The 72,089-nt window shown below is 32.5% G+C and overlaps 4 protein-coding genes across 5 annotated transcripts; 2 read left to right on the top strand and 2 right to left on the bottom strand.

Annotated features, from left to right (window-relative positions):
• Positions 1–16,151: 16,151 nt before the first annotated feature.
• On the top strand, positions 16,152–28,040 carry LOC137918738 (trypsin-1-like). Its single transcript, XM_068761623.1, has 6 exons — positions 16,152–16,243; positions 18,413–18,590; positions 24,501–24,617; positions 26,753–26,919; positions 27,432–27,583; positions 27,837–28,040. The coding sequence occupies exons 1-6, from the start codon at positions 16,177–16,179 to the stop codon at positions 28,038–28,040; spliced, it is 885 nt and encodes a 294-aa protein (XP_068617724.1). The 5' UTR covers positions 16,152–16,176.
• An 87-nt stretch (positions 28,041–28,127) lies between these two features.
• SmydA-5 (SET and MYND domain containing, arthropod-specific, member 5) lies at positions 28,128–33,343 on the bottom strand. The gene is made up of 4 exons (XM_068761976.1): positions 33,129–33,343; positions 32,053–32,178; positions 31,067–31,189; positions 28,128–29,329 (listed from the first exon to the last, which is right to left on the bottom strand). The coding sequence occupies exons 1-4, from the start codon at positions 33,341–33,343 to the stop codon at positions 28,231–28,233; spliced, it is 1,563 nt and encodes a 520-aa protein (XP_068618077.1). The 3' UTR covers positions 28,128–28,230.
• A 4,821-nt stretch (positions 33,344–38,164) lies between these two features.
• On the top strand, positions 38,165–41,990 carry SmydA-2 (SET and MYND domain containing, arthropod-specific, member 2). The gene is made up of 3 exons (XM_068761752.1): positions 38,165–39,533; positions 39,639–39,823; positions 41,570–41,990. The coding sequence occupies exons 1-3, from the start codon at positions 38,219–38,221 to the stop codon at positions 41,708–41,710; spliced, it is 1,641 nt and encodes a 546-aa protein (XP_068617853.1). The 5' UTR covers positions 38,165–38,218; the 3' UTR covers positions 41,711–41,990.
• A 229-nt stretch (positions 41,991–42,219) lies between these two features.
• Positions 42,220–48,399, bottom strand: LOC137918927 (neuropeptide FF receptor 2). 2 transcript variants are annotated; one of them, XM_068761864.1, is made up of 7 exons: positions 48,328–48,399; positions 47,748–48,051; positions 47,175–47,353; positions 45,562–45,684; positions 44,135–44,329; positions 43,052–43,237; positions 42,220–42,478 (listed from the first exon to the last, which is right to left on the bottom strand). In XM_068761864.1, the coding sequence occupies exons 1-7, from the start codon at positions 48,397–48,399 to the stop codon at positions 42,266–42,268; spliced, it is 1,272 nt and encodes a 423-aa protein (XP_068617965.1). In that variant the 3' UTR covers positions 42,220–42,265. The 2 variants fall into 2 exon arrangements, 1 of the variants encoding a protein (XP_068617965.1); XR_011106709.1 differs by lacking the exons at positions 44,135–44,329; positions 45,562–45,684; positions 47,175–47,353; positions 47,748–48,051; positions 48,328–48,399 and having other exon boundaries at positions 42,399–42,478; positions 43,064–43,155.
• Between the last annotated feature and the right edge of the window lie 23,690 nt (positions 48,400–72,089).

Raw genomic sequence — 72,089 nt, 5'->3', positions numbered from 1 at the left:
AAGGTAAAACAGAAAAGCATTGATGATTTATAATGTAGTGCTGGAGAAGAATGATTACTCATCAATATTATTACTTCAGTTTTAGAACGTCCACCGTTGAACTCTCCCATAGATTTCTATTAATATCGGAAGGAGGCAGCCTGCATCTAATGTCGTGTGCGCTTGCCGGTCCAAGGTCTGATTCTAAAATTTAAAGCCTTTCTTCAGCGGACATCTGTTTTGTTAACGAATTCTAGATGGCACTGATATCTCTACTCTCCTCCCTCAAGATCAAACAAGCCTCTTTTTGCAGTCGTTCACTTTCAAATTTCGTGTATCGTCACATTTTGGAAAAAAAACAGGAGACAATGGTTCAAAATTCAGAGGAATCTCCACTTTACGGTAACAGACCAATAGAAACTTGAGAAAAAAGCAGAAGGGAATTTAGGACCGTGCAGCAACTCCCATGACCACAGTTACTTGGCCATGAAAATACGACAAAAAAAAGAATGCCTTCAATCTTTTGTATTCTCTTCCTAGCTGCTGTTTAGAGTCACTGCTCTCTCTGGAAAGAGAGCGTCCAATACCTACGATTTCACAAGCATACATCTAGACTTTCTTCCTTTACATTTGCCGTCACTTACATAACTAACAGCGTCAACCTACTGCAGCATCAGTACTTTAGAATTATGTCGTTGATTTTAGTTCTTTGTTGAATTGCTTCATTCTTGATTCCATCCCTTAAGGATAATCCAAAAACATAAAGCACACGATAGCCAGCTGTCTGATTTTTAGCCGGTAGACAAACCATCTAAAAAGTTTTAAAAACCGTCCACACGAAGAGTAAAAGTTAATTAATACGAATTTTTGACTTTCTAAAAAATTTATTTTTATCTCAGTCATAAGTATTTTTAATCAAAATGCTTAATAACAACAGATATAAAATAACATTGTCTGAAAATTGAAATTCCTTGTCTTTATAAGCAATTTAGAATAATAAGAAAAACCTGAAGAGAAAGTTTTATTTTAATTCGTCTATTTTTACATATACGCCAGACTATATGTATAAAGAAATTAATAATCAAAATATTGAACTCCTAGACTCAATACATAGTTTTAGTAAAGTAACCTTAACTAAGATGATATTGTAAAATGAATGTGATTTTTTTTATTTTATTATTTCTATAAAAATTATGGAAACGAAACCATTATTTTTTTAGTCAACTAATTTAACCAATAATATCTGAATTACATTTTATCAAACGCAGAAATCACAGAGATTATAAATTCGTACTCATCACAAAAGTAGCGGCACTTTGCAAACCCAATCCGCTATCTGCTCTTAATATAAAATACAGGATTCACCTGCCAATAAACATTTTTTTTGTTCAGTAGTCGTTTCAGAAAAAACAACGCATTTGACATCGGTTCATCGAATCGAACTTAAGAATACTGCGTTATCTAATGCGGTAGATTAAAGAAAAATTAAACAAAAACCGATCTTAACAATATAACGATACAGTTAAGTTTATTACGTCGCGGTAGGAATAGATAAATTTGTAATAGCATAACATTGATGAATACCCCATCCGGTTTAGGTAACAGTCGAAACTGACATAAACATGAATCCGATTTAAAATTTCAAATAGCCACAGTCGGCTTTTGTTGTCATCGGCGTTCACAAAAACAATCGACCAAAATCAACAGGTTGATGGCATTCCGCATGTAGTACATGACATCGAAAACTTTATCTTACTTTTTTTGCTACCGTTTTGCGTCGAACCGCAATAAAAATTACAAAGAAAGCTATCACGATTTGATTCCACGTTAAAGTTACGAAATTTATTCGGTTGTCTGTAGAAATCTTTTGATGTCACATGCTTTTTATATGTTGCCAACCGACCATATTATTTGCAAAACGATTTCCCGAATAAGGTTATCATACCTTAATCGCAATAATTGTGTTTATTTTAATAAACCAGAATTTTTGTTTTTATTTTATCCATTGTTAAAATGTTCAATTTGTAGCAGCATTTATATGGTAATTAACCACTGTTTGTCTATCTATATCGCGGTTAAAATTAACTGCTATATTATATAGTTTCTAAGCAATAGTCCAAAGTTTAATAATTTTAGCTATATAACAGCCGATAAAGTAGTACATAACATGCAAGTGTTCCTATCAAAATTCAATAATGAAACTCTTTCTTGCACCACAGATCATATATTTATTTCGTCACATCGTTGACAACGTTAACAACCTTCCAGTATAATTATTGATTATAAAAAACAAACTTCATGGAACATACAGTTTCGAAATGCAAACGAAATGACGAATGCTTTTGAAAACGTGGAAAAAACTCTCAAAGAAAAGTGGGCCCACCGTTTCTTAATAGTTTTCCCAAGATGCAACAAAGCATAGATTATCAAGGGGACTATTTCGAAATAAATAAATGCATTTATCAGTCGATATATCTTTCACTGGTAAATTCAAATATTGGTATTCTGAAAACTTTTAGTTGCACCTATGTTATATAGCGTAACCGACTCGGCCTTCCACAAGATTTGCTATGTAAAGCGAGGTTTAGGCTAATTTCCGTAAATTCAAATAAATATCCAATTAATATACTAATTATTGAGATAATGAATGTTTTGTAACACTTCTAAGACCTCAATAAATCAGCCTTCGTGGCCTCGTGAAGGTACGGCCCTACGCAACGATGTGTGACATGACTCTAAATATACCACTTGAGATACATGATTTGTATTAGTCTATCTGTTTAATTGTTTACACATTAATTTTATTGTATACATATATTCACGATCGAATTTCGCGGCGGCTTCAAAAAAAATATTGTTTGAAATTAAATATTTTAATTAAAAAAAGGACCGTTTTGCAGCTAGTGGTACGTAATTTTAATATATTACGTTCGATTATCATGACGAACAAAGCGTAAACCTTACGGCTTTACTGCACTAAGAAATAGTTTTGTATCTTTAAAAGTATTATATATATATATACTTAGTCTGGCCATACTGCTGTGATTAAAAATAAAGAAGTGGAATATTTTTGAATTTGGAATCTGTCATTTTAAATGATTATTCATTGTGTTTTCTTATTTTCGCGCCAAAATCGTGTAACTATTTCGTGATATAACCCATGAAGAAGTGACTGAACCTTAAGCTCCTTAACAATGCAATGTTCAATAACCAACAATATTCCTTTCAATTCATCCACGATCTACCCAATCTTGGTTAGAAACGAATTTTCCAGAATTCATTAGAGCCGAAGACTGGTCGTCATCTAGTCTCGATCCTTAAACAATCCATACGAAGTGAATAATTTTCCCATAGACAAAGTGCGTGCTACTTTTTATAACTAGCTTCTATGTTAAGATTACTGTATTGCAGCTAGTGAAGACTACTTCAATAAGTTATATATTTTAATGGATTTATATTAATGTATTCAACGAACACACTAAAAGCAATAAATGATATTTTAATTTTTTATTTAATATTCTTTACACGCTATGGACGGTCTTATCACACCAGACAATCTCTCACAGAGAACCATTGTATAGAAAAGGTAGAAGTATAAATAATGGGTAGTTAACGTGTACAAAACACACCTAAAAACATATATGCATAAACGTATGTATATAACGTACATATTTATATTAAATAAGGTATAATACATATTAAAATATAATATAATAATAAATAAAATCGGACGACAAAGATGAATGAATTATCGGATATATAATGATAGGTCTAGCAAATAGTTGTTAACCATTTTCATAAAAATAGGTAGTGAATTAGCATGTCTTACATTCAGCGGTTATAAACATTACATATAATAAAAAAATGTTTTTTTTTTTACGATACGAGGGTGGATTGAAAAGTACTCGGCCTAACACAGATCCATTCAATTCTAAAAATCAAATCTATCCACATTATTTAGTTCAGTTCAGACTAGTTCATTGTGTAAAGTTCGAAACGTGTGCGATAATTAGTTGTGATTTTATAAATTTATTAACAAAGTAATCAGACATAATTTCCGCGAATGGAGCAAATCGAGCAGCGTGCCGTCATTAAGTACCTCCATAAGAAGGGGCTATCATCAAAAGCCATCCATGACGACATGGTCAGTACATTAGGCGATTGTGCTCTGTCATATTCATCCGTCAAAAAATGGATAGCAGAATTTAAGCGTGGTAGAGAGAGTGTGAAAGATGAACCCCGCTCTGGAAGGCCTTCGACGTCAACTACTGACGAAAATAATAAAAAAGTACTTGATTTAATAATGGGAGACAGCAGATTAAAAATTAGAGAGATAGCCGAGATTATAGGCATCTCTTATGAACGAACTCAAAACATCATTGTTAACGCGTTGGGTTTCCATAAGGTGTCTGCGAGGTGGGTTCCGCGACTGCTTTCAGTTGAACAAAAAAGGACGCGATTGACTATTTCACGCGACTGTTTGGAGTTATTTGAAGCCGATGCAGATGATTTTTTGAATCGTTTTGTTACTATGGACGACACATGGGTTCATTACTGTACACCGGAAACAAAACAACAATCAAAACAGTGGAGAAGACCTGGTTCACCACCCCCTAAACAGGCTAAGTCGATTTTGTCGGCAAATAAGCTGATGGCTTCAGTATTCTGGGACTCGAAAGGTGTGATTATGATTGATTATCTAGAAAGGGGTCAGACTATAAACTCTGATTACTACTGCTCCTTACTACGTCGTTTACGAGAGGAAATAAAAGAAAAACGTCGAGGAATGCTCAGAAGAAAAGTCCTGTTTCATCAGGATAACGCCCGTGTTCACACGTCAGTACAGTCAATGGCTGAAATTCACAACTGTGGCTTTGAACTGTTACCGCATCCGCCGTATTCACCTGATCTGGCACCATCAGACTTCTTTCTGTTCCCTAACCTAAAAAAGCACTTGGGAGGTCAAAGATTTTCGACAAACGACAAGGTCAAAGCAGCTGTAGACGCATATTTTGACTCTAAGGAAGAATCATTTTTTTTCAACGGTCTAAATGCTTGGAAGGGGAGGTGGCAAAAGTGTATTGAACTTGATGGTGATTATGTAGAAAAATAAAAATATAACTGATTTAGTATGTGTTTATTTTCTTGGTTAGGCCGAGTACTTTTCAATCCACCCTCGTAGTTATGGCAAGATATCAAAAATAATGTACCAACTAATATATAATTGAGTATACGAAATTGTATTGTTAATATGTATAAATTTTAGCTGTATTTACCCATAAGAGAAAATTATGTAAGAAAAATTGTAAAACATTATTAAACGCTGTCGTACCTCGCAGCTGGGAGAAGTAAGATCCGTATCAAATAGCGACAACCCTCTCCCAACTTTAGTAAAAGCGAAAGTTAAAGAAAAGACAGCGTTTAGTAAAAGCGAAAAAAAAAATATTGTAAAAAAAACCACTGGCGATACAAATTAGAATTAATAAAAAAAGTTATGCCAAGACTCAGTGTGAGTATTATGTATGTATAAATGTACGCCAATATGTATAGCTTGTAAAATTAATAAAAAAAAGTATTTTATTAACGAATACAAATCATAATTGTATCTACTTCGAGATTATGATGGTAAAATCTCGAGACAGATTTTCAGTACAAAGGGAGATACCGGTGACTACAATTTTAATTTGTTTTTAATCTCATAATACATAAACTTTGTATAAGAAATGAATCATACAGGGCATTGAAAATTATTATTTTTAATGGAACACATACGTAAATATTCTGTGGTGTTTTAAGCATGAGATTTGATGAGAACATGATTGAGATATTTCATGACCTCAATTAAACCAATATTGAAACTAAATGAATAAATGAATAATTGAAGAAAGGGTGAAGAACTCTTTTCACCCTTTTTCCTCGCTACTATTTAGCCACAATCGACAAATAACACTACATTATATTACTTATTTTTCACACAAAATTAGTATTTGTGTTCGATTAAAATAATCAGTGCAACAACCTAAAATGAAAGAAATATTAAACCTCATGCTATTATTATAAAATTACCACTATTTATAAGCAACACAGAGGAACTAAAATCTTCGACATGGGCTTAAGAATTTCACGTCTTAAGTGGCAGTGGGTGAGTAAAATCGCTCGTGCAACCGATGGCCGGTGGGACCAAAAGGTTCTTAAGCAGGGACTAAAGGCCCGTAGATGTGGCGTGGGTACCTCTCCACTAGGTGGATCGACAAGATAATTAAAATCGCGGAAGGTCGCTGGCAGCGGGCATCGCAAAACCCGTTTTTGGTGCGATCTGTGAGGCAGGCCTATAACTAGCAGAAGATGTGACAATAGTTTGACCCCAAATTCGATATAATTTTAAATGACGAAAGATCTACCTTTTCATGAGTGAATACGCCATCTCTTATAACTTATTTATTTTAAGAGGAATCCTTAAACACATGAATTCGTTACCCGCTGCATCTTACATACTTTAATTATTTTTCGTGCTTAAAGACGTTACATACTATATCTTATACATTACACTACATATTCCACGAGCGAATACGCTATTGAATACACCTAATTCTTCTCGTTTTCGCATAAATATGCTTTCCACCATTAATTATGCCTTACGCTTTTTTACATATATATGCTACCCGCTACATCTTACTTCTTACGCTGTTATCCATGACGACGCTGCCCGTTACTTCTAATAATCCTTTAACGAAGAATACGCTACCGGTTTTATCTTAAACCTTACTTTTTGACGCGTAAATACGTTGCCTACTTCATCTTACGCGTTAGGTAAAATAGGACCAGGATAATTCCTTCAAAGCATGATTACGCTACTCGCTACATTTAATTCATTGCCCTTCCACGCGTGAATACATAATCGACGATATCTAATGATTTATCGTTCCATACATGCATACTAAATACGCTACGTGTTATAAATTGTTTTTTCATCTGTAAATACGCTAACTCTTATATCTTATGCCATACTCTTTCACTCATTATTACGCTGCCTGGTTGATTTTTAGACGTAAGGTGTAACATATGAATACGCTACCTGTAACATCTTATACACTACCCTGCCTTCTACATCTTAAATAAGATCCTTTCGTGCTTTTATAAACCACCACTACACTCCATACCTTACCTTTCCACGCAATGTATGCCACGCAGTGAATACGCTCCCGGCTGCATCAATACCCTTATCCTTTCTCACATGAATACGCCGCCCGATACATATTAAATATTCTTTAACGTATGAATACGCTACCCGCTACATCTTATGCTCGTTTACTGATAAATAGTCTATGTAATTTATTTTATAAAGACCACGCCTGTATACACGTTCTATGACATCTATCCTTTGCCGTATCATTTCGCACCCGCTACCTTTACCGCTTCATGCATAGACGTATGAATACGTTACCCGCTAGTTTTTATACATTACCCTACCATGCCTATCTACACTACCAGCTATATATATCTTCTATATTAACCATCCACGCATTGACACGCAATACGCTACATTTAATACATGCTTTCTTCCAAACGGCGAAATGTAGTTATTATACTTTGATGCAATAATACACTACCTGCTACCTCTTATGCTTTACACCTCCACTAATGAATACGCTACCCGCTATATCTTATGCTCGTTCACTCGTGAATACTCTATGTAATACATTTTGAAAAGACCACACCTGGATATGCATTCTATAATATCTAATCTTTGCCGCATCAATTCGCTACCCGCTACCTTTACCACTCCATATACAGACGTATGAATACGTTACCCGCTAGTTTTTATGCATTAAGCTTCCATGCGTAGATACGCTACCAGCAATATATATATCTTCTATATTAACCATCCACGCATTGACACGCAATACGCCACATTTAATACATCCTTTACACTTCCAAACGGCGACATGTAGTTATTATACTTTAATGCAACAATACGCTATCAACTACCTCTTATGCCTTACACCTCCACGAATGAATACGCTACCCGCTACATGTTATGCTCGTTCACACGTGAATACTCTATGTAATACATTTTGAATACGCATTCTAAGACATCTATCCTTTGCCGCAACAATTCGCTACCCGCTACCTTTACCGCTTCATACACAGACGTATAAATACGTTACCCGCTAGTTTTTATACATTACCCTACCATGCGTATCTACGCTACCAGCTATATGTATCTTCTATATTAACCATTCACGCATTGACACGCAATACGCTACATTTAATACATGCTTTCTTCCAAACGGCGAAATGTAGTTATTATACTTTGTGCAATAATACGCTACCTGCTACGTCTTACGCCTTACAATTCCACTAATTAATACGCTATACGCTAAATTTTATGAATTGTACCCTCGCCCGCCCACGCCCTCAATGATGCGTTTACGTCCATATCACGATGCACATTTGACATTGTCCCAATTATACAACGTCCTTAGCCGTGACACTGTAACACATTCGCTCCTTTGTATGCACCGAACGGAACACCTTGAGGTTCGCCTCTTTTGGAATCGATATTATATAATTTGTAAACACAATATGACCTTATCGATCGATATTTTGTTACTGTCATAAAGGATTACGGCTTTTGTTAAAGAAATAAGATTGTCTTTTATTTCGTCATCTCCTTGGCAATGTTGCCAGAAAACAGTGTTATTGTGTTTATTTACGAAAGTTGTGTTATATTTATTTATTCTATCATTCACACTCATTATGCTATAAACCTATATGGAAAAATAATAATACCCATAGGTATATTTTATCAATGGTTTAGGTTGAAGCGAATATATATGTTTTTAATAAATAATTACAACTTTTTGAATCCTTCTTGATTTATCTCTGATTTATGACATCCAAAACTACTGAAAAGATGATAATTTCATTTGCTAGCAGTGAATAAATCGGATTGTCTGCATTTTACTGCTCATAATTATAAATCTTATCGAAGTTAAAAAACACTTTATTAAATGTCATTTGATGTTATTTTTGAGATAACATTGCAATATTCCATTATATTTGTAATGTTATTTGCAGTACAATCAATCTATCCAAAAAACACCTGCCCATTTCATACGTTTTTTTTTTTAAAGTAATATCTCGTAGAATTTTGTTACGAGAATAAATCACAATTTCCACTTCGACTTGTATTTAAAATGTCGATAAAAAAAACGTAAGGTTAGTCATTCCATATGGCATCGATTGAAAAGCTGTTTTTTTTTTCACTAATTCTTTCTCGCCTGATCCTCTGCTGGAAAAACATTAATTTTATTTATTTACGAACTAGAAAATAGAACCAAAATTAGTATAAAAAATATAACAATAAACATTACGTTTTCAAAATTATTCTTTAATACTTTATGAAGGTTCATATTGGTTATTTATATCTTTGGACAACATCTAGTCAATTAGTAAATAAAATTAAAAACGAATTTTAATTTATTGCCTAACATAAACAGTAAATGACATTAATACCTAAGTTCAAGAAATTCTTTATTTGAATTACATAATTTATTCCATCCTATCCATATAAGATATACTTTAAGCTCTTCCTTATTACAGTACATATTAAGAAATAGATTATACAATAGTTGAAATATAAATAACTTTAATGTGATCGCCTTTATGGACTTTATAATGTTGCAATAAAGACGGTTTCTGCTTAAATGTTTATCACAATGTCAAGCTACGTGTGTGGGTTTAACATTTTTCTGCAGTTGTTCGTATGCGGGTAAGCTCAGACTGCTAAGCAGACGTCGACCTTCACCTGACCTCTATTTAGGAGTTATCGCCACCATAAACGGTATTAACTTTTCCGCTCCTATAGTTCCGTATTTGCTTGTACTCTAACGGAAGGTCACGTGATAAGCGCCATTTAAAAATAAGGTGTGACGGACGAATATTTCATAAATTACACATCGATTTGGATAAATATTGGTTGCAGAAAATCTTGAAAAATTTTTGCAAGAAAAAATCATCATTATCATTTCATATGTAGATCGTACACTGTTGTTCATAGGCCATCCGCTTATTATTTTATTGGTCCTTTTGGAGGTCTCTCATACCCCTTTACATTGTCGAGTAATTATTTTGTTCAACATTTTAATTTAATCATTTTCAATTCCTTATATACTTTTTTTCAGTCCTTCACAATCTCTTTAATATCTTCTTTCAAGAATCGCCATCCTTTCCTAGTTTTCACTGATTTTTACAGTATCACAGTTTATTTGACTCGTATATAACTTTTACTTACACATTTACCAGGACCGGTTACAAGCGGTACATAACCTGGGTCTTCTGACGTCCTTAAAAAGTTTTTCTATACACCCTACAGCACACTATAATCTTAAAGCCCTAGCGACTATTTGTTCTGCACGCTATATTGCCTTGTCATTGCCACTTCAAGTTCCCAATATGCTGGACTAAGTTAGTTCCTATCTTTCTTTTACACGGATCTAACTATTTTGTTTCAATCTCTTCATAGCTCTTAGAGTAACTGTGAGCTGTAATAAATACAAATATTTAATATCCTTAAATTTTTAGAAAAATATTTCGAAACTAAAAGAAACCGAAAAGAAGAAAGAAAGAAAACGAAAAGAAACTTTCTTTAAGTTTTAAACCAAAAAATACTATTTACTGACATTACACTTAGTGAGATAATTTTATTAGTTACGAAAATACGCTGAGCTTCTAATATGCTGAATGAGTTGCTTTATTACGATAATATGTTATATTTTTCTTTATGATTCGAATATCGATGGTTCGACTTATTTTTATACCATATATAAAATATTTTATGTTATTTGTTTCTAAATGCAACTAAACGCAAAAAAAAAAAAACAAAAATTAAACAACTTCATATCATTATTTACAAAGAAAACCGCTGAAATATTATAGATAAGTTGTCTAAAGTGTTAAGTATAGTAAAGTCACAAAATTTTAACGACACGAAAACTACATTTGTTTGAAAATAATATAACCTATATACCTTAGCACTATATATCACTAAATATCTCACATATATTATTATTCATATGCTCGTAGCCAAGTATGTATATAATATTGTCAATATATGTTTATGTGTTCTGTTATAATTCCCATACATTATACACTTCTTCGTTGTTGTATCAAATCATGGACGCCCACTGCAAGTCACAGGCTTCCGCCAAATATTAAGAAGATATTGGATAGATATGTCATAATCACCACGCTTGGCAGATGGGTAGGCAATCGACTACTGTACATAGGGGACGCTTCTGCCCATCCTGTATAATGAATGCATAAAGTGCGTATCACATATAAGATTGTATCCCGGAATCGAACTCGCAATTTTCGATCGCAAATCTCAGTACTCTACTGCTACGCTACTGCACGATTTTTCGATTTCTCTTACTCAATTTTTATTTCCTCACATTCCATAAATCTCATTCGCCTGATTGATTACGGACCCTCACAGGAAATGAAAGATTTTAACTTTCATCAAACATCGCTCAAATGAAACATGTTTACATTCATATAATACTTAAGCTTATAATTCGTACATCAAAGTTCACAGCAGTAGTTATATAAACTTACTTTAAATTTTTGCCGAAATCATGTTTTGTCACGAATTTTGGTGGCTGAAAAAATTCAAAGATATATTTTTTTTTTCTCCGAGTACGAAATACATACATAACGCAAAAATATTCTCTTAAAACATTGAGCATGTTAGAAAAAGTAGCCGAGGAAGGGAAAATATTTTTTAATATTATTGTTAAAAAAGTTTATTGCTGGATCTTTTGATCCAAACGTGATCGGTCATTGTAACTGACACGCTTCATTCCTGTTGACCTATTTCTGTCACGGCCCATTTCTGTTCATAAAACGAGACGTAAATAAACAATTTGGCAATAAGACAGAGTGATATACGCAAAGTCTTTTCGAATTTTCGTTACAAAATTTAAAATGAACATCAATGTTTATTACGAAAATTTCCCACGTAAATAACAAAAATTCGTTAACTCGGTGCGTTGAGATTGAATAAAAGGAAATAGTTTATAATTAACCAGTATTGATTTATTATTAAAAATCACGTAAGTGGGACAAAAGCGTTTGCTCCACTTAGCTATGCACTTGGCCGAGTAAATCACACGAGGTGTTTAGCTTAGCAGTGTAGGGTTAGCACACTTGAAATTATTTTAGGACAAAATCCTTTTTTTTAAACATCTTAATATTAATAATTGTTCGGACCTGCTGAACAAGAGCAGTGGTAGTCAAGCGGTAGAGAAACGATCGTAGGTCGCGGGTTCAATTCTCGGAGTACAACCTTGTATAATTCACACTTCGTGCGTTAATTCTAAGGGATTGCGACTGCCCAGAAAAAACCTTACAGAGAACATGCAGCAGCGCCTTCTGCACCATAATAACATCTGACTTCGATCGCCAACCCGCCTGCCAAGCGTGGCAATTATGATATATTCCCCATAGATAGTTGTGGAGGAAGCCTGTACCTTGCAGTGGGCATCTATGAGCTGAAATAACGATAGCCTTCTGGCTATACTATGCTATTCTTAGCACACAAGTATAATGAGCAGTCGTCGGACAAGATTTTGATGGTTTTAGAAATTCCTTTAAAAAATTTAAACCCCTCGTTAGGAAAATGATTGAGTCGTAAATCTTACAAAGTAGAGTTTGTCAACTGTTTATTTTCCAATCTTGACAATAAAACTTCTTTAACATATTTTTACTTTTTTATTATGTACATTGTCTTCTACTTTTAGCATGCATATTCTTATATAATGCATACTGTCCTCTTAGAGTTTAGGTACAATTTTCAATCTTTTTTTATAACTTAAAAATATAAAAAATGATACTAAAATAATCTACTAGGTAAGGACCAATATTAAGCCACTTCCGCACATGCAGTGGTAGTCGTGCAATGAAATGCACCGCCCGCCAGCCCGCTGGTAAATTCGTATGCGGCAAACAATGCTAAACACAACCGCCACCACCAAATTACCTACGTTCGCGATCATGTAATATTTCTTGTACAAACACATCTGATATTTTGAATTCGTGTAACACTATATTTCCTAATAACTATTTTTAGGATAACAATTTTTAATGTACACTATAAGCTTTGTATTATTTTTCTTCTCAATTGTTTCTCATTGATGAAAACAATGGGTAATTAACTAAGATCTGGAAATACTTGAGTTCTCGAGTCAAGGTGACATCGTATATGCGGAACTACCTAAGATTTTTTGTGTCGAATAGGAAGATTTTAATTTTAAACCTTGTCTTGTCCATATATGATTATCATATTGTGTTTAACGATATAAAGTTAAAGGTTTGTAAAAATTTTTACGTTTAAATATGAGATATATGATTGCATAATTATTACGATAATGAAATTAAAATAAGATAAAAGGAGACATTATAAAATTTTACATTCGCGAGAAAAAGCGATAAGTTAATGGATATTTTTTGTATAATATATATAGATTAATATAAACCCGTAGCCTGGTTGTGTTAAGATAACTAGTAATATAGATCAAATAAGAAGAAAAATCATTACTCTTTCACATAGTAGGCGAAAGTTATCGATTAAAAAAGTTTGCTATATAGAAGTTTTCTACTGTTCACAGTAACGTTTTTTTATATTTGTCATATGTATTATATGGGTCTATAATGTTTAACCCTGTCGTAATTTTTCCACGATGATATGGATCAAAAATTTTGATGAAGTAAATGCCGCTTGATTACGGAAACCAATCCGAAGAGACAACACACGACAATGTAGGTTAAAGATTTACCTTGTTATGACCGGATACAATTAAAACATTTTTCAAATTTATATGGTTCATAATTTATAATTATATTCGTACTAGAATGTTATTAATTTGGTTATTGCTCAAGAAATTTGTAAGGATATGCGATACAGATTATAAACTTAGTGCGTATATTAACCAAGCTATTTTATTGTACTAATTATATTAAATTACAATTTTACTGAACTTGGAATTTCGAACATTAATATTATAAATTACTGACTTTATGAAAAACAAACAAATGTGCATATCTTTAACCCTTGAAAACGTTTTCAGAACTTCTTTATGGATATTTTTAATATTATTTAGTTTTGAGATCACTCAATAAATTTTTACGTTTATGCTGATGTTATTTTTTACAATAAACTTATCTTCAACTAAATTATATGATGTTATACCAGTCTCTTTGTTTGGCAAGTGTAAAAAGCCCGCAATCAATACTACTCTTATTATGGTCTCACCTAGAAGTTTTATGAGAATATCACATACTACGGATTCTGGATTACAAGATTTAATGATTTCGCCTCGATTGAATTTTGTTTTGTGAATACTGCACAATTTAATCAATAATAGAAATGTATAATACAATCTATTTCATAGATAAAATGTAAAATAATTCAGAGTAGCGTGGTCACCCTACAATCAGCAGGCGTAGTAACTCATGGTTGACATTGCATAGAAATATTTCGATGATACTCATGCATTTATGCGTAATGATATCCAGTTCCGCGAGTCTTATCGGCGCTTATCGACCGAGGCTGCGAAGCGAACCTGACAATGAAATGAACATAGTGACGTTACGGTGGATTATCGACTGTCGATAAAAAATTTCATTGATTTTTTCTATTGATTCTGTTGTCGAAATTGTATGAGAAAGATTATACAACTTTTCATGGGAAATAATTTAACGATAAATTTAACACCCTTTTTTCTTACAACATAAACAGTAATAACCTCTAGTTTAAATTTACAATAATTAACTGAATTATATTTGACTAAATTAATAGTCAGGGTGAATAAAAAAATTGATTTAATTTATATACAATTAAAATTAACTAAATTTATTTACAAACAAATATTTTTTTCGGTTCAAAATGAATTAGAACTTTATTAATGTCAAGTTGAGTCTACTTGTTCGAAGCTGAGAAGAACAGGCGAAAGAAACTCAGTGGGACTAAACATTTTAAAAGAACGTTAAATTACATGTATAATGAACATTAAAATAGCTTGGACATAAGCACATGATTCGTATTTTTTTGAATGGACTAAAAAATAGCTGAGATCATTCCGCCTGATCTTCCCAGCACAAAAATGTTCTTTGATTTTTATAAAAATCTTGCAACCTAAGCTTTCTGGTCATATTGAAAGAGCGTAATCTTTGCCCAAAGAAAGATACTAAAGTAGGCAGAGGTACTATACTAATTCTATGAAATGTAGTCTTAGACATAAAAGTTTTATTTTTACCTTCGGCTTTTGAAGAAAAAAATGTTTTATATATTTTAATTTCCCAATTAACAATGACGTGTTTTGTATAGTAATATTATACCTTACGTCACTTACTAGAAAGGATAAATGATATCCAAGATAAACAGGGATTTTAATGCTAATTTATATTAAATATATAACCAAGAAACACTAGGCAAAAAAATTATTGAACACAAGCAGTGCCCGCGATTTTATCAGCGAGGAATTTAAATAAAAAATATGTAGTTTATTGGGACTATTTATTAGTTTTTTACTTCTTATTACATTAGCTACCAGCAAGTGTAAATCGCGTCAAAATCGGTACAGATATTTCAGAGATTAGTCGGTACAAACAGACAGATATACAGACAAAAATTAGAAAAAAAAATATTTTGTTATACGCACCGCATACATATTTATATGTCTGTAGTAAAAGGCGTTTATTTTAATCGTACAAAGAGATATTTCAATTTTATTTATTTGTGTACATAAAACCAGAATTTAATATAACGATGTATCGATTTAATTACAAATTTTAATTACTCTTCCTATTTTATTTACTTTTGTATAAAAAAAAAAATAATTTATCGATAAACGTGTCGTCCCGCTTACTAACCCATCACTATGAAGACATATAGGGGTCAGGCCTTCAGTTTAACGAAGGAGGGTCATTTCGATACAAATCATAGTTACCTTAAATATCCTTATGAAAATCGCATACGATGTAGTAGTGCTCGCACTTTGACACGAGTGGTTGCATTTGCACCTTCGTGTTATATCGTTATCGATATTTCGTATATCCTAGACCTAGTTAAGAAGAGATAATATAAACACAATACATTCGAGTGTCATCATCAGATAATAACTTGTTGTCGTGAAAATGTGTCGCTTCATTGTGCCCTTATTGATTTTGCTGTGTTCACGTTTAGGATTTTCTTACGTCAACGGTAAGTATTTTATTAAAAAAAATGTTAAGAAAAATTTGAAAAAAATTTCATCATAAACTTACATTTTTATTAGGATTGTAACCTGTGTGATTAGTTTTAAATTTTTAACGAGTCATTTTTTCAAATTCTCTGCGATTAATTACTTTTCATACTATGCCGTACCGAGATCTACTCTGAAAAAAATATTTGTTTATGGTGCTAAATATTCTAATAATTGAGAAAGATCCATGTCGTATATCTATCTTTATCTTTTAATTTTTCGTATGTTTGCCTCTGATCATTTTTTTGTTTGGGGGAAATCTTTGTCTCATTATTTTTTGGTGTTTGCTTTATCTGCCCTTCACTAATTTTTTGTTTGTGGTACATCTGCACCTCATTATTTTTGAATTTGTGATATATGCCTCTGATCATCTATTGGTTCATCATATATGCCTGTTATTATTTTTTAGTTTGTCGTATCTTTGCCCCACATTTTACGTGTTACTTAACAGACGAAAGAGTATTTTTGGGAAGGAATGTGATCTACAAGATCATGATGGTCGATGGTGAAGCATGTATTGCCATGGAATATCAGTTAAAAATCATTATCATCAAATCATGAAATGTGTACAAAGTTTATAAATATACACATACGCATGTATATGTTTATCATTGTTAAATACAGGGGTGTTTTTATGACATTTGTTTTTAAGGTTAAAGACCAAAATGCAGACTAATAAAGTTATAAGTTTTTAATGTGTAAAAATTGTACCAGGCAATTAAGATATCAAAGACTCATGACCAAACATTACGCAAATTACGCAAATTACAGTAGTATTCATAAAGTCACCACATAAAAGCCTTATTACTATGCAGAATAATTTAATGTCATTAGGCAATTGCTTTAAAGCTTCACACGCAATCTCTAATACGTTAGCGAAATTATAAAGTAATAAAAAATCCCTTCTACTTGTTGATATTTTCTATCTCTATCTATTTTAAGTTATCAAATAAAAAACAATCATGTATGTTTCTTTTAAGAATCAGACTTTGCGAGTCAACCCATACTAAGCGTTTTAATACTACTTATGTAATGCGAACAGCCGAGTTATGGAACAACCTATTAGGGTCGTTGTTTTCAGGTACCTAAAACTTGGGAGTTTTCAAGTCAAGATTCAAAAGGTTTCGTTTAGACAAGAATGTAGTATCGTGGACCTCGTTATGACTAAATATTAGGCACTACAGAGGTCAAATGCTTGGCCCAAAGCCTTTAAAAAAATCAATTTATTTTTGAAAGTTAACTACCATAAAGGTCACGATTTATGTGTATTTTTTCACAAATAAAATTATTATTGATACGTTATTACATCCACTTTTAGATCAAATAAATAAATTTGAAGACAAATATATCATTAATTTTAATGCAAATACTCAATGTGGCCACTAATAGATTTAAAAACAACTGTACAAACATTTTCTTAATTATAAGGTGGTCGCAACATACAAGTTACCTGGTGTATTGCACAGAATACCAGTATGTTAAAGAACAGGCTCGACACCTGTTATAAAAAAAGAATCGATTAGATTGAGATTAATAAAATACAGACACTTGTTAGTGTCTGTATTCTACTAAAACTTGTAAGTTTCGATTATCTCAAAGTATACACAATCGAATCTAAAAGAAACTACTGGAAAGCGCAGTATCAATATAGATTTGTAATGTCATTTGATTTATAACTTAATAAATTATCTTTCATATTTACAACAAATATCTTTTTTATTCCGCGGTAGAGTGTAAAAGGTTTATTACAAATATTATTCTAGACCTAGCGTTAAATGCTACTTTATATTGGACTTCAGTCCAATAGCTCCATCATTAGTTTCATCACAATCACCATTGATTGTCCACTGGTGAACTTTAATCTACCTAATAGAATAGGAGCAGTTGGATGCGGCTTGCATCCAACGTTTTCCGACTAATTGGACAAGGTCGTCTGTCCAAGTTGTGGGCATACGTCTTACGCTATGCTTGCTGATCTTGCTGATCCGCAGACTCCAGAAACAAGAACCAGAACCAGAAACATAAGACCCCAGTGGCCATTTGTCCTGCACGCTATGTGCCATCCACTGCTAGCTAATAAAATAGCCACATACACAATAATTTCATAATTACTGTACAATTTTTTACAGTCGCTGATATAGAATGCGGCGTACAAAGTGCCAGAAGAGGTCGCATAGTGGGGGGTACCGACAGTGCTCCTGGTGAGATACCCTGGGCTGCGAGCATATGGCGCCAGGGCACCCATCAATGTGGCGCTACTGTCATTAATGACCGATGGCTATTGACAGCTGGCCATTGCATATGCAGGTAACCTCTTACACAATAATAATATCTGATAATCACACTATTTTAAGGCCATTGAGTATCTTGAATAACTTTAGAGCAAGCTGACGTCCCTGTTCGATGTAATAAATAGCGAAAAACCCTGCATCGAGGTTCCAGAAGGAGCCTTTATGTAGAAATATCTCAAAATTGTGTACAGAACCACATTTTAACTGAATCGACTTCCTTTACCGTAACAGTATCGAATGCTTTACAATCGATATGCTATATGTACCTGCAAAAGAGTATATTCTATTATATTCACTGTGTGTTCTATATTTATTTTCGCAAATAAAAGTGGATATATTCTAATTTAATAATTAGAAGTTTAGCAATAAAGCAAACACAAATGATTATTTTGAAAAGTATTTTTAATTAATAAATCAAATCATCATCGTCATCACCATTTCAATCATTGAACGTCCACTGTGTTTTCAATAGACCTCCCCCATAAATTTTCAATAAGACCATATTTTTATGGTCTATTGTGCTCCTCGTGAATTCACTCCCAACGCCGCGCCGCGACTCACCCTCAAACTTAGTTACAACTATAGTTCGTAAAACCTCCAAGGTCATCAGCTCATCTACAAGGCCGCTAAACTTCTTCGTTCTCTAAACTTCAATCACATTAAGATTATTTCTCTCCCATCTTCTATCACAATATATATTTTGAAAGCCACGTGGACAATGCAAGCAAAAATACAAATACGTAAATATCAATGGATAAACTCAAAAGGTTAAGGCCTAACAAAAGGTTGTTTAAACTTAAATGTTTTTTTTTGCAATCTGCAGTTTAAATGCAATATATGATATTATCAAAATGAGGTCTCCACCTACAGTGCTTGACCCTCACTGCAGTGACCCACTAAGACGCAATATATCTTACCTTTATCAGTATTCCTTATTCATCGTTCTACTGTAATCCTCAAGTGTTTGTGATAAAAATTAAGAGATATGAAATTTATAGTTGTGAAGTCATCATCATCATCAATCAAGTGTTAGATTATATTTGACAAACCTCACAGTTATTTACTGCACACGATACTCGCCCTTGGAATAAGTTACCCTTGTCAATGAGAAAAGCCCAATCCCTCAATGTCTTAGTATCATTTCCTTTTTTCTTATCTGGAATATTTTTGTATTCCATATTTCTTCCACTTTTATATTAAATAGTCGATATTTGTATACTATTTCGCATTTTATTATTAATAAATATTTGTGTATTGTTTATGTATATTTTTAACTATTAGACAGTGTAATTGCTTGTAGGTTAAAACGCATTGAAAGGGGTAAATGTATACCTTTTTGCCATCAAAAAGCTAAAATGTAAAAGACACCTGTTTCCAATCACCATGTATAAAGTGATCAGTCTTAAATATGTTTCTTTTTTTCATTGAAATACAACTGGCCAATATCTTATGGTCTGCAGAGTCAGATAAAAGTCAATAAAAGTTCAAATATTAGATATTATAAGCTGGGTTCTGTAATATAATTCTGCAACCAATTACACTTCAATTATATTAGGGGGACCGAAACCTATCGTTTCTGTCTACATATTTTACAGAAAAAACCGATCGATTTTTACAGCTACGACTTTAAAAATTTGTATACTAGATAGCAAAAGGTTGTTGATAACGACGGTGAATATATTGTTAATAATAAATAAAAACATTATAAGAACGTAGTTGTGTGAATTTAACTTGAAAAAGCGACATTACTTTCCGGTCCCCTTAATAGTTTGTGGATTCCCTCATCAAAGCTACAAGTATATAAAAATAGCTTCACAAAGATCCCACTGAAAACATTTAAAAAAATCACTGTCGATATATACTATTTTCTTCTTATGACAAGCCTATATTTTTAAATATTTATAGACTTAAATAAAATGCTCGTAAAAGATATAACATTACCAATTACACGCATAGATTGAATTTTATTGTTTATGCAATGAAGCACGTCGTTAAAACGCCACCGATGTTTACAAGTATTTTAAACCTTCATAAAACATTGCTTTTATCTATGGCTAAAGTGTTATTATATAGATATCAATCTCAAAGATTTCATAGTTAAAAGGTTGTTGTGTTTTTATAACACTGATAGTGAATCTTTAGTAGCACATTCTGATTATTTCAATAATTATGATTACTTTTTTATTAATTGCTCTCATTTATAACAGTGGACGGCTACGGATAGCCCGAGACAATGAAATGACGTAGAAAATTGAAACATTTAAATGACCACAATAAAGTACAATTAGCGGTCTTATCCAATTTCGCGATTTAGACAACATTTGGATGTAATGAAAAAAAATTGTAGTTTATCACCGGTCTGTCAACCGATATGAAAATATTAGGGGGACGGGAAAATAATGTCGCTTTCTTAAGTTAAATTCACACGAATACATTTTTAACAAGTTTTTATTTCTAATCAAGAATATATTCACCTTCGTTATCAACAACCATTTGCTATCTAGCATATAAATTTTTAATGCCGGAGCTATAAAAATCAATCGGTCTTTCTATAAAATATATCGACAGAAACGACACTACTTTCCGGTCTCCGTAATATAATTGTACTGTATTTGGTTGCAGAACTATATTACAGAATCCAGCTTATTATATCTAATATTTGAAGAGTTGACCCTAATAGAAGAATTATGTTTTGTTCAAACAACATATACGTTGTTACTAATGCTAAATAACTGATGATGTGATACAGGGTGATTGTTTATAGGAATTCTGCAGTTTTGTGCTTAGTTACTCATGTAACAAATAATTATTATATATATCCATAGTCCATGATAAATGACAGAGTGATTTTCATAGCGATTAGTTAGATATGTAAAAGTTTTAAAGTGGAGAATTTTTAACTCCTTTGTCAATTTATGCAAAGTACACCCCATCTAAAAATCAAAGGTTTTATTTTTTATTCTTATTGTATACTAACTGACCATTCAGACCAGAAGTTATTGTCCAATCGTATCTGTGTATGTAAATTATATAGAAATCCTAATACCGGGAAGAGAACCCGCGATTACGACCGAAATCTCAATCCTCTACCGCTGAGCTATGACAGCTCGCGCAACATATATATAAGTACAATATATGTAATATCTATGATGGTATACTAGGGAAACGTCTATATCAAGTTAAGGCAATTGAAATGAGATTGTGTATGTAGTGACTCCGAATATTATTGCTTTAATTAATATTTCTATTAGTAACTTATTAAAACCGCCTCCATAATTACTATAACATTATTAGTAATAATATATTATATTAATAATAAAGTTTATAGTCGAGATTTCTCTACGGTATCGATTCTGGAATGAGTAGTTGATTCTATAGATGAACGAAAGTAACAAATATAGCTCAGCGGGTGGGCAGCTTAAAGTGGCAGTTGACCACAGATGACTGCTAGGACCTTAAGATTCTAGAAGAGATCGCGGACTGGAAAACGCAGCGTAGAACGTTCACCCATGTCAAAAAAAAGATTCGAAATTCAAAAATCCTTTTTTCATAATACGATGATATGATGATGATAAATACATAATATGATGTATTTATTACCTGTCTTTTTAACATCTAGTTGAGTCAACCACGTGTTAATAAACACCTAAGACTTGAAAAATACAGTCGAGAGAGACTCCGGGGCAATATATTTGTATTAAAATAATAAAGAATTGAAAAAAAAAATCAAATGTAAATGTATGTAACATTTACACATGTTTTATACTTTGAAATAGACCACATACGACTTCCAAGGAGTGCTGTTTTCTATGAATTAATTTACAGTGTAATAACTTTAGCACTTAAAAGATCTTTTAACTTTTTCTAAACTAGTAATAGAAGATTTGCCCATAAAGATTTGCTTGCTCAATGAAGTTGAGAAGGTACACAAAATCCTGGGAAAATCGGTAATGGTTTTCTAGACAAATAATCATACCCGTTTTGAGACACAACAATTGATATTATTATTTAAAATGTAAATATAAAAGAAGATTAAAAATGAAAGACGAAGCAGAAAATTAAAGTTCGACGTACTTTTATAAAAACATGTTGAACGTTTGGCTTCGCTTATTATTTATTACATCTCAAGTTCTTTTTCAGTTTCAGCTGGATTTGTATCGCTTCTGCAACGAGCTATAAATCTCGCAGAAAACAATTTGTATTTCTTTTTTATAGCAGACTATTAATATAGAATCTGTCTTACCAAAATCACTTAAGGAATTTTTGCGTGCCTTCATGAATTTCAATTTGGTGGAACAGAGAGTGGAAACACCGACTCTTAGTCGAAAGAACGTAAAGAAAAAAAGTTAAATAACCTTATTGAAGTTTTCGTATACGAGACATGAGACGTTTAAAAAGAGAAATACAAGCTTAAGGTTGTATTCGTAGTGCAGTCAATTAAGAATATCGATATCAGACAAGTACTTTTTTTAAAATATCGATATAATTTTATATTTCTCTCATAGTGATATTAATTATTTTCACTTTTACTAATCAAAAAAATCTTATATCTTCCCTTTCATCATCTTCATCAAGCATAACTCCCTACCTTCAAGATCGCCACAATGAATAATCTTGCGCTGCTCGTATCAAACAGCTTCAGACTATGTCGTCAATGCGATGCTCAAAGATCATTCACCACACTTCCTACCGTCCGTTACGTAAACGGCGTCGACCTCCCGACGCCGCCGCCGCAAACAGCGTGGACGGTACGAGGTAGGATCAGTATCCTTCGTTAGATTGCCGAGTGGTCCACGCTGCCCTCCACGCTTAACTCTTCATTCAGTACGCTTCAGTAACACTGACCAGACGCGCTAGCCGCGAGTTCTGCCGGCCGACTGTGTCGCGCTGGGTTTGTGTCCTCGAGGGCTAGCTGGGTGGGCCCCGCTGCTACTATCTCGCGGCCACTACCTTTGTGATTTCCTTGTCTCCCCGCCGAGTACTGATACGGGTTCGAAAACTCGAATCCTGTCATTTTATATAGTTCACAGACCCCTCCGTTCCGTGAACTAGTTTCCGATGAAGTTGTAAAAGCCGCAAGGCTAACAGCAAAAACTTCACATGAGACAATAGACAATAGAAGTGCCTGCCCATGCCGCGTCTACCGACTCGAAGTTTCCTCTCTAGAATCCTTCGAATAATTCTTACAAAAGTTATAACTTTACACTTCTATTGTCCAAATCGATAAAACATAGTAGAACGTAGCAGCCCATAGTATGTTTCCCCAGAAAGCCATTTAGCTCTAAAAGCCACTACCTGTAAAATAAAAATACCTTTTTGGTCCCACTGGAACTCAATCCAAAAAGAAATTTTATTGTTAAAGACCGCAATAACTTGATACTAGTCCGTCTGGAACCGCTGTAACTCTATTTAACAATCCTTCGCAGTACCTAACGTGGTAGAACGGTTTCGGTCGGATTATTACTCTCTTACTTCTCTTGTTTTTCCATTTATCGCAATATGCAAGACAACGATAGATGTATTACTGGAAGTTCTTCTGCATTTTATCTTCTAACGCTTTGCGGAATTGTATTGAATCTTTGAAAGGACAACCAATAGGTAGACCGACGTCATTATTATGGTTACGGAAATTCGCTTGATAGGGGCAGTGCAAGACCAATCATCGCGTCGATCTTTAGGGAGGTCTAAGGCTTGCAGTGGGCGTATAACAGCCGAAAAAAGAAGAAGGACCTTTATATATTCTTTCGAGAATATCATAGAACATACAATTCACAATAACTGATTTAATTAATTCCGAAAACGTTAGCACTGATAGGTTTTTTTTTACTTAAATAAACAACCATTGATTAGGTAGATAAAGTATTTGATCGATATATTAATATTTATTAATATAAGACAGCATATAAATTCCCTTCATTGTTTCTAGTGTGTTCGACGAGTTCTACAAGTCAAAACAGCTAAGCGTAGTTGCGGGTTACACTGATATATCGAGCAATGATGTAAATCAACCTTTATCGAGAATCTTACCGCATCCTGAATACAGGTAAGTATTGTTTATATCTAATATATAAAATTGTCGTGTAACGGTGTTCGAACTTGAACTCCTCTGAAACGGCTCGACCGATTTTTACCAAATTTTATTTGCGTATTCAGTAGGTCTGAGAATCGGCTACTATCTATTTTCCATACCTCTGAGTGCTTAGGGTTGTTCACCCTTAAAATTTTTTTTTAAGAATTTGACTAAATTTTTTCTTTTAATTTTTTTATGACACAACATACAAAAATACATACAACCCTAAATTTTCACCACTCTACGATTACCCATTATTTTTTATTTGTTAATTAAAATTTTTTTTTCGCAAAATAACGTTTGCGGGATCAGCTAGTATAAGATATAATTCGTCACAGTAAACATGTTTCTAATACGTTTACTCGTGATATTGGTATGGTTTAAAAGAGGCTTTAATGAGACTAGAGAAAGATTTTTGTAATTCATATACGAATGGCCCGTCTGTAGTGGCAGTGCAATCGATGACCTTTGGGATCGCACGGTATAGTTAGGCCTAAGTGAATCGACGGCATAGTTAATACGAGAAGTCGCCGGATGCAAGCAGCGCCTTGCAATGGTCATCAAAGACATAGTAATTATCGTATTATTACTGTCAAATAATAGTAAGCAAATTTTTAGTTACGATCAATAAGCATGTCTGTGATCCAATCTGATTTTTAGAGAAGCCTTCCTTGGCATTAATTAGCTTATATAGAATCCTTAGTTATATCTGTAAAAGCTTTAAAGTGATTAATGTGAACATTATATACTGTCAATTAATGTAAGGTATATAATATCCATAAATCATACATTTCAGAAATAAACGAAAAAAGGTTCAAAATTCGGATTACTTCATATTTAAATTTATTAGTTTTTACTATCAATCTATTGTAGCACACTTAATTGTTATTAAACAGTAACATATTTTTAGAGTTATCATTTTATATTAAAAAGCCATTTACTGACAAATTATTACATTCACCGCTTTAAGGCTGTTGTTACACCTTTAACCAGTCATCTATTGTTTTCATAAATTTATGTTGTCATATTTGGGTAGAAACATTGATGCAGATGAATAATTACATATATTACTCAGAAACAAAAAACTTTTTTAATCTGTACAGAAAGCAAACAATAAAGAAATGGTTGTCCAACATGAATCTCAATGTCAGATAATAAAAAGAGTACTTGACTTACTTTATTCAAGGTCACGAAGCTCGTATATGACGAAATATCTATGGCGTATCTGAAAATAAAATAACTCACACAAAAATCACTTTATAATTCCCATAAAATAAAATAAAAACTCTGCGTTTTTCATTTTTTTCTTAATAAAAAAGCGAGTCTCAGTAAATGAACAATGCAAAGTAATGCAAAAGTGTATTCTATTAAATACTTATTTATGATTAAAAAGATCATAGTATCTACATATAAAATAATAACAAATAAATACCATAGATTCTTAAATGAAAATTAAAAAAAAATTACAAAACACGATTAGCCAAAGGTGTTTGTTGAAATAATATACAAATTATCATTAATTAATATATATGTAACGCCATCTATTGGAACATAGATTGTATAGTGTTCCTACCGTCATTGTTATAAAGTAAAATGTAGGTATGTTTCTGAACGTATAATAAAAGTTAGTTCTGTTCGAATCTCACAACCGGCGTTTTATTATAGTGTTAACTAAAATAACAAATATACATACATAAACGAGCCAACAGTACGAAATCAAATTAACACATTGATTAAAACATAATGTTGGTCGGCTTTTACAAAAACTAGTTTAATCAATGGTTAACTCACAACCAGTGGTAGTGCAACCAGCCCGCGTTAATTAACTGCGCTGAATATATAAGCTATTATATTATACTGTGTATTCGCATAAAATGTAATATTTCTATGTTCACTTTTATGGCATTTACATAGTTTACATAGTTCACTTCATTCGTAATGTGTTGTTAAAAAATCCTTTATATATTCACCCATATCGAAATAGCTATATACTTATCGTATGTTAAAAAATTTAGCGAGTATTGTAATCAAATTAGATTGTAATTATAAATCAATGGCGAACGAAGATGCTTTAATATAGAAAGTTGACCTGAAATATTCCATTTCAGATGCAATAGAAAATCAAATGACGTAGCCCTGTTGAAAACTCTCCGTCAGTTAGTTTGGACGAACGAGCTGAGGCCGGCGTGTTTGCCCCAAGCGTCTTCCTCGGACTTCAGCGGTACACAGGCCACCGTAGCAGGGTGGGGCTTTACTAATGAGGACAGGGGTATAGGTACGAACCTTTGTTTTATTATTTAGATTCCTGATCTGGATAATAAGGGATATAAGGATTTAACCTTGATGTCAAAGTCAGATATCCCTCACATATACAAGAGTTACAATATTTTCGTTTCCTTACAATGTTTCTGTTACTTTTAGTGTCAATATATGCCAAGAATCGATGGCGATTTTTAATCGCAATCCTTAATCATTAGAATACCAAGACTATAACGAATTTGATACAAACATTATATAGTTAGAGCCAAACATTAGTGACATTAACAGACAGTAAAATTAAGTTGTAAAATGTACCAACTCACTCACACCTGGAAGTGGTGAACACATCGTCATCTGACACATCAGAGACATATTGCCATTATTTATAAAATTAAACTTCATTCTTGTTAACATTTAAAAAAAACGAAATTTATTCTATACCTCAATACTTTAATACTTCGTATTTGTATGTGATTGATATGTTTCCTCGTCTAGTAGAGGGTATTAATAAAATTATTCTTCCTATAGGTCACAGACCCAACGTCCTTCAGAAGACAGACGTGTTCGTTGTCACCAATGATGAATGCAACAGTTGGTATGAATCCCTTGGAAGCAAAGTGAAGATTTTCTCCACACAAATGTGCGCCGGGCACGAACAAGGCGGCAGGGACTCTTGTTGGGTAAGTCGTATTATAAATAGCATTTAATACATAATTTAGTCAAAAAATTTAGATTAGCAGAAAACTTACTGGACCTTAAATAGTGGGCTATGTAGATTCAGAAATAATGTGTGAACAAACTTTAATACATTCATACTCGTGATTGTATTTTTAAGCGACTACGTTTTTGTTTTGGAGAGTTCCGTGTCAGATATTTTAAAGAAATATAATATTTAAAAGGAATTTTCATCATGGCATTCATGATTTTTTGCAGGCCGACAGCGGTGGTCCATTGATGGTGCGCGGAAACCAAGGTCACTCCATGGTGGTGGGTGTGGTTTCCACTGGAAGCGGTTGTGCAAGAGCTAGAATGCCAGGCATTTATACCCGAGTCTCCAGATATACAAACTGGATTGTTGAAAACGTGAACATTGATAACGCTAGATCAGCCTTCAGGTTTTTCTCAGGGAGAGGATGAAATGATTTCAAAAGATAATATTGATATGTATTCGATACTAAACCTTAAAGTTAATTTGTAAATAGCTTACCAGTTAAAATATCTAACGTTTATACTTTACAATGAAATACAATCAAAGATTGATCTGTGATACTACTAACATATAAGATTAGGAATACTAAGTATATTTAATATCAAAAATAAATAAATTTTACAATGACAAATTCTTTTCTTTGCAAAACTTTTCAAATTCCTTTTGACTTTCTTTTATAACATCATAAAGTCTCCTCCCGGAAGTTTCTTCCAAATCGTCTTTTAAAACTTCTAAAGCACTTTCAATACATGTTTTTGCTTCTATTGCCAAAGGCATTATCTCTTCAACAGTTTTAAAAGTGCCATTGCTATTGACTTTTTTCGCTTTTAAAATTAATGCCGAATGTAATTCGTGTTGTAACACCGAACTATATAAACTTAATCGAGCGTTCCCTGGATCCAAAGTAATAGTTATTTGTATAAGATCTCTACACATTTTGATCTTTTTATCTAATATTTCCTCTGACATATAACTTGGTTGTCTGCCGTACAACTGTACCAGCGAATGCTTCAAAGAATACAGATGATAATGGTTCGGATGTAAAAACATTGAAAGCCTGCAAAGTAGATTCTCTAACATCGTCACAGATCCGCCCATCATCAGTACATTGTCGACTTCTTCCCCCATTTGAGAAATTAGCATGTTTATTTGTGAGTTATTGACTTTGACCGGGCATTCGCTGCAAGCCCAGTCCGTTTCGTCGTCCAGTGGATCTTCGGGAAGATGAATCCCATTGCAAGGGTTTGTGCCATCTCCAAAACATTTCATAGTGCTCACAAAAGTGCCTAGTTCGCTAGGATCGCTGCATCTGGGACATTTGCAGGAGAAGTATTTTGTATCTTTTAAATGTTGCCTTCTGGCCTGTGTCCCCCACAAAGCATGACTGTACATTGTTGTAATATGTTGATCCTTCATTACCGGGACAACAACTTTAACTGTTATTCTATATAAATCACTTTTGTCTTCAGTCGAATGATTAAACGTGTGTTTTGTGTTTGGAATACAACTGTGCTCCAAGATACAAGTGTTAGCGTAAAGTGCTTGAAGTTCTGAACCATCTGGTAAACGTATTTCTAAAGCGTTTGTGTCGATTATTCCACAGATTTTATGAATTAGATCTTTAGAAACTTCTGGTAGATATTTATCTTTGACACTTTTATCAAGTTTTTTTATGAAATTTTCAAGTAGATATTCGACAATAAATTCATTGGCTTCGCTAAAAAAACATAAAAGAAATTAATATGTTAATTAATATATATAAATTTATAACATCCATTAGAATAACTAGTTGCACAAGTTGTGAAAGATTGAACCTTAAAAAAGCAAATTGTTAAAAGTACTTAACTGACGTACTAAGCAACTTTTACATGACTAGCCACAACTTGTGCCAGATCTAAGTAGGAACAAAACTGTCGAAATTAATAATAAGATACAGCGTAAATATGCGTTTTTTTAATTATATTTAATCATATGCAATAATCACTTTTGTACGTCTTGAGAAGAATGGCAGGCGAGCCTAATTTTATAAAAACTTTAATCAGACTATGATCTTTATAACGGCATCTTTCAACACGGGAAAAACTCTTTGGCTACAATGTTGTATGTGCTCCGTTAAAAATACGCAGTGTAACGCGGTAGAAGACTAAATTTTTAACCGCACCCTTGCACATTTAACGCATTAGCGCAGCAAATTTTGCGATTTTTCATTTCCGACAAGTTATTTTTATTTTTTTAAAGGGAGATTTATCTCGTAGCTTTTTGTTCTAAACGTCTTCTGATCTGAGAAAAGCCTACAATAAACGGTTTGTTTTGTTGTGTTGTGTTGACGGTTTGTTTTTCTTGTGGACACCTTAATGATATCATTATTGCAGTAGCATCATTATCTGAATCATCCGAAACTTTAAAACTTAAAATCTTTCATACTTTAGAAAAGTTTCTTACATTTTTTTTAAATAAACTTATCAAATTTATTTCATGGTAATTCAGAGACATAACATAAGATTATATGGCAATACTGTACAGTTGTTCAAGAAAGATTAACTAATTTTTGAATTATAAGTTATTAAATATAACCAGAGCAGTGTCGGCCCAACGGCAAAGAATTGAGACTTGCGATCAAAGATCAAGGGTCGATTCCCGCAACATAATCTTATATAATTCACACTAATTAGGTGATAGGCAGCAGCGTCGTTTACGCACCATAATACCACACCGCGGTCGCCAACCCGCCTGCCAAGCGAGGCTATTATGGTATAATCCCCCATATCCATTTGGAGGAGTGGGTGTTTATGAGCTGAAATAACTACTACTGAACTAACTTAACCTTAACTTTAACCTTACAGGTGCTATACCTATGCAATATTTAAAATTTTGTATAATAAAATCAAAATAACTGAATATATGTACAAAAATGTACATGTACAAAAAGACAGTCCATATGCTGACTAATTAGTACTGAAGAACACTATAGTTATTCTTGTTATTTTTGCCATTGTACAATTTAAAATGTCTATTTCTGACCAACTTTATCAACTATATCATATATCTCGCACTTCAATGGCACCCTGTATAGCTTTTCTTACAGAAAACTAGTATTGCTATATTAAAAACAATAATAAAAGTAAGTTTGTGTGTTAAATGTTGCCACACTATAAATTAAATCTTAGAGTTTAAGACACGTGTGGACCTATGTGTTCGCCAATAAAATATCTCAATGTTAATTAAATATCTAATTTTATATACTTTTAAAAATAAAGAGGCCTGCTGAGTTTTTTTACGAATATTTATACTATCCGAACAGCTAATAGATTGAACTTGATGTAATACGTATTAAAGAATTCTTAACTTGAATTTTAATTTTCGAAGATCTCTCTGCAAACAGTCGTTTTGTCGTCACTTTTAGCAACGTCATTAACAGAAAAAAATTACGATTAAATATTACAGTATTGCTTACTCATAGGCTTCACTACCAGGTGTACGGCATTCCATATGAGACTGCATTTGCATTATACATTTCCATTTCTCCGGCTCTGTTTTTTGAAGTAAAATGCATCTCAAAGGCAATAAAGCGTCGTGTCTGAAAATATAATGGTTGTTATTTGAAATTTAGCGAACAGATATCGAGTAATGTTTAGGTTAAATATCGGAAACCGTTGTTAGTTGTACTCGATAGCCATTACAGCTATTCAAAAATCAACTGGCCTCGTCGCAATCGAAAACTGCTCGCATATTACACATAGGCAAATAAATAAGGCAAAAAATTTTCCAACATTATTAAGTTAGCAACTGTTGAATATAAGAGTTACCCGCTATAAAAATACAACTACAGTCTAATCTCATGGTTTTTCGTTTACATGCCAAACGCGTCACAAAATGTAAATAATGTGCAGTAAAAAAAATATTTATAAATATTCTTTTTTTTTTACTTTAGACTTTTTTGTAACCAGGATTGTCTCAGCTGAGTTAAAACCGGCCAAGGATCATTAAAGACATGTCACGTATAAAAACACAAACTGAGATTTCGGTGTACATTTGTTCATCAAAGCGTTAAATTTGTCCCAAAGTTTGTTTCCCAAACGCCATACCTTTGTTCGACAGTTACTCTCTCAAACGCGATAAATTTATCCTGATATGTGTTTCTCTAACGCGGTAGATTCGTCCTGAAGTTATTCAATAAGTTATATGTCAATAATAAATATCTTCAATAAGAAAAAGTATGTGTATAAAAAGTTATAATATGTTGTTTAGCCGTCTCCGAATGAAATTACATTAAAATTTAAAAGTTATTTTAAGGCGGTAAATAGTCAAAAAGTTTTTAAAAGGATTATTCATGTAAGTTTTTTTTAACGGCTTCCTTTTTTAGAGGCCTCTAGTGTAACAATAATATTTTAACATACTATGTATATTTTCACGATAATCTTATATGTTAATGTATGTTACCGGTAATAATCTGCCATTTCATCGAGCACACATTCCGGACGAGCGCTTAATATTTCACATTCGACACCGTGATGTCGAGGGTCAGTTAAGCCTGGGCAATTGCCGCTGCAAACTGGCCAACCGCATCTAAAAAGAAAACAATTTGTTACAAATCTTCGCTTATTTACATCTGTTCATAATTTTGAAATACAAGTAAGAAAAGGATTAATATATAGCTACTTCCACTATGTTAACATAGCATAGCATAGTGCTAACATAGCGGAAGTAGCTATATATTAGTCCTTTTCTTACTTAGGATAAACTTCCGCAAAGTAACGCCTGAATCTATTAGATATTTGAAATAAAAATTTATGCAAAGGGATGCTTTGACAGTAATCATTATGATACTTGTAACCACAGATTATAAGATCGATAGTAAAGTTTTAAATTTATATTTCGCTTAATAGTTTTGCTTCTAGTTCTTGCTTAGCTATATAGTTATATAGCTTTTAAATTTTAGCATCGTCATTCTGTCATAGGATGTCCCTTCACTGGCCTGCCCAAAGATTTCAATAGAAACTTTTAATAGCGGCTCATATTTCCAGCCTTGTGATAACCTAAACGAGGTCATCCTGTCCAAAGAGCATTAGAAGGCCAAATAATGATAGGTCAAGTTACACCTTGTTGTAACCGCCACTGTTCAGCGCAAAGGAGATTTAACGACCACTTCGTGAATCTGATGTATGGCCATCAAATAGTACTGAACTTAGTCCGCTTTGAAACAACAAATAACGACAATAAGCACATTAAAATTTTATAGAAGTAAGCAATTATATTTTGCTAAACAATAAGTCTTCGCGATTTCTCTACATGCCGCTAGCTGCTAGATTTACGGCCTACTAATTCACTATGAATTTATTCATTGTCATTTTGTTGACTAGATCATATCTGTTTGTCTAAGTTATGTGGTATTAAGTTTTGTTAATAGACATTCATTAGAAATTTCAAAGTATTTACTTTATATAGGTGGTAGACTTTAAAAAAAAATATTATTACAAAGAAATGTTGGTTAAAGAAAGAAATTTTTTGAAAATTACTTCGCACATCTCTCGCCGACGTCTGTAAAAACGGGCTTGTAACAACCAACGCAAGGCATTTGTGCCTCTGGATCAGGCATTGTCTTCGGTGCGAAAACTATAGGCTTCTCCGTTAGGACCAATTCTCCGGGGGATAAGTCTCTTACTGCTACCAAGTAGCGCCCCAACTCATCTGATGTTTCCACCTGAAATACAAAGAAAATAGCACACAACATGTCGTTATAACCATCAAACATTTGTATTTATATATGCAAATAGTATATCCTTGACACTTTGATCAAAAACCACACATTCATAAGGTTTTTAGCTGCTAAATTTCACAGTGTATTTCTTAGCAAAGGCTAGATATAGCGATATATTATGCAAAAATAATGTTATTTATTATAGCGTTATAATAACGTGGTCTCTATGGTGCATTGTAAATATCAATTTGACCACGTACATTATATTAAAATTTTATTATAAAATTCTTTAATTTGAATCTCGATTTTCGTGTTTTTATTATAATAAATTACATATTAAGTTATAACTTATTTATGTATTAATTTGATTCGTTTATACACACTATATTAACATATCAGGTAATACATTTTTTTTTTGTAAACTGTCTTCATTATTGGGAACATTTCCTACTCCCTATCTTGTTGTAGGGGTTTTACTTTCTTAAATGATTCTTTCACTTTCTTTTATTTCTGTACTCTTCCATCGTTGTTCGTATGATTTATCTTTCCTCTTCTTTCATTCCACAGTTTTCTACCATTCTTTTTCATTAAAATTTTTATTCCGTTCCTTCTGTTTTGTTAATTTTTAGTTCCTCAAATATCTTACATCTGGTTATATAACATTTCTTTACCTTAATTTATGCTTATTTTTTGCTTTTTAGGTGGTATAGGTTGATTATAGAAATAAAATGTTTTGAAGCTTTTACACCTTTTTCAAATCATTCAAATTATTTTTTCTACTGGAATACGACACGTCAAAAACTTTTCACAGTACAATCTGCTAGAATAGATTTACGATATTTATTATTTCTGCAAACGTTGATTTTCAGGTACATAAATTAACAACAAATGTGCTAAACATTAAGTCCTTTAAAGCTGTTACAGATATATGTAGTCAAATTGTTCATTGATGTAATAAAATATGATAATTTGCACTTAGTAATCAACTTCTTAGAAAGAAGTTTGATAAAAATCTGAATTTTTTTCCTGTAATAAAGGTATAAATAAGTGTAAAGTATATTTATTATTTCGTGTGAATAATCACATAATTATTTTTGTTTCGTTACTTGCGCCATCTATTGTGTTATATGCACAATAGTGAATACCTTTCACTCATACGTCAATTCCGTTTTATGATTTTAAGTAGTTGCTACTAAATTTCCATAGATGGAGTTAATGTATAAATACCTTATATGGTACAGAGTCATCTTTCTGCCCCATGATGTGCTGAAATATAAGGAAAAATGAAAAAATTATGAAAAATATATATTAATTGTTTTTTGTATTTATTGCAATAATTCTTTCACAGATATGTAGCACAGTGCAGGCTGCTGTAAAATTATTAGAAAAGTAAATCAAAATAATTTTAAGAAATTTATTACTGTTTATTGTATTTATTGCAATAGTTATTTCACAGATATGTTGCACAGTGCAGCCAGCCGTAAGATTATTAGAAAAGTTAATTATAAAAAATTTAACAAATTTTAAACAATAGGTCTTTATTGTATTCATATATATACAAAATAAAATATTATGGTTTATTATTCCATATCAATATTTAAAAAAGAATCATTACTGCAATAATTATATTAAAATAAAAGAAAGATTTATTTTTAAATTGCCTATTTTATTAATAGAACTCACCAGAGTGATCATGTACACTTAAAATAACAATAATAATTTAATGTCTGGCACCTTGCCAATATCTATCATATACCATGTATGCTTACAATCAAATAATGTTACTAGATTTTTATAAAAATTTTAAAAATTCATATTTCATTTATATTTACAAGTATATTAAGGAGATATTTGAATACTTTTAATTTTTTAACTGTAGCATACCATTAAAAAAAGAAAACGTGCAAGGGTCTAAGCGGTTATTAAAATTACTAATGAAACGTAACTTTTTATTAAATTCTTATTTTAGCAAACTGAACAGTTTTTATATCATTAATGACATTGTGAATGAATCAATAAATAATAACAAATATTTATTCGAATGATAGTTGCAAATAATTTTTTCAATATTAGGTACTATTCCAGATAAAAGTATAGTGTTGATACGTAAAAAATGTACTAGACTTTCTGCAGATATCGGACATTTATCTTTAGTAATTTGAAAACATTTTTGAGCTATTTATTTTGTCCGAAGTAAATTTTACCAGATATAATACTTTAATCAACAAACACAAAATTCATAGATGCCTAAATTTTTAAGGTTATCTATCGTTTTAAAAGACAAGGCAGCTCTTTTCACATTCACATTTATCTGTAATTTCTTTTTTTCTCTTTGTTTTATTTAAATGACCAAATAAATTAAAATGGACTTAATAATCTTGTTTGGAAACTTCATAGTAGTGTAACATATAACGAACAAAGCATAGATAAATATTTATGCGATCGCTTAACGTAATTAATTTTTATTTTGTTGACTTTCTCCCAATTGGGAGCTAGGCTCTAGTTTGCAAGTTTTATAAACAAGACTTTGAACGTTTTTAAAATTAAAAAAAATGATGAAAATTTATACAAATTACATCTAAATAAGCAATGTTGTTTTATAGAATCTTTCTTGATAAATAAAACGCTATAATATTCACTGAAACAATTTGTTTAGCTAAATAGGTTTTAATGGGTGCTAGTATATTATAAATAAATGACTTGCAAATATCATTATTAAAAAATAAATAATATTTTCATTTACATTTGAATTTTTGAAATAATAATACTTTTAAAACTAAAAATAATTATATTTTCACAAATATGATTTACATTCTACAATTTGTTTCTGTTTTGAGAAATGAAAGATATTTTTTTTTATTTTAAATATAGAACAGTGGAAATGTTTTACTTATTCATTCAAAGATGCGGCACGCAATAATACCACGAATTATACGTTAGTTAATATTATGTTGTTTCTATATTATATTCATAAGATTACTATATACTATTTTCTATATTATACACAAATGTACAATAAAGTGTTTTATTATTATAAGATTTTTTATATGTATGAACATCTCACTTTTAAACAAAATAAAAAGTATTACAATCTTTCATACTCGTAGTTTTAACATTGTATATGCCTGTTGGAACTGTTTATAGCAATTTCTGTGGATTCATAAGTCTGGAGTATGTGCTATTCTTGTACGTCCTGAAGTATGCATGTGTTATATATGATATCTACATAATAGCTCAGAAAAACATTTGAAAGATATCATATTATAAAACAATATATTCACAGCTTAGTCTTTATTACGTTCACATTAAAACCTCTTTAAAGAGAACCTTTTTAATTTAGTGCTAAAATTTATTTCACTAAAATGATGCTCGTTATTTCATTTATAGTATTTCTATTTTATACTTTTAGATCCATCTGTATAAATAACAAATTTTATGTTTATAGATTTCATCTTCGTAATATATTTTTATATTTATAATAAAAAAATATATAAAAAGTATGTATATCCATAAAATTAATAGAATACTTTCGTAAAAATATTTAGATGATTTATAAGAATTAAACGATCATGTAAATTTTGCTACATGAACTATTCTTAACAAGGTTAAACCTGATCTCGTTTTATTTTTAAACATTTTTGAAATTGGAACACGCGTTTCCTTTTTCTTGATTTCAAATTCTAAAACACTGTCACTCAGAACACACCTGGATTTCCTTTACACTTGAGTTATTCACGATTAGTTTTCCATCAACGATTTTCTCTGGCGTACCGGTCCGCTTTCGGAGCACGTTAAGACTGAAGAGTCCAGTCCATTGCATAACGGATATAAATTTGAACACATGAATAGGTGTACATTGAATATTTGGAACATTAATGTGTCAGAGTTTTGATAAACAGAGTTAAAATTGCGCAGATATTTCTTGAACTTTTAAAATGGAGTGGATTGTAATCAACATCTCGTCTGGACAATAGTCCTAGCGTAACAAATATAACATATTACAGCTTCAATTCCAGTGTAATGAAAATGTAATTTAATATTAAGTATTAAGGATATTTTATACGACCTTTTGAGGTGTATGTAAAATCATAAACAGGATTCGTTATTAATATGTGTGGTAACATGTGCAAGTATTTATTTAATAAATTAAATTTAAAGAGGTATTCAATGAAATCTCATGAACAACTGGCACGATTCTTTGTCTAGAAGATGTATCGGTAGATGACCACCGAAGAATTTGTCTATATATTTTGTAAGTTTTAATTATTATGTTCCAGTTTGACATATACTGGTATAAAATAAAAATTAAATATGTTTTTGAATATGGAACAAATAAGCAATAAAAATGAAAATAAGAAATTTATGTATCATTATAAAATTCGATAAAAATTTAACTGTAAAATTCAATTTTAACGTATATATTAAAACAAAATATATTTTCTTTGTGTTAAAGTAGAGAGTTGTCGTAAACGACGATTAAAATGTAAACAAATTTAGTAGACGATTTTTGTTTAAAAAAATTATAATTGTATTAAGAAAAAACAAATTGCACAAAATACACACAAATCAAATGAAACTAGATAACAGCTTACAGGCGGTACACTATGATTTGTTTATATTATTTAAAAACGTCTTATCTTTCGCAATTTGTATATTTAAAAATTCCACAGGACAATTTGAATTTCTTACAGTGCGTTAAAACATGTAATCTACGTCCGACAACGCATTATCGTTTGTTATTGCAAACTAGCACGGCACGCAGTTTTTCAATTTGTTGGCAAATCTCCAAAATGTTTAGTTGCGTAGTGATAATTATCTGTTTCTATTTTGGACGAGTATTGTGTTGGACCCGGGCTGGATCGGGCGTGTCGAGCGCACTAAAGAGACAGCTGAAATAAAAAGACAAGGATGGACAGCTCTAAACGAGAAATGCCGGCATGCGACGTCTGCCAACGACCAGCTAACCAGACATGCGGCGGTTGCAAACAAGTTTACTATTGCTCTAGAGCACATCAGAAACAAGGATGGAAGGATGGACATAAAACAAAATGCTGCCCTTTTAAAATTCAATTTACCTGCGCATTGGGTAGACACATGATTGCCACTAGAGATATTAGACAAGGGGAAATAATACTGAAGGAAAAACCGGCTGTGGTAGGTCCAAGAATGGCATGCAAGCCACATTGTTTATCTTGCGGAAAGAAGCTAGAACCAATGACGATAGAAGGTAAACTGGATTATTACAAATGCACTAAATGCTATTGGCCTATGTGTGGTCCTGAATGTGAGCAAAGCGATATTCACAAACATGAATGCAGAATTATGAAAGAAAGGGGCTATAAATGCAATGTAAAATATGATAGTGCTGAAAAAACCGAGGCCGCCTATTGCGTTATAGCACCACTAAGAGTATTATTAATGAAGGACTTAGATCCGAAGCAGTTTGAAAACATAATGAATCTCGAATCGCATTTAGAGAACCGAGTTCAAACGCAACTGTACACTGTACTGAAAACCAATCTTGTTGCTTTTATTAAAAATGTCATACGTTTACCTTTTGAAGATGATACAATTTTACAAGTGGCTTCTATTTTTGATACGAATTCATTTGATGTTAGATCTCCAGATGGATTGAAGAGGTTTAGGGCAATTTACGTCACAGCTTCAATGATGAACCATAATTGTAGACCTAATACGCGCCATATATTCTTAGGTAATGATTATAACATGGTGCTTATCGCCACTGTTCCTATTGCAAAAGGTGAGCTTATAACAGCAACATACACACAGTCTTTATGGGGTACGTTGGATAGAAGAAAACATTTGAAACAAAGCAAATGCTTTGACTGTGAGTGTGAAAGATGCAGAGATCCAACCGAATTTGGTACTTATATAGGAAACATTTACTGTTCACTTTGTAATGGACCATTCAGCAATAATGGTCTGAATAAAGGTGCCATGCTTATATCCACAAATACATTTAATGAAACCGCGCGATGGAAGTGCGAGAAATGCGACCATTATATACAGAGTAGGCAAATGTTCTGGGGAAACAATGCCTTGAAACAAGATTTGAATAAGCTAAACAAAACCGGACCACAGGAGCTTGAGGATTTTATACAAAAATATAACTTAACTTTACATCCAACTAACCATTTGATTATTCAAGCCAAATTGGCTTTGGCGCAAATATATGGAAACTATAAAGGATATACATTAGCCGGTATGTTATTAATGTTTCATTTTTCAAACAAAAAAAAAAGTTTGTGTTATGTAAAATATGGTAACATATTGTATGTAGTTTTAACTATCGTATGTTGTTTTTCAGAACTTTCAGATGACATGCTAAAACGTAAAGTTGAACTTTGCCGCGAACTTTTGGAATTAGCGGACAAATTAGAACCAGGATGGACACGATTCCGAGGAACTATTCTGCTAGAGCTTCAATCTGCGATGTCGATGCAGACAAAACGAGAATTTGAGACGCAGAAACTGACCAAATCTGGAGCACAAGTAAATAATTATATATATTTCCAATTAAAATAAAATTGTCTCATAAACTGTGGTCGGAATAGATGAAGCTAGTTAGTTATAGTTCACTTATAGTCATTTGTTTAATTTTTACATTTAACTTATTCTAAGTATTATTGAAAACAAACATTCACTTCTAACAATAAATATCTGACGTTCTATTCTTAAATCACAAAATCTTCAGAGCATGTTAATAAAAAGAATATTGATAGTACTCAAATGACACTATCATCAGCAACGGATATTGCTTATAGTAGGGACCATGCCTCAATTCAGCTAACTTATTTAACATCACATCACATAACCTAGCTTAATGACGTGTTTACTAATGGGGCTTTAACTAATAATAAGATTTTAACATTACTGTCATCTGTAACTAAGATCAGCTTGTCTAGACTGGCTTACCACGAGACATTCAGGCCTCAATAAGACACTCCATATTTAAATGACGTAACATTATCAGTGAATCGAATCTCCTATACTGATCATTGACTCTTTTCTAACTTTTTCGAGCAGTTAAATGATTACACTGCGAGAAATTGAAGGCATGCCAAATTAGTTCATTCAGTCGTAAAATTTCAGTATTTCGAGACAGCGTTATTTTTATAACAACTGTTGTAACATTGCACCAAACATATGTCCAATGAGATATTTAACTACAGGTTTTACTTTTAGTGAATTAGATAATCTATGATAAAATATATATTTGTAAGCTAAAAACTTTAATATAGCGCTTAGAACAGATGGCTGCGAGGACCTTAAAGTTCTAAAGTGGATTCACTGGAGGCAGGCCACTTCTAACTGGTCCTGTTGGAAATCTATAAAGGAGGCCTAAGTGATGATAATGATGGAAATCTTTTTACTATTTTGTACCTTCTCCCAAAAATCATTGGTTTGCGAAAAATTCTGTAAGGACAATGATCATTTTTATTAAGTTAAACATGAATATTTGAAAAAACAGACGTTGGAATGATAATACTTACACTGTAAAAGACAGAGATGCCCTGGTTTTCTTTTATTTTGATTCTAAACAAAAATAATTCAATAATGTTTGCGTAAAAATATTCATAAAAATATTCTTCCCTTATGATAATTTAGTCAGGAGTTCTTAAATTTATTTATGTAATTCATATTGGTGTAAAATTATATTTATCCCTATATGTTGTTTCAACAACATAACTTACAAGTTAACTACAAAGTATCATAGTATTAGAAATTAAAGTTATGAGTACATTACGTATTATCCTCAAGATTTTATTCAAACCTGTTAACAAATCCGATTATTTCCCTTAACTCAGAAATAAATTATTATAAGTGATTAATTATGTCAACGAAATGCGGTCTCTCACTTCGGGCCACACAAGCAAGCTTACAGTCGCTTAACAAGCCAGGTCTAAGCACCTGTCGTCTACGAGGTCGAATCAAGAATGTCAATCCGTAGACAAACAATAGTATCATAGCTCAGCGATTTGGCTTGTTGAAATTGCTGTGGACAGGCTACGTGGATTTTGAACTAGAGACCGCGACTTGTAAGCGCAACGTCTATCGTCAACCTACAACATTGATAGACAATTTTGTTGAGCGTCGGAAGACGCTACATGTAGCCTTCTTTCATCCGGACTTATTAGAAATCTGTTGGAAGGTTTATGTTCTGTAGTGGGCGTACTGCAACGGAAATTATAGTGATAATGAAATTGTTATAAACCTTTTATTTATTACTATTCACAGGATCAACTCATGCAAAGCATGGCTTTACTACAAGAAGCAACAAATATACTGCGCATTGAACCTCACATGATAGAAGCACTTGAGATCAAGGTCAAAGAACTTTCAAATCAATTGGACGATGCTAATGGAATCGCTGAATAAAAATTGTCAATTTCAGGAAATAAAGTTTATGTTTATTTTCTAATAAACCGTATCTTTGTTTTTCTACTAAGATACGGTGTTGATTTTATACTAATATCTAATAATAAACCAAATAAATTAAACACCATTAACTCAGAGGAATATGTGGTGAAGGATAAAGAAGTAAGTGTAAGGAGTAAAGGGTAAGGAAAGGAATTAGATGGACAAAATACCAGCGATGGACAGAGAAGTATTGATGATACGATAAACTCGTATAATTACTGATAAGAATCATAAATTACATTCGACTGTATTGTTCTTAATTAATACATCTTTTGAATTATACATCATTCCTTGAATAATATAAACATTTGTTAAATTTTAAAATACTGTTTTAATGGTTTGTTTTTATGGGTCATATTTCTTATAACCTTTATTTAGTACCAAGTGGGGCTTGTGGACTCTCTAATACTTAAAAACCTTACTTCATGTTGAGTGAAATCTTTGACTGTTTAAGCTTGTAATATTTAAGTTATATATAAGTAAGTAGAAGATAAAATCGACTGTACATTAATTTTACAAGTTGTCAAGTTTCAGTGGCGTGATTTTAGTGGGTTTCGTTGTAATTTCTTCTACCTTCGGTAAAGTAAGCTCCATAGAGTCTCTGTTAATGTGGAGTATATTCTTTAACAAACGCGTGAATTTATTGCTTGGATGTGGACTGTCTTCAATCACGAATATCTGCCCTGTATTCTTGTCGTCTTGGTCACCAGCTTTTTTGGCATTCAGCTGAAAATGTACAGATTTACTTTAAATTGAATTTCAGTTAGAAACTGATGTTTCCGACTATACCGAATCGTGAAAAAGTCAACCCCCAACTGCAATATCCATCCTCCAAAGAGCAGCTAATAGCTTATGAGGTGCAAGTTAGACTGCCCTGATATAATAGACACTAAAATAAAAATAAACTATGAAAATATAGGTAATCTATTTTCAAAACAAAATTTTATCGCGGTGTTTTAATAAATCATAGCTATGATTATGACGTGGATAGCTTTGCGCGTTAATTCACACGGATTGGAGTTTATTAAAATTAAAAAGGTTAATGTATAATGCTGTTTCGCTGTCAATTAATGTATGGTGCAACTAAACCAAATTAATGATTTTAAAAATAATAGATATCTATAAAAAATATAAAAAAATAATATAAAATAATTCATAGTAATCACTTTATGGTACGGTGATTGGAAGTAGGGTTAAAAGCTTTAAAGATATTTGCTGATAAATAGGCTGGACATACACATCTTTCAGACATATAACGAAAGACATAAATATGAAATCAAATAGGATACAAGATTCTACTAAATAACATACCAAAACACCAGCGCAACACCAAACACCGAATCTACACCATGCAATACCAGGTGTTCTATCCATAGCTCTACGAAATCTTACGTTTGTGAAACCATAGATCAGAGGGTTTATTGCGCAGTTGACATATATGAGATAGTTTGCTAGGAACCAAATCACTGCGTACGCACCATCCACCTGACAAAAAAACACAATCTCCCAAGATTATTGATTAACATTATATTTAAACGGACTTGAAGTGCTTGAAGCCGCTGTACCGCGCCTTAGGAAAGCCTGCAAGATGGTGGCAGAGAAAAAACGAGCACGACGCTGGAAACGTTAACGGCAGATTAACGGAAAGGCTGCGATACTCCCGCCCCCGTCACCCCGCGTGCATACTTATGGCGCGGTACAGCAGTTTCAGTAGCACTATACTGCTGTTACTTTTTCCTCTATATCTGAAAAATATTGCACCTTTATTTAGATACGTTTAGCAATATTTACCGATGTCACTTGCCAAGTACGAAATTTTGAAGAAAGATTTACAGATTTTTATTGTAATTTGTTTATAAATATTCAAATATTACTTGGTAAATTTGCAATCTTATAACACAAATCTCCACGTAGAGAGAGAGAAAGACGCCGTTATACACTATGTAGATAGCTATATCTGTTTTCTACATATTTCTAAAAATTTTCATACAATATATAAAACTTGTTTACCACGTAATTGTAAATTATCATTTTAACATAAACAGGACCTCGGATTTTTGCACCAGGGATTCATCAATTCCTATTCGGTTCTTTAGATAAACCAACAGATTTACTTACTTATTCACAGCGACAATTATTTCGGGTAAGAAAAATATCTTGTATAATCAAGGTCTAAAATAGAAGTGTATACGTTCATCATCCTTATCATCATTTCTGCTTTAGTAGGTCCATTGCTAGACATAGATCTCTCCTATAGAGTTCCAATAAAACTGATAGAAACCCCATGCATCCAGTTTCTTCGGAACTTAACAAGTTCATCTGTCTACCTTGCGAGTGGTCCTGCGATGTAGATGTGTATTCATTATAAAGATCAATATTTACGGCATTAATTTCCATTGTAAGATTGTTCCTCCAGTAGACCAATACAGTGTAAGGTATTCTGCAAACTGCCGCCGCTAGAAGTACAAACGCAGTTATCTTCATTGCTCTACACCTCGCTCTGGCAACGACTTGGCCTCCGCCACGGGAGGATAGCTTGCGGGCACTCCACTCTAAACGCCACATTATAGTCCCGTACTGTAGAAAAGAAAAACAGACAAATTACTTAAAGAAAGAGACAAATATGAAAATTTTAAACAGGCTAGGAATACGAAATTTTTTGATGTTTAATAAAAACGAATATTGCATTAGTGTCTACTAGAATGGTATGTTTGTACTTTGTCTTTGACTAAAGTTGAATAGTCTAAACCAGTGTGTGTAAATATTTCGTGTAGTGAAATTATGAGAGATTAAGGGACATGAGATAAAAATAAAAGATAAAGATAAAATTCATTTATTCGACATTGGAACTTTTAACAGAACTCTTATTGACCGTTGACTTATTTTTTAATCTATTTTTTTGGAGTCTAATCTACTTGAAAAGGTGTTATAGTTATGGAAAAGAAGCAGAAAGTAAGTTAACAATAATAAGTATTTTAATAGTTTAACAACACAGATTTATACACACAAATTTTATCAGATATAACTCAAATGTAATCAAAACAATCAAGCGACATAACTGCCACTGAATCTTATAATTTAAATATTCGTTTATTGAATATTAAGCCTTTTCCGTCAATTTACTTTAAATATGCGTGTTGAATTTTGTAAATGGTAGTCCAATAATGTATTATTTTTTTGTGAAACAATCTGATTTAATTTATTACAAATGAATAAAGAGTTTATGCAGTCTAAGCTTTGGTACAGACAGTTTTTCACGGCGTAATGTTAATACACTATCGACGTCCCCTATTTTTTAGATAGTTTATGTCAGTGTAAGTGAGATCTGCACGGTGGTAAAAGAAGTGAGGGGACCCTTCAGAAAATCTAAAAGCGGAGTCTCCGAGACAGTTAGTAAAGAATCCAGAAGTCAAAAATTTTAACTGTCACATTCTACTCCTATGTTCTAGTACAAAAATTACAATTGAAAGTTAAACCGCAATGAGAACATTGATTTAGTGTATAGAAATTATTGCGTACAATACATTTACGTGGCTTCAGAATCCAAGGGTTGTTCTTGATCCTTAGTGATATTGATGGTGAATTAAAAACGTTAAACAGACTCGTTACACAACATACAACACATTGTTTGAGTTAGTTTTCTTTTAATAAACATACGAATGCTTACAGTCGAATGGAAAACTGGAATAAAATTCGTTGTGATATTTTATTGGTCGCATAAAAAACCGTGATAGACTTTAAACTGACTTGTTATTGTCGTGACCCTGTGTAAACATCTACTTGCACAAATAAAGAATAATTATACTTACAGTTACAATCATAAGTCCCAGCGGCAACCAGACTAGAAGTATTGTTATGAAGTGCCAATAGATAGTTAGTACTTTTACATCTTCCGTGCAGAACATTTCCAAATAATCCAACCACTGTCTTTCCTTTTTATAAAGAAATACGTTAATTATTATCATCTTTGTATTTCAAAATTAAAACTTTAAATGCGTTTAATTATAACATAAAGTATTAATTATTTTTTACACATACTATTTTCGTTTATATTACATTCTATATTATAGATATGCATACGACAGAAATAAATGAAGAAATGAAAAGATTGTGTAGAAATTCAAAACAGCTTTTAAAATCAGTTCTTTAATTTTTATACACGTAAATGGTTTTACGTGCTGAAGTTTTGAAAAAGTGAATGCATATTTAATTTGTTAAAAAGAAGCCTTTAAGCTTTTACATTTATATATTTCAAATCACCCTGTTTAAAGTGATCACTTTGAAATATGTGACAATAATTCGTATTTTTTATTTGAATCTGGCAGGTATATAACTTCTGGTAGTACAGCCGGCAGGGGTAGATAGTAAACAATTATTTATTTTAATAACTTGAATTTTTAAAATGATTTTCTCTACTATATTATCATTAAGTGTTATTTCTAAAACCACTGATTTTAATAGGATATTCTATATATATTTTGACAGCAAATGAATCATACATTCACTGCTTTGAAGGTTTTACACCAATAATCAATTAACAATGTTAATATATTATTAAAACTTAACATTGGAGTGTAGACATGAATTTTACCTTAGCACTAAGTCAGGATGGATCTCGCTAAAGGATGGTTAATTTTAAAATTCTAATAACTATTCGCTCAAATAGAAAATACCAAGAAATACATATTTTTTTTTCATACGATGACAGATCTCTTTTGTCAGAGGCCGTTCGTTTATTTCTATCACAAAAAAGTAGAACGTTATTTTTTTTTCTAATTTATGTATCATTGCCTATGCAATTACTGAACATGTCAATCGTATGATATGACTCTAGATAAAGTTGCAATACTATAACTAAACGTGTTTTAAAATTAGAATATTTATAACGAACTTTGGTACCACACTGATAAAATAAGGTAGTAGATTATGTTTGAGTAAGTAGTAGTAATTAAATTTGTAATTTATTTATGTTTTGTTGTCGTTTCAGCTAATAGAAGTTCATTGCTAGGCACAGGCTTCCCATAAAGATATCTGAAACTTGTTTCTACGCAGTGGCAATATAATTAATGCTTAAAATGTGAATTATATAAGATTGTATCCCGGTATTCAAACCTGCGACCTACGTTCGCAAGTCTCATTCCTCTACTGCTGGCCTTAATTCATTTTACCATCATTATTACTATTTTAAATATGGGACGTCCACAGCTGGACACGGGTATTAACCATAGATTTCCAACAAGACCCGTTGGAAGCCGTTCGATCTAAATAAATGTAATATAAATTGTAATGAAAACATTATATATCACCTAATCAAATTATTGTGATATGATCAGCTTATCATTTGAACCTTTGTTTCGAATAAGCGCTGAAATCGCTTAAACTAGATGGCCTCGGTCGCCGGATGGGAATCAATATCTCTTACCATGAACTCTCGTTTTATGCTCCACGGGAGTGAGAGACTGACGGCTATGACCCAGGACGCCATGATCAGCTTAGGAGCTACGGCTTTCGTTACCCTCGCTTCAGAGTTCAAAGCTGCTGCAGCCAGCCTGTCGTAGCACACCAGCATTACGGCACCCACGCTCGCTAGGAGACACGTTGCTACAAAATATAATTTACTTATTTATTCTTAACAGGCAAGCCAACAGAAGAACATAAGTTTAAATTAATTTCATATAATAGTACAAAATTAAAGGTGTTTGCCTATTGTAGGCGTGAACAGCTCTGGCTATAATTAGGCCAGGCCATATTTAAAATTAAAGTCATTAAAAAAATAAAAAAACAGTACTTAATGCTATGAAATAATTTTGTTGTTTACACACATACAAACGATATACACTTTATGAAAATTTAGTGTAAATAAAAAAAGCAGAAACTTTAGACCCTGCTGTGGATGAAAGTCTACAGAAAATTGGGATTATACTAACAATACGATTTGCACATACATAAAGTGAAACAATGAAATAGATTGTACAGGAAGAGATAATCACGGTACCTTGCAAAAATCCTTCGAACCTGCATCCGAAGTTCCTCAAAACGTAATTTTGAAAGAAATCTCTGACCAGCATGAACCAGGGACACAGTATCAAAGTCATCAAGTCTACCAGTGCTAGATTGCCGACGAGATAGTTACTGGCAGTCCACAGCCATCTGTTTCTGAACAGGATGACCAGGATTGCGGAGTTCAGAAAGATTCCTAAAGTGCCGATGACGAGCATAGCTGATGTTTTGATGGCGATTTCTTTTGTGCTCTTCCTATGCCATAGCAAGTTCGGAAATGGATACTCCGATGTATCTATCTGCAATTAAAATTCAAAGAATTAATTCAGCATAAATATTATTTATTGAAACTATAGTAGGGCATAAAGATTAAATTCGATTCCTTGTAGAGTTCACACGCAAATCGATTTTCGGAATCGGAATCGAAATATCAAAAATAGTTTTTTCAAGTAACAATGCACATAGTATACTGGCACATTAAACATGGATTGTACATAATTGGTTCGATAAAAATATTTATATTGAACGAGTGTTTATCTATAAATTATTCTTATATACATAGTAACAAATCTCACATCATTCAAATAATCACCAGTCCAATTCGTCCAATACTGCGACGTCGCGTCATCATAATATTCTTCTTCCATGGCGCGCAATTGTTAAAAAAAAACTTCTTAAAAATTTTAAAACAATATTGTTCTTACATGTTAGTTTTGGTATGCGCAGTACGATGCTTTTTACCAAATGAATACTTTCGTTAAAACTCCGAAGATAAGTTGAACGGTAGTCCATTATACAGAAAGCTTTTATAGAGATAGCAAAAGTACTGATAAAATGAAGGTCAAAATGATATTGTTGCTGCACTCGATGGAAGATTTTTTATTAATGGATTTATTAACCACTTTCTTTCATTTCTGATAACGTGAGTTGGTTTATTGCTATAGCGCTTATATTAAAATAAAACTGGGATTCGTGTAGTATTTCTTCTGTAAATTAAACTTAATGAAAGATTTTACAATAGCTTGCAATAAATAGTCAAATACGACAATATTAAGTAGATTCACCTTTTTATATGTATTTGATTACTAAAATGAAGTTCTATCATACTCGTGTATGATAGAAATTGCAATACAAAAATGCCAAGTAAATTTTTATTTGCAAATTCAATCACTATTTATATAAGCGACATCTAGTAGCAAGTACAATCACTAGGTTTACTTCATAAAGTTTGCGTAGATCCTGCGTCGGCAATTATCAGTTTAGTTTATTATAAAATGTATAGATGGCAGTGGTAGAAATAACAAATTATTATAATTTTTAAAAATAAAAAAAAATATTATTCATATTTGATGAAATGCTTTATCACTTTAATTATAAAAATTAAATAGTCGAATTCCGTGTACAACGTCAATAAATAAATTGTATCTACGTAATTTAAAATTTTAATATATTAATTTTCAAATACGTATATATTTCTTGAAAACATTTTTATATTCTGATAAATAATGTATTTTTAATAATAATGTACATACAATTAGTCAAAGTAGAATAGAAGTTTGCATATTTCACTAATGTCAAATAAGAATGTGATTTGTTTTCTTTTACGTTACAACGCACATTTAACCTTTGACAGCGGCCGGTTTCCGCCATTAAACAGTTCCGACGTTCTTTTTGAATTACAATGTATTTGGTTAAGTGCGTCTAGAAACAATGGAGATCCCAGTAGTTTGTAGGCAATTTGTGCACTGATCGTACATTGATACGTGGGCATTACACACGTCCGAACAAATTAAAGCGACATTACTGCGTCGTTTGGCGCGTTTTATTTAAATAGCGGATGTTTCTCATATTAGACGAAACATCAAAACTCTTTTGTCGACTTGATGGCCAGTGATTTAAATGAGTTAGTTTTTTTGTGTGTGACGAACACAGATATGTTGGTAAACAAATTAATTTTTACATCATGTAGTTTTTTATCTGTGGTAAATTTTAAATAGATTTGTTATAACAGATTTAACGAAATTGAAACAGAAAACCCATCTGTGATTATTGCGGGCTTATCTGTTTAGGGCGCATTTTGAATAAACGTGGCTTTATATTCCATTATAGAGTAGTTCAATTTGTTTCTAGTTTTTTCTAGAATTGTCATGACGTTCACAAAAGGTCACTGTAAATGATTCCAAGTGGTTAATTGTTGTCGTGCTAAATAAAAAGTTTTTTAAATTATATTTTACATTAACCTTTCTAAGGACGGTAAATTAGAAATCCACGGCTTATCCCACGTCGTGCCTTTTAAAAAACAAATGAATTAATTTTAAAGTCTTTGATACTTGGCTAGAGATATATAGACAAAATCGTCTGTTATATTGTGGGTGGACATCCTACGCTGCATTTGCTGGTCTGTGGTCTCCACTCCAGAATCTTAAGACCTCAGCAGCCATTTGTCATGCATGCAGGTATCCTGCATACTGCCACTACAACTTGTCAATCTCGGTAATTTTTCTAGAGATCCAAGATATCCAGGCCATGACCTGCTTCATGGCCGTTTGGGCGTGTTAAGCTTTTTAATGAGACCCAGAGTGCGAGTGACACACGTAAGTCATAGACTTATATATATATATATAACCTCTAAGGGATATGAGATGAAAATATGTTAGTAAGATTTAAGTAAATTAATTAGAAATGCGTGATGAAACAAGGCTATAATAAAAAAAAAGAAAATTCCAATCACTTCAAAGTTACACCATCGCAACATAAACAGTGAGCCCTTAGAACGAACCACAATTGTCGACCGTAATTTCGTTGAAATAACTCTAGTCCATACGTCTAATGTTTATTACTGTACGTATATCGCATTATGAACTCTATGCTTATAACAATAAAGCGTAAAGCAGTGCATGAATAAGTTTGTCACCGCGTAATAGGAATCGTGAACATGTTGCCTCTCGAGATCCTCCCCGCCTTGACGTCTTTCGCAAAGCAGTTTTAAATAATTACAGGCTACCGGCTTACGACATCTGACCTTACGTCTCTTCAAGACGCCCGTTTTAGTGCTCACTGTTTGTACTGCCTTTGACTCGAGAACATTTATTAAAAAAAAAGTCATAATACATTTTATCTAGATTGAAGTTTTCTTTTTGTTATCTGTATATTTAAATACGCTGTAAAACTATTGTCTCTGAAATATGAATTTAATTCTTAATTTAACATTCATTCAATACAGGACGATTGGTCATGTGTTTTACCCTTTGTCAAACGAATGTATGACACATTTATCATCAAAAAGCGTTTAAAGTTTTACACCTATATCTAATCAGCCTGTATAATCACTCTGAAATATGTTACATTAATAATTTTATCTGTTGGAATGTTTATTCTAATGGCCAGGCCAATAACTTCCAACAGTACTAAGTTTGCGTGATTAGGTAGTATATGATTTAATTATAAATTAAATATGTATTCGAATTTTGAAAACTCTTTTCTTACTTCATTATCATTACGTTATTTATTATTAGAGAAACCATTACTTTTTTGGATACGATATAATTAACTAACTTTAATAGCGTCAACTGACTGCTAATGCGTATCATTCGTCCCTTTAAAGTTTTACACCTGTACCCAATAATTCTATTGTTTATATTAACTAAGGTTACAGGTATAAAATTGAAGCTACATACGAGCATATTGTAATAAGCAATCATTCCACTCGATACAAAACACAGTTAACCAAATCACAATCCGTCGACGAGACGTGGGAACTGTGGGGGAACCCCCGCAGTCTGCTACATCGTTGCCTCGCGTCATTTGCTTCCATTATGTTTAATTTCTCCAACCGCATGTCTCGTCGGGTTTTTCTCGGAAGACAGTCGGCATTATTAGATTTCATACAGTCTGTGGCGCTCTAACTCTCTGTCTGGTGTGGTCTATGTAAGTATTTACACAGATTTATACGAGGGCGATTCGTCGTCTTTGAGTTTTTAAATAAGATATGCTTTAGAGATGCTATTCTGTGTGTTGTGAAATAAATTATGATGGCTTAGAAGATCATTATTGTCATTTCAGCCACAGAATGTCCAGTACTAGACATAGGCCTCCTATAGATTTCAAATAAGACCAATTGTAAGCGGCCTGCATGCCACCTTGTGGGCGAACATCTTACACTGCATTTGCCAGTCCGAGGTCTCAACTCCTATATCGTCTGCCCACTGCCATTTCCACTTGCCAATCCGCTGGGCTGCCGATCACTCTCGTTATGTATAAACATAGTATAGATTAAATTTCTTTAACTTAAAACAAATCGTTTAAGTTGAAAAATGAATAGCGGGATATTTCGGACGTATGCTAAAATGTATAATTGTAACGTAACATGATTTCGATAGTTTTTAAATTTCAAAATTCTTAGCACTATATTATTTTGAAGTATTTTTTTTACTCAAAATTATAATTGAAAAGTATATATAAATAAAATATTATTTCAAATAAAATTGTACATTAAATAACAATATTAAGTAAAAATATAATAATGTAGTTCTTAAAAACGAATTATTTATTACTTTATTCATACTTGGTATAATGGTATGGTAAATGGTATCATACTTGGTATAATGATGAGATGCATAGGTCATGAGAAATGCCAGAGGAACGCAGATTAATGAAAAAAAATTAGATTTTAAAATGGTAAATAACGTAATGACAATATTGTATAATAAGAAAAAGAGTTTTTGAAATTTGGATATATTCATACAAAAATATCTTTTTTATATACTATACTAGGCTTTATACTGCCGGCAATATTAGCCTGTTGAATTTCAACATAAACTATATATTAATGTAACAATTCAAAGTGATGTAGAGTGATTAAAGATCTTTTAAACCTTTTAAGTTTTTTGCTGAAAATTGAGCTATACATTCACACCTTTAAAAAGCCTTAACACCTATGGCTATTCAATTTATTTATATAGGAAATACAATATAAATAAATTAATTTATGGAAATCGTCGTATGCTAGTCACTACCCACTCTTAATTTCAACATAAGATTTACTTGAATGATAATTTCGTGAATAATGGACGTTGATAATTTAAATTCATAGCAAACGCCCTGACCTTTCTTTAAATGCATGATGCAGCCGGCCGCTTCTCGGGATCTGAAGGTCTAATGTGTGCATTTCTTATCGAGGGAGACATGCTGTCTGCGAAACGTACGGTTGGCAAAAAAGTTTAAAATAAAAATATAATTTATTTACTCTGAATATTTATGTAGCTTTTTCATATTGATGTAGATGTAGAGCATGGATGCATAGACCGCGGCCCGCCGGTCAAATACTGGTGGCCCGCCGATAGCAAAAATAATACTCTCGTGCATTCGAAAAATATTGAATCCTATTCCAGTATAAAACCAAAAAAACTAAATTACCTATACTTCTGGCGGCCGGTCCACCATCAGTTCATGATTTGCCCGAGTGGCCCCTAGTCTTAATATTAATAAGTCTGTGCAACCATGATGTAGAGTCATGTAGATATAACTTAAATAACGGAGAAAAAAGTACTTACGAAAATTGAATATTGGAAAACATCTGAACATACGACTTAAGTAGATATTTAGAAAGGTGACACTTTGAAGCTATTCGATAATATATTAAATTGTTAACACTCTATGATTAAACCATCAAGAAATCCACAGCTAGACGAAAGCCTCCTCTATAGTTTTTGAATAAGACCAGTTGGTAGGACTGTCGGGTGTCTTCCGACAACCCTAATAAGTTCGTACGTACATCATGTGGGCGAACGCTGCGCTTGTCAATCCGTGGTATTCACTCTGGAACATAGAGACTCCAGGGTGATCTGTTCTGATAGCTATATGTGGACCACTTAAAACGTGTAAAAATAAAAGTTATTAATTTATTTACAGTTAGGGAAATTCCTGTCATCTTCAATTAATTTTCTTAATAATGATGAAAGAGCATAAGGTGTCACGACGTGTAATAAATTTTGGGGATTGGTACTATTTTTTTTATTAATTTCAATTAGTCGCTAGTGTTACTTTTTACAATATTTTTTTTCGCTTTTACTGAACGCAGACAGTTGGGACAGGGTTGCCGCTATTTGATACGGATCTTTCTTCTCCCAGCTGTGAGTCACGACTGCGTTTTATCATTATTTACAATTTTTCTACATTCACCTAAAATTTATACATATAAACAATACATTTTGGAAGTTTTACTAAATTATATTTTAATTGGTGCATATTTTATTTCAAGTCGCTGCCCAAGCACGTCAGACTGACCAAGAGTTGGCAAAACCAATAATAATTTGACATCTATGATTTATTTTAAAATATTTAAAAAAAATGAAACTATTTTTGCAGTCAGTACTCTAAGCAAATATTCCACCATATTATCGGTACATCGAGCACATTTGAAATATTCATACGGGAACAAGAAAGCATTAATGTTCAGCGAAGTCTTTATCATAAGGGACTCCGTCTGTCCCCACTTGGGACTGCAGACTTGTAAAAAGATCACTTAATAGTCGACTGAACGAAAACGAGATTTATAGACTTTTTTATGTTATTGTAAAGTTTTTATATGTGGTTATTTATTGTTAAATATTGTTGAACATAAATTCCAACGGTAGTACATTAGTCAAGTAATAGTATTTTTGAATAACAAAGAAAATTTTAATTTTATAATAGTGTGTGGTTTTTATTTTATTGATAAGACAAATAAATATATAGACAAAATAAAAGGAAAATTAGTGTACAATCCGCAATGTTTTCATGGCTTACTTAAAATTCAGGATACTTTGTGTAAATACTACTGTTCAAGGTTAAAGTTGCTAGAGAAATAAATGGGCTTGTCAAGGTCAGGGTAATGTCTCTCGTTGATCACCTCAACTGTGACCACTCATCACCTTAAATTCTTGTATATTAAAAACTTGACTCTAAATCATTGTCATGATCATCATCAGCTTGTAGAAGTTCGCTGTAAGGCATAGGCTTCGCCCAAAGACTTCCCATGACCTTACGCTTCCTGTGACTTAGTTGGTCCACTTAGTGGGTAAAATGACCACACCGGTTCTTCCGACTTGTGGTCGCCACATGGAAATTTTTCGGCCACAATGGCCATCGATAAGACGGGTAGTGTACCACGCCCACTGTCACTTTAGACGAACAATTCTTCGGGCCATTTCGGTGACCTCGGTTCTTTTGCGGATCTCCTCATTTTTGATACGATCTCGCAGCGAAACTCCGGGTAAAGTTACACACCTCATTGTAATAATACTAATAGCGTTTGTTTTACTATCATATTTTTGTGTAAAGAATATTATAATTCATTAGTATACCTCTTCCCCGTGTCCTAATCCTCATTTTCAAGGATTGTGATCTCCTCAATGAAATATTTTCTCCATGACAAACCTGAGCCATCGGAAGCGATAGTCGTAGCTTGGTTGTTTCGTGTACGTGTAATGCATTGTAAATTTTACTATCTATATAGATTAGATCTGTCTATCGTGTTGAGGTTCTCCAAGTGGTCTTTTATCCTTGATCAAATTTATAATGATAAACTTCTGGAAGAAGAAATAAAAGTAGAAAAGAAAGTTAGGAAAAATACTCGTGGACAATGCGTAGAGATAAAAGCCTAGTTGTCATTTTGAGTTCCTTGAGTACCGATGTGTTTATTAGTGGTCAGGCATTCTCTACCAGCACCACATCTTGAGGGCATCCACGCATTTAGATTCATTACGTTTTAACGTCCCTCTCTTGGGTCTATATATCTTCAGTTTTTATTTAATTAGTATAAGAAAACAAATTATGTATGGAATACCTATAAAAAGTTTCAAGAAATTTTTTAACGTATACTCAATTTCAAAAGAAATGTTCAGTGCTATGAAATGTATTTGCATAGAGTTCTGTCTACCCTATTACGATGAAAGCGTTCGTTATAAATAAATTACCGAAATAAGCTTAGTCATTCGTTCGTATTCATTAATTAAGATCACATGCGGAGGCTTAAACCAATCTCGGGAACAATTGGCTTCCTACTCGAGAATAGGGTGACTATTGCTTTTAAATAAAATGGACAGTCCTAACTAATGCGCTTTGACATTAAACTGTTATTATTCTGAATATTTAGTTAATTAAACTAATGATCTCACGATTTAATAGACAGACTAAAAGTTTGAGCTTATTTTTTAAGAGATTATATGCATTTTTAAAGGTGTGATTAAATACGCTTTATATTTCATTCATTCAATACTAGCGGTGTTCACAGCGCTGAACAACGCTGTTTGGTCATACGTCAAAAGCAATAAGACCATTTTAAATAAACCACTAACAAAATGAGAAAAGAAAAAAAAAAGATTTTTTTTAGTATTTTATAAGTTGATAGTGAAGTTTTTGTAAGTGATCGCAAAAAGACTCTTGTGGGCTCTTTTCAGATATGTGCGCGTTTGGTACCATAGTAGCTTTAAGTTTTAGGATGCCATCATAGAGGACACCAATTTTATTTTAGTGTGTATCGATCTGCTCTCTTCTAGGATTTCTCTATCTACCGTACACCTGAGCACTTGTAATGATCCTATGTGGCCAGTAAAATAAAAAAAAGTTGTGACTATGTTTATTCCGTATTGATTAGACAAGAGCGCGTTAAGTAGCTACATAGCTTCATGTAAATTGAGAATTGTTATCATGGAAGAATCAGTTGGAAATATTTGATTTCGTCCTTATCGAATTAGGTTCATCTGACTTCTTATACATACACAAGTGAAAGCTATAATTAATACAGAGCTTAACAAAATGAATAAGTAATACGCATTTTATCAATCTAATTTCTGTGATATAGCTTCACGCGACTAGTGCAAAGATAAACTGTAATGATAGATAAATTTTTAAGAATATAAATTATTTATACCGAAAAAGATTTGTAATTATATTTAGATGTATTCTTCTTTTTCTTTTCAATCGTGCACTCTTGTCAGAGTGGTTGTTGTCATGTCCCGGTCGGTTTTGTTTCCTCTACTGCTCTCGTCGCCATGTAGCTCGGTGTTTTGCAGAGTGATGGCATTCATTTATTGAGTTTTTATTATGAGTTTTAATGAGAGATCGCTGGCCTTCCACTTTGCAATTTCATGTATATATTGATATAAAATAAATTAATAATGAAATACATGTCATAATTCTTTTAATAAAAAAATTTGTTTTTCAAAACCATGGTCACAGTAATGTTAAAACAGCGCAAGACGTGTATTACTCTTACTCAAACTTTTGTATAGAATTGTGAAAAGAAAGGAGACAGGGAGGTGCAGACGAGGGTGGCCGTGATAACAGCCTCCCACACGCCTTTGTTTCGACTCCGTACTGTATCTAGCGTATTCAAGATAAGTTAAATCCTCGTGCACGCAAATTACTTTTGCCGACGAATCACTCACCATCAATTGTGTTTTTAATTATTCTTTACGCGTTTAGCGGGTAGAGCTGTTACGACCCACGTGCACGTATTTTTCTCTACTTGATATAAAGGGAATTAAGAGACAGGAATGGGTGAGGTGATGTATATATACATATTTACAATAGTTTATTGTAAACAAAATTTGGACTAAAATACAATTATAGCGACTATCTCGCTGATACCTTTTGTGAGTGGCTCTCCAACTCACGATCTATAGTCTAATAGCGAACCAATTATATCTTTGGTATCGTAGAGCGTAGCATGAAGATTAGTGTCAAGTATCGAGTGGATTTTTGAAGTACCCAATCTGGAGAGATTGTTGTATGTAGCGGTCAGAGCTGGGGTTTCCCACGGAGTTTTTGAGTTTCGCTACTTTAAAAAAGGTTTTAGGCTAAGCACCCTCTACGCCCTGCCACTTCGAACCCGAGGAATCATCGGAAGACCACCTTGTGGCCCGGTGTCCCGCATTCGGGGGACTCCGGTTCGGCTTCGAGTGCCGGTCTGGGGTTCAAATCAGGGAGGAGTCAATAGCCTCCCTGATAGGCGGAGAATACCAGCAAGATTTCATAACCCTCTGCAAAGAAATAGTTAAAAGAACAATAGAAATAAATAAAAGACAAACATAAGTAAGTAACAAAGCGACAATAAAATGGGAAAAAATTAAGAAATAAGACTGTGATAAATAAAAAATAATTATAAAATAAGAAATCCAAATGTAAATAAAAAGATAAAAATGTAATTATTAATAAGAAAAGAGGGAAGAATGAAAGCTGAATAGGGCGAATGAGAAAGAAAGATGAATTGTGGAATGAAAGATAGAAAATAGAATGAAAGAAATGACATTATAAGGAAAGAAAGAAGAGAAAGAAAATAATAAGAAATGTGAAAAATTATATTGATACAAAAGACCCTGTCCCAAACTAGATAGGGGTACGAATAAATAAAAAAAAAAAAAAAAAAAAAAAAAAAAAAAAAAAAAAAAAAAAATCATCGGAAGAAATTCTATTCAGGCAGCAGTGCATGCCAGATCAAAAACATATGTAAGTCTAATAAAAAAAATCTGTTAAGGAAAAATAAATAAAAATTAATGTTCTGTATACTATATTTAAAAGTCTTTTTAACAGGTAGAGAAACAAAGGAAAGTCAAGTATTTTAAATTACAATAGAGCTGTACGGCAATACACAGCTTTCGGCGAGAGAGTGTTGCCAAAAATTTATTCGGCGGTAGACAAATAAAAATTTGTTCTTTAGCCAAATAATGCGACGCACGATCTCTTAACAATGCTTAATCATGGTTTCGGGAATTCAGCGATACATTCATTAAGGCGCCTTTTGTTCTGCAAATATATTTGGGGGTAGGCAAAAATTATAACATACAGTGGTATTGTGGGAGCGGATGGAGGGAGACGGCGTGGAATAAGTGGCGAATTTGTTGATCCAGGGCTGCCAATTGTAATTGATAATGAATTTAAATATCAGAGAGTGAATTTTATATAATTTAATATAAATAATATTTATCTAGCAAATTGACAAGTTGAAGTGGTGGTAGAACGTGGAACAGGTGACCACTGGGACCCTAAGGTTCTGGAGTAGAGAACACGAACCGGCAAGTGAAGCGCAGAAAGTCCACTCTAGGTAGAGAGAGGATGATGTTATGGTCGTCGGAATCTATTACTATGTCCAGCGGTTGACGTCATTTGACTAAAAAAATGATGATGATGTTGAATTTGTTGTAGGTAATAAGTAGTTCATTTTCCATAAGTATCAACAATATTATTCTTCGTACATCGACTATCCAAAGGTCATTTACAAGAAATCGTGGGATGTGATAAGACTGCCAATATGTCATATTTGTAAGATGCACTAAATAAATAAAAAAACAATAAATAATAATCTTCTTAGTCGTTTCCTGATGATAGAGAGTCGTGGCCAATTAGGTCCGTCTCTAAAAATTTTCTCAAGGCTTTTTTTTTTAGTTTCATAGAACCATGCGTAACAGTGTAGTACGCTTTTGTGGCTGCGTTAGTCCAGAAAGTGTATCACCGTCTTCTAGACCTTTTACCCTCTTCATTGCCGACACCTATTAGCTTACCCAGGTTTTTTAAGTTCCACCCTGCTATATGTGTAAATAATAATACGAAAATGATTTCATAATTATTTTATAAAAATTGACTCTACCAACCCTAACATACGTAGCACGAGATTTAAAGTAGCGACGCCTACCTCACGCTAATGCTAAGAAAACACCGAGTCTACAGGGTGATCTAAATTTATTCAGTGGAAACGAATAAACAAAATTTCCCGCTTTATTTTCCCTTATACGTTTTGTTTAGGAGTTCGTAAACAGATGAGTAAGATTTTTCTTAATTTGAAACATTTCATACGTGTGTGAATATAGGTAATGTTTTTCATGCAAGTGAAATAATAAATAATATTAATTGAACAAGACGTATTATATGGTTTAGGTACTTAACTAAACGTGAACGTGATTTAAATGTCTACATTTTGCTTTTTTTAAACATCCACAAATCTTCAAAAAACTAAGTAGTATGTTATATGACAAAATTAAAAAGTATGTTAGTATTACGAAGAATTCAGGCCGACAACTGTTTTTATATTTCGCCGAATAAATAGATGTTATGACGGATTATGATTTTTTTCTGTTGCGCGTACGTTTTAGTCTTCACGAATTCTGTTCAGTTTTCTTGTCAATTTATTTTCGTATATTTTATTAATTGAGTTCATTTCATTTTCATTTCAAATTGAATGATTCTGTGCTGGTAATATAGTACATATATATATGATTTACACGTCGTCTGTTTTAAGTGTGCATATGTAGATGAAAGGTTTAGTATTAATTATCTATTTGTTGTGTAGTACTTCAAACATAGTATATATACTACTTCTATATTACCTCTTTTTCTATCTCGATTAGATTAGACACTAATTACCAAATTCAAAAGGTTATTCCAAAATTCTTTATTGTGGATTACATCCCTTGTTGACGTCAAATTTAGTCTACCATCTGTTCAGATGACAAATAGTTCAAACCTAAGAACAGGCGAATGAAATTCAGCGGGATTATACATCTTCTTGTCTACCTACTCCAGGTCACTATTCGTTCGCCGCTAGTAATGTCTTTCGGCTACAACAACCATCGGTTGAACGGTGTGCCACATCTACTGCCACTTAAGACCTGCAACTCTGAGCTACTTCAGTAACTTTGATTTTTCTGCGAATTCGATCATTTTAAAATTATTTACTACGGTTTTCAACTTAACATATAAAGAGATCAACCTGTTTATTTGTTACCATCGAGGCGTTCAGTATAAGCCGTGGCAGAATTATAGGCGTTTGAAGAATGTACAATTGACGCAGTGAACGAGAATCAAATTGTTCGTAATATATTTGACACTAAATTTCGCTGGCGGCGTTTCTTATGTTGTCTGTTAAACATCAAAGTCAATTACTGTATATAATAATGTCTTAATAAAAAAAATCAAAAATGTTTTATTTATTTAGGTTTATAATTTTATTCATTGATTCATTTACAGTAATCACTTGTATATGAAAATAATGCCTTGAAAGTTTAATTTGACATAAACTAGAATAAAATTGAGCTTACCTATATTGGTTATATGTATGTACATATAAATTAACAACACACTTCAAGCTATATATAGCTAAGTAACGTTTCTATACCCAAACAAAATAATTTCAGCAAAATAGAGAGATTTCGGATTTTATCATTAAACGTACTTTATCTTTATTTCTTTACTTCACATTATTTCAGTGATTAAAATTCACAATACAACATAGTTACGGAGAATATTCTTGTATTCCACTAACAGCGTAACAATACCCACAAAAACACACTCACACACACACGGACATAATAAATTTGTCCAATCGCCCGCTTATTGTCTAGCAATTCATTTCTTCTTTCTTAAAAAAAGAATCGAACCCGCGACCTATTATCTCAAGCTTCGTTTCTCTACCACTGGCTTATCACTGCTAATTATATATACATGTACATGTACACATAAATACATACAAAATTATGATTTAATTGTATGTTTCATTTACAATCCTTGTAAGTAGGGTCTGCGTATGTTGTAGTATTTGTTATGTGGCAAGTAGGTTCTTTTTCGAAAACCATGTGCCCAAGGCTGCTGATTCAAAATACTAGGCCTACATTTCCTTACGTTTCTTAGTTGTAAATAAGGCTTCCTATTTTCACTAAATATCTTGGCGATAATATTACGTGAAAATATGAAGTATATGTAAAATATACAAAGATACAGATATCTTGTTAAATAGAAAGTAAAACACAATTACCGTATTTACTGCTACGCTTAGAAGATCTTTTGTGTTTTGTTTGGCATTGTAATAAGTGGCAAACTCCAACGAGGAAATAATCAAGGATTTATTTGATTTATGAATAGTGTAGAAAGCTACCTTTTGACTACACATAATTATTTTAATATTGTACAGATTTCTCATTATTATGTGAATATCTTTATTGCAAATTAAACATACACTATTTGTTTGCATTTTTATTACTAGCATTTACTTTGTTTAGGTTTTAAATATAAATTGTTTGTAGATACACATGTATAAATAAAATACACATTGTTATTATCTTGTAGAAATATAATCACAAAGAATTAACGTTTTGGTTAGTTCCGCTACTCGCCCAAAGATGGCGCTACCTGTTATATTAAAATTATACAAATCATACCGGGTGACACCCTTCCAATACTTCTAGATCACAAACTTATTGGATTTTTAAGAGACATCAAAAGTTAATTTTATCCGCGCATTGCCTGTTGCTCCTATTTAATAGTTTTTGTAGCAAAAATTCAGGAAAAAGCGTTGACTTGCATAAATTGTCAGCTTATCTAGTGAGAGGTAAATGAGGTCTCCACTCAACAAACTCTTCCTCGTCTGTTATCTTTTGTTAAAATAATGTAGTAAAGCTTGGCGCAGATTGTTCTATCTATAAAATGTAACGGTTATACACTTTGCGGATATTTTTTGGTTTCTTGTGAAGCAAGTGTGTTTATGGATATAATAATTATTCGATTTTTCTAGAGCTCTTTTTTAAAGTTAAGGTATCATTAAATACCTTTCTACGTGGATCTTTGAAATTAAAATCATGTTCTGACAAGTTTTTACTATTTGTTCATTATAATTTTATAAGTATTTTTTCTTTATATTAGTAACAAATATATTTACATCGCTACTTAGAATAGAAGACCAGAAAACAATGGTTGCAATGTTCTAACGCATATTTTGTTGTTTTAATAAATCTACCATTACTGTTTCTCTCTGTATATAAAACGTATCAAAAAATTTTAAGAAAATGTATTAATAAACTGATTTTGATAATATTTATGGAATATCGAGGAATTTTCAAGATTTATTAGTAAAATAATCGACGTAGCTTCACTCTATTCGCATATTATATAGTGTGATATGTTATTGGCGTAAAAATTTAAAGGTCAAGTAAAGTTATTTTGCTATAAATTTTGAAGACTTAACGCCTATTTTCAATCATCCTAAAAAAATGATCATCCTGAAATATATTATATTTTTATTATTGGAATGCTTAAGATCAATAACTTCTGGCAGTACAGTCTACAGGAACAGATAATAAACAATAATTAGTTTTAATGCGTATCAATCCGAATTTTGTTTAGAATAATATTTTACGCGCCTGTCTACTTATTATCTTTGCACCACTTTAGGTTAACTGGTAGAGAATTCCTATAAGGTGTTAAGTACGCCATTGAACAAAGTTTAAAAAGAGTACAATAAATAAGAGTGATATATACAAGAGAGTTATTGAGTGTACTCGTCCAATGTTTTATCTTTTAACACCTACCGCCATTGTTCGTGGAATGCAAGAACTAAAAAAGCAAATGGCCGATTACTACGTGTTTATCGCTCCACAGATACATTATTGGCGGTTAATAAGACGTCAATACGTCAAAATATAATTATCGCGTTATTGTTCCACCCCGAGATTATCTAAACTTGAAGATGGCCGCTGTCATCGACTGTTTTTGATAAGGGTCTAGTGATGTGCGTGGTATGAGTAACATATACTTATTTGTTACTGGAAAGTCCCTCTTCTATACAAAATCATCACCATTATCATCATTATATATACACATTAGAGAGCTGCATCTAGTGTCTTTCGTTGACGTAATTTTTTAAGCATTTGCATAGTATATTAATTCGTTATCACTCTATATAAATCTTCATAAATATATTCAAAATATATCATCATCATCAAATTATATCATCACACTCAAAAGTTTCAAAAATGATCTAGCGGGGTTCCTGTATTTTTATCTTATAGGTGGACGTCTTACGCTGTGCTTGCCAGGCTGTGATCTCCACTCAACAACTTTAAAGCCCCGGCTATCTGATCTATGCGGTCTGACCTAACACTACTTCAACTTTCTAATGCAATGGGACTTAGAGTGAATCCTAAATTTATATTTAAATATTATTTACTGACTGTTCTGGTTGACTTTGTACCGTTAAAAATTATTGTCACATGTAAAAAAAAATATTATCTATTTAAAAGTGATAACTTTATTATTTACTATGATTACTTCCAAAAATAATTCGTTTGTTTCAGTCATTGAAAAACTTTTGTAAGAAAAAATCATATTTTCACTGACGTGGTCTATATTAAAACGATATTTGTTTTGTTGGTTTATATCTTAACACATTGGTTTAGATTTCGCTTTTCATCGAATCTTTGCAATAGGTGTTTTATTCATTCTTTCTAGATTCCTTCGAAACACTTTTTTTCTTCTTATAAAGTATTTTTTCTTGCCTTAAAGAAAATATTAATTTTTTTTTTGAACATTTATTTTGCACTTGAAAATACTTAAGCATAGTACTTAAACTTAACTTTAGTAACCGCATCGTATCAACGATGAAGATGACTTTGTTAAAATCCGTTGAAATAATATTTTATTTCTTTACACTTTATTGTACACCAAAACCATATACAAGAAAGAATGAAAAGCAGATGTAACAAATTAACATAGAATGTTCGTAAAAAAATTATATACAGGTACGTAGTGGCCTTTACCGAGGTTCCTCCGGGGAACCCACGTGCTTTGTTACCTTAAAAGAGATCTTAGGCTAGGCTCCTTGTGCGTCTTGCCACTTCGAACTCGCATAACTTGAAAATGCCTTAAGGGCAGCAGTGAAAGTCTAGTCAGTAAAAAATTGTCTAGTTTGTCGGAAGATGCTAGATGCAGTTCACTTCTTTCTGGTCCTCTATGGAATCTGTGGTCCATGTTCAGCAGTGGATGTCGCTGAAATGATGATAGTATTAAAAATATTTAGCCACATAGATACGATAGAAAAACAGATTATTATTTAAAATTGTTTCCAATTATGAACAATCAAGAAATATGACGTCACATTAAAGTGCCCCATCACTATAAAAGTTTTATAATAGGAATGGTTACTTTGCGTTTTCATTCAATGTGCCTTCTGTCCATCGATAATACAATGCACACGGTATCTTCTAACTAGCCACTTATAACTGGCATTTGATTATAAAATGAAATACCATATTGTTCATATCTTCTGTCATCTCCAAGAAGTAATCGCAATGCATATATTTATATATATATATATGACTTATTTTAAGTCATTGTAGTTCTCAGTTCAGCCCATAGAGGCCTACTGCAAGGCACATGTATCTCTTAAAGATATGTGGTCTATGATATCTATGAATAGAACCCGCAATCTATGATCTATGATGAAGTCTCAGTGCTCTTCTTCTGGGCTTAGTGTTTTATCGCCGGACTACTAAATGTATTTGCAAAATAATTATTTACTTTATTTGTAATAATAATTTATGAATCCAATACCATACAGCATAATCGCCACGCCTAGCATTCAGATTGGCGATCGCAGTGTGGTATTATGGCCAGCAGAAGACGCTGCTACTCAAATACTGGAAGCTTGTCTGTAAGCAGTGGAAATACTATGTGATTAATGCATAAAGTGACATCGCATCCCGGGAATCGAATCTGCTACCTTAGATCGCAAATCTCAGTCCTCTACCGCTTGGCTACATTTGATAATTAATAATTGTTTATAAAGATTTAGTCATTATAAACAACATCTAATGCAATCACATAAATTAACTTTTTTGTTCTACTAAATGCAGATACAATAATGTAATAAAAAAACAACTTGTCTATGCGTCTCAAGACGTGTCGACGTTGGAAAAAATCGATCTAAATCGAACAATGGACAGGATATGAACGTTTCGTCCGAATGCGCATGTAGCTTGTTATTTACGTTTCGTTAAAAACTTCACAGGTTTTTATTAGTAACGTAATACGGTTGATTTTTATTTGACAATTTTTATATCAACCGCAATACGTGAGGGTCGCGTGCGTGCAAATCGATTATCGAGTGGGTAAGTGGATTGAACGGGATTGTCCACTACAGATGTTTCTAATGACAGGTGTCTTATATTAGCATCCAAATAAGGTTTTAGATAATTGAAGGATGTCTAGATGCTGTACAATATGCTATTTATAATATGACATTATGTATTTATAACTCCGTTGAATAGTCACGATGATATGATAAATATCGGTTTTAATATTTTCATAATGATTGCAAAGTTAAACGCGGAACTGTACATTAAAGATCCTTTTGGTATGTAGCATTGAAGCCTTGGGGTTCAGGAGTGAAGATATCGGACCAGCAAACGCAGCGTAAGATGTCCACCTTCAAGGTATACCAGCCTCCGTTAAGGTCATCGGAAGACAATGAATGCAGGCCGATTCGAACTGGTTCTTTTGTAAATTTATAGATGAGGCCTATATTCCGAAATGGACGTCCTTAGGCCGAAACGATGAATGATGAATTGGGATTAATTTATTTATTATCCATATTCAAACATATAAAAGGCTTTGTATGTTGTGTAACGCATTTCCTATAGTCCGATGAATCTTTTAAATAATTCATAAATGATATCCATTTGAAAAACTGATGATAAAATATGATTGAAATATTTTTTAAGGTAATAGATAGTTTGACGTCTCTACATGTGTTTTTCTAAGTGTAATATATATTTTACAGTTTATAACATCTCAAAATTCCATCCCATTTCTATTATTTTAAAATAACATAAATTTAATTAAGATATACCAGGTCAAATAACGCTGGATGAACATTGTTTTAAACGGGACCTATAAGATATATGTGGGGGAGGTTAAGTCTAGCATTGGACGTTCTATCGCCCAAATGGCGATGAAAATTACCTTTCTGCAAAAAACAGAGGTGTTACTTAAGTCTTTTAAATACAAAATAAATGTCAACACTACATTCGCATTACAAACTTGAGCCTCAAAGTGTTCCTTTTATTCGGCAAGTAATTCGCTAGCTATAGCAAAATAACATACTCCTGGATATCTAGATTATCTTCAAGAAGGGTTGCTGTATGTTAAAAACGTGAATTTGTAAGTCAAAGAAATATTTAATGGATTTTAATGATGATTGATTTACATAACAGTATATTAAAAAATTCCTTCACATAATACATAATTTCATTCAGAACGTGTATTAAGCCAGTGCGACAGTAACAAGATTTATGCAAGAATTGTAATTGTGAAAACAACCGAAATCCTTCGTGTAAACAGATTAGAATCCACAACCATAATAACAATAAATTACAAAGTTTGAACTATCAAACACCTCGCTTCATAGACGTATCTCCGGACCAATCTCCGGCTCACGTTCTCGTTGCATTAAAGCTTTTTCGAACATTTCGTTTGTTCCCACGGCATCTGCTCATCACCATTTTACCTTCCCGCACTACTAAGACACAATTTTCAAACTAAAATAAATTTAACGCTGCTATAAATAAGATACAAAATTGATAATATTTTTTTTGGAATCTTAGGAAGCACTTGACGTAATCGTTTTCTAGTTGACTTCGTCGTCCTTATGCGTCAATCAAATTTTGACTCTATGTTTAATTTATATAGTCCACTTTGAATTATTTTTCAAAAAAATAGTACTCATTGACGTAACAGATATTTGTAATATAGTACTCAAATATTTCGTGAATGATACGCGTTGGTCTGTATTATTTATACATAATGTTGGGTTAAAAGTATAAATGCTTTAAAGGGGTGAATGTATTGCTTTTTTACTGTAAAGTTTCCAAAAATCAAGATTCACAATCAATAAATAACGCAATAATAGAAAATTTCAATATTCCAATTACTAAATATTAAAATTAATTATTATTTACTATGTGTCTCGCATAACAATTGGGAAAATAAATTAGTGTAACATGTTTTTGATAATTAAAGTAATTAACTTTATACAGTGTGATTCTAAATAGGTATAAAAGCTCTAAAGCTTTTGACTGACAAAATCCTTTAAAGGTTTTACATTTATAACCAAACACACCGTAGATGATATGCTTAAATATCTCAATGTACGTATGGTTAGAATTGATATAAAATGAATGATTCTTAATTTGAATTTTAATGTTTTCAATGAATTTAATCATCATCATTTCAGCCGTACGACGTCCGCGAGAATGATACTCGCCAGTCACAAATTCAATGAAATAAAAAAATAAACACAGAAATACAAAAACAATATCAAAATATGCTCAGTAAAAGAAAAAAGTTTTTATTAACTTTATTGCTATGATCGTTTTTATATCGTTCATGATGAAAAAAATAAACTTTTTTTTATAGACAGGATTACATATCCTGTAGTAGATTTTGTTCTTTATTTGATTTAGTGTTATTCAATCTCGATATGTTTTTCGAATGTATGTGAATGTTCAAAGAATGTTTTTTGAAAAAAGAAAAGTAAAAATAGCGTACAATTTCGTACCATAACTACAGGTGAGGGGCGCTACAGAAACAGGCCTTGCGTAACTTGGAGACTAATTTGCATTCGGCCAGTATCATACCGCCTCTGATCTGTGACCTCCTTAATTGGAACCCCTCTACACATCTACCCAGTCTTTCGAATTTGAAATGATTCGTTCTTAAATCAAAAGATAGCATCCTTTTATGCGCTGTTATTTATTCAGTACATTGCTTTCAATAAAAAAAAAAAATACCGGCTTATAAGACTAGCGATGACGAAAATATTTTGTTGATATTTTCAAAATTTAACAACCTTTTAAAGGTTAATAAAATCAGTTTCCGATTTATATCATCTTTTGTTGATATGAAAAACAATGCGTACCATAAATATTATTTTTGGGTACAAAACTAGCTATTGTTACTTAACCGTAAGACAAACAAACTGACATATGTTTTCAAAATGTACTTTTTAGCTTGCCTAATCTCTTAGTTAAACCGGAAAAAAATTGCAAACATACATGGGAAATTTTTCTATTTCAATTTGTTTTCGTCTGTTCCAAAGGCGTAATCCTAATAAAAGGGTTTTTAAACAAATTTAAAATAAACGCTGGAAATACAGGGTTTTAGAATTACTTGCGAGAATTGTTTGCAATTGATTTTACATATGCAAAAGATGTAAAATTAAGACATAAGTAACATAACACACCCTTAAATTCTTAGCCGATGTATAGCAAGCCTTAAATGGTAAATCTAATTATATCATTGGTCAACTTTAGTTCGTAACGGTGTACATATGTGTGGGTGGCCTGTTACTAATTTTTATACGGACCAGTTGCAGTTGTGTGTGCTTTAAATATTTGTCATTCGGTGGGCGTGGTCAGGTGCAAAGGAACGTAGATTGGTTCATAACGCATACATTCGACTTACGAAGTCGTGTGTTGTAGTAATGTTTGTGAGTATCTAATTATGGGAATTTTAATAATTGTCTAATTCTTTTACTTCTACTAGTGTTTATACATTGATAGTTAACTTATAAGCAGTTCCATATTCTTCTTTTCATTTATAGGGAAATAAAACTGTTCAAAGGCACCTCAAATCTGCGTCCGCTGATGTAACCAAATCAAGAGTTTCTCTTGACAACTTGGTTTCCCCTCTTGTTCTCATAATTTTAAGTAGCAAGTGCTTGTATCTGATATATAAAACTTTGCATGGTCTGCTAAAGTTTGTTTTGTTGAAAGATATGACGTAAGAATTCCACATTCATTATTTTATATGTTTAAGATATAGCCATTATCTGTCTAGAGAAATCAGAATTTGAAATAGGCGTTTATACTCGTCACCTGATGTCTTCCTTAAGAGCAAGACTTTAATTTTAGGCTCCGTTTCCAACTCAACTGTCTCATTTGAAACAAGAAAACCGGAGGCAAGCTTGGTCTATTTGTCTGTGTTTCGAATAAAGTTGTTCTTATTGAGGGCATGAGCACTTGAAATTTAACATCGCATTATGCACATTGGATCTCCGTCAATTATAGAAACGCCCTAACGATTCGTTTGTCAGCGACAAATACATATTCCGATTTACAACCGCCTCAGCCCCCACACGATGGCGTCTGACCGATTTAGATAAAACGGCATATCAACAAATTTATATTTACCATTACGTTCGCAAATAATTCTCCATTTTCATTTCTAGCCCATTGTATTAAGATTTATCTTGTTATTGTGCAGTGTTAAATATAAATTTGCAACGCTATATGCAAAACGTTCGCAAGAAAATGTCTATCCTACAAATAGTACCTTGCGTCGTATTGATTTATATGAAGAGACACTATCTGGGACAACGACATGCGAAACATATTACTGGACCGTATACGGTCAACCACGAGCTTTTCAATAGACTACCAATAATGTATACGCAAAAATCATCTCTATATGTTCGATACATGGACCGAAATTGTATCAAAGTTTTGTAAGTAGGTGCGTAAATTTGTCGCCCAGTTCTAATCCAGAATGTCGTCGATTGCGGCCAATTCAACCTTCCGTCGTGTGATATCGAAAACATGTAAGCTGAATTAAACGTTATCTGTCTTGATATACTGATTATATTCCTACGAAGGTAGTTTAGTTGTTTTCGATGGCCTATTTGAATTCTTTTCAAAATAGATGAGATGGACACCTGATTGACATTGAGATTTGTTATATAGTAACAATATTTCTGAAATTTTCTTTTCGAAAACATTTTTCATATTCCGTAACAACATTGTTCTTGATTTTCTTCCAGTTAGAATGTGCAGTATATTTGTATGAACTGATTCGAATGCAAATCACCTGCTTAACAAACATGAAAGACATATCTCTTTTAACATTCTTATCATTTATTGATTCTTTATGTACATAGTATTTTCACGAAAGTAAAAATGGAAACAGAACAATTATGTTTTCACTTGTGATTTATTAAATTCTCTACGGAAATCTCCATTCGAAAGCCCATACCAATGATTCGACTTTAAGTCCTAACAAACTCGATAATCTAACAATTCTCAAATCGATACATCGGCGTCTAGCGAATTACGGAATCGAATAGAATATATTAATACGTGAGAACAGATCGAGTTAGTTTGGAGATGTCTGCCGCTCTAAATCAGTGCAACAATGCGACTCTAGCTTGTTCTGATTTGCTTATAGATGGCGGATAGCTAACTATGGATACGCCTGATGACAATTTACTAATTATTTTTATAATTTAATTTTGAGACTATCTAATTGATATATCAAACCTCGTAAAATAAGCAAATAATTGTATTTGGTGTAAATATATATGTAATGTTTAAGCCTATAGTCTAATATTGATAGTTATACATTATTTTATTCCATGAGGATTCGAAATTAAATTTAATAATTAATCAAAGTTACTTTCGTTGACTAATTTTTTTTAGCCGATGGATTCCCACTGCTGGGCTACGCCTCCCCTAAAGATCGATAATGACTGCACGAGCAATGTGCCACTTCACTGCCAGTTCAGACGAGCTATTATTTCATTAACTAGCTTTTAATATTTAAGAATTAAATAAGACAGTCCTATAATGAATAATAAACAGAACTGCTTTATGAAGAAGCAAATTTGTTTGTATCCAATATACACCACAAAGCTCGCAATCACTGGTAGATAGATTACTTTGTTATTGTCGAAGGAGAACGCTGGAAGTGGCTTGCATCCAGTTGGATCGACTGGTATTGAATATATATAGGAGAGGCCTTTATTCAGTAGTGCAAGTTCTAAGGTTACAATTTTGATGATGAATATTTTTATTTTGTAATGACTGATTTTATTACACATACTTATTATTCTTAATGCATTAGTTACATTAAAAAAGAGAAAATTACATTATGTACATCAAGACATAAAGAAAAATTAAAAAACGTTATTTAAATCAAGACTCAAAGAAAAATTAACGCTCCTTTGATTCCTTGTGTCATAAGGCACGGCGGTCTGATTTTATTTCCAACTACCTTTTTCAATCAATTTACTATTGTTATAAAATATCATAATTATCATTTCAGCCTGAGGGCATCCATTGCTGTATACTTATAGGTGTCCAATAAGACCAAAAGCGGCGTATATTTGTTTTCCGACAATCAAGACCTCCTTTTTACCGTGTGGGTGGACACTCTAGGCTGCGCTATAAAGGATATATACATTACTCAGCACCAAATTAAAAAATAAAAGAAAACACTCCGGATTAATGAAAGTAACTTAGTACAGAAGACCAATTAAAAAACTCATGAGCTATTTTTAAAGTGAGTGGGAATGTCCACATTATGTCCATCGCGAGCGGAGACGCGCGGACAGCAGACATCACAAAGTCCGTTCGGATCGGCTTATCGCTCACTGCGCATTTCCTGCAGCAACCGCGCCAAGTATGCGTCATTCTGCACACTGCAGACTCGACGGCACAATGACGTATTATATCTGATCAACTCCTCACATTCATTGATTGTG

The sequence above is a fragment of the Battus philenor genome, unplaced genomic scaffold (genome assembly GCF_028537555.1).
Source record: "Battus philenor isolate CCGP_79_NKW_IND1 unplaced genomic scaffold, ilBatPhil1.0.hap1 SCAF_15, whole genome shotgun sequence".
NCBI classification, from domain to species: Eukaryota; Metazoa; Arthropoda; class Insecta; order Lepidoptera; family Papilionidae; genus Battus; species Battus philenor.
The sequence above is the reverse complement of the archived record's forward strand: the minus strand, read 5'-3'. Positions and strand labels throughout refer to the sequence as shown.

Coding starts and splice junctions, on each gene's coding strand:
- LOC137918738 (XM_068761623.1), top strand. CDS start 16,177: ATGTGTCGCTTCATTGTGCCCTTATTGATTTTGCTGTGTTCACGTTTA. Junction 24,618..26,752: donor TTACCGCATCCTGAATACAG/GTAAGTATTGTT, acceptor ATTCCATTTCAG/ATGCAATAGAAAATCAAATG. Junction 26,920..27,431: donor TAATGAGGACAGGGGTATAG/GTACGAACCTTT, acceptor TTCTTCCTATAG/GTCACAGACCCAACGTCCTT.
- SmydA-5 (XM_068761976.1), bottom strand. CDS start 33,343: ATGTTGTGTGCTATTTTCTTTGTATTTCAGGTGGAAACATCAGATGAG. Junction 31,190..32,052: donor GAAATGGCAGATTATTACCG/GTAACATACATT, acceptor TTATATTTTCAG/ACACGACGCTTTATTGCCTT. Junction 29,330..31,066: donor CCTGGTAGTGAAGCCTATGA/GTAAGCAATACT, acceptor ATGTTTTTTTAG/CGAAGCCAATGAATTTATTG.
- SmydA-2 (XM_068761752.1), top strand. CDS start 38,219: ATGGACAGCTCTAAACGAGAAATGCCGGCATGCGACGTCTGCCAACGA. Junction 39,534..39,638: donor TAAAGGATATACATTAGCCG/GTATGTTATTAA, acceptor GTTGTTTTTCAG/AACTTTCAGATGACATGCTA. Junction 39,824..41,569: donor TGACCAAATCTGGAGCACAA/GTAAATAATTAT, acceptor TACTATTCACAG/GATCAACTCATGCAAAGCAT.
- LOC137918927 (XM_068761864.1), bottom strand. CDS start 48,399: ATGGAAGAAGAATATTATGATGACGCGACGTCGCAGTATTGGACGAAT. Junction 47,354..47,747: donor GTTCGAAGGATTTTTGCAAG/GTACCGTGATTA, acceptor TATATTTTGTAG/CAACGTGTCTCCTAGCGAGC. Junction 45,685..47,174: donor GCATAAAACGAGAGTTCATG/GTAAGAGATATT, acceptor CTTTATAAAAAG/GAAAGACAGTGGTTGGATTA.